The 72,089-nt window shown below is 42.1% G+C and overlaps 3 protein-coding genes across 6 annotated transcripts in view; all 3 read left to right on the top strand.

Annotated features, from left to right (window-relative positions):
- The window catches only part of dgkh (diacylglycerol kinase, eta), a 59,038-nt gene extending 53,450 nt beyond the window's left edge, over positions 1-5,588 (top strand). The window contains 1 exon segment of the mRNA XM_054614874.1: positions 3,355-5,588. Coding sequence (XP_054470849.1) covers positions 3,355-3,407 — 53 coding nt within the window. The 3' untranslated portion in view covers positions 3,408-5,588.
- A 5,907-nt stretch (positions 5,589-11,495) lies between these two features.
- akap11 (A kinase (PRKA) anchor protein 11) lies at positions 11,496-30,577 on the top strand. 3 transcript variants are annotated; one of them, XM_054615393.1, is made up of 12 exons: positions 11,496-11,533; positions 15,921-16,025; positions 16,531-16,641; positions 16,739-16,792; positions 17,010-17,141; positions 18,106-18,370; positions 18,713-23,132; positions 23,406-23,546; positions 25,791-25,877; positions 27,755-27,801; positions 28,594-28,793; positions 30,313-30,577. In XM_054615393.1, the coding sequence occupies exons 2-12, from the start codon at positions 15,963-15,965 to the stop codon at positions 30,496-30,498; spliced, it is 5,706 nt and encodes a 1,901-aa protein (XP_054471368.1). In that variant the 5' UTR covers positions 11,496-11,533; positions 15,921-15,962; the 3' UTR covers positions 30,499-30,577. The 3 variants fall into 3 exon arrangements, with proteins under 3 accessions (XP_054471368.1, XP_054471369.1, XP_054471370.1); XM_054615394.1 differs by having other exon boundaries at positions 25,794-25,877; XM_054615395.1 differs by lacking the exon at positions 25,791-25,877.
- Positions 30,578-48,696: 18,119 nt separating this feature from the next.
- On the top strand, positions 48,697-56,686 carry tnfsf11 (TNF superfamily member 11). Of its 2 annotated transcripts, none has more exons than XM_054615469.1 (4): positions 48,697-48,980; positions 50,908-50,943; positions 54,016-54,145; positions 54,836-56,686. In XM_054615469.1, exons 1-4 carry the CDS (start codon positions 48,780-48,782, stop codon positions 55,267-55,269), a joined length of 801 nt encoding a protein of 266 aa, XP_054471444.1. In that variant the 5' UTR covers positions 48,697-48,779; the 3' UTR covers positions 55,270-56,686. The 2 variants fall into 2 exon arrangements, with proteins under 2 accessions (XP_054471444.1, XP_054471445.1); XM_054615470.1 differs by having other exon boundaries at positions 54,839-56,686.
- The last annotated feature ends 15,403 nt before the right edge of the window (positions 56,687-72,089 follow it).

The raw sequence follows: 72,089 nt of genomic DNA on the forward strand, positions 1-72,089 counted from the left end.
TCAACTCACACCACCACCACCACCCCTCCCCTCCATTCATGCTCTCATCGAGCCGTCTACATGGGTTCAGAAGGCGCAAACGTCAGGTGAAGAACAAGGCTGCAACAAGGGAAAGCCTGCAGGGATCCAAGAGTTCATTTGAACATGAAAACAGACAGAAATCAAATCCTTTTTGTTGCACAATAATGTCAAAATGCACTAAGTGGGTAAATGTTCTTATACATAATAGGACCAATGAATATACATCAACAGTCAGATCGGGTTAAAGAGTGTTAGCCCTTCCTCTCATCTCAAGCTGGTTCTGGATCAGTTGGGCTGTGTTTCCTGCAGACCGCAAAAGGCTTCCTTCTCCCTTTACTTCCTACTTTTTCTGTGTGTTCTGATATTGGTCGATATATGTGCATGCCCCTCCCCCCTCCCAGTCGTCCTGGAACGGCATTGGGCCACCACCTTGTTCTGACCGACCTTTGGCCTTTGTCAAACTCCTCCGCTAGCTGCCGCCACCGCCACCGCTCTCCCCCTCTTCCCTTCCTCTCTGGTGCTCTCCCTCCATCTTTATTCCATCTTTCCATTCAGTGATTCACCACAAATTTGTGAGGTTGTGTGTGCGACAACATATTCCTGAGAGTACACGAACGGGACAAGCAGTCGAGTGAAGTGTGAGAGTGAAAGCTTTCGCTGTGTGTTTGTGTGTGTGTGTGTGTGTGTGTGTGTGTGTGTGTGTGTGTGTGTGTGTGCATACCTGTGAGGCGCCCTGAGCCCCTCTCTGCTCTGCCCCGTGTGTGTGTGTTTGTGTGTGTGTTGATTGGTGTGTGTGTGTGTGTGTGTGTGTAGTGGAAAGATGGGGCACAGAGGAGGTGGGCGTCTGGCTGGAACAGCTGAGTCTGGGGGAGTACAGAGACACCTTCATCCGACACGACATCAGAGGCTCGGAGCTGCTGCACCTGGAGAGGAGGGACCTGAAGGTACACACACACACACACACACACACACACACACACACACACACACACACACACACACACACACACACACACACACACACACACACACCTCGATCCCTCACTGAATCTGTGTGAACCCTCTCGTCCAACCCACAATCAACTCTCTCTCTCCTGTCTACTGGACTTCTTACGCTCTTTAACCTGTCAGGTGTCTCCCTGTTTGGCCTCCTCTCGTGCTGCTCTGCATCGCTCTGCTTGGCTTCTAAACTGTCTGATCGTTGCTTTGTGAAAGAGACTCACTGTAACCCACTAACACTGTGTATCTTCTGAAGAGGGGAAGCCTACAGGACGGGGATGGGAGTGGAGTGGATGGGTCGAACTGGGCTGGTTGTCAAAGGGTTAAAAGTGCAAAGTCAGGCAGGGGGTTTAGTTGAAATATTTTGAGTGGCTCGACTCAAATTGTATGAAACTGTTTAACAAGAAAAGAGTCCCAAAGGAGAATGAAATTGGTCAGTTTAAATAGTTTTTACACAATTATACAAACATGCACGGATCACACATTCACACATGTTCACTTGAATTTGTTCTGATCCGTTGGAGGCTTATCTGATGCCTTCCTACTCACTACGTAGGTGTGTACCAGCGCTGTTGTGGAAACGATGCTTCCGCCGTTTTGCACATACAAATGGAAAATTGAGAAAGAAATGATTGGAGACATCAGCTGCTTTTCTGCTGAAGAGCAGAAGAACCCGTATGGGCCAAACAAGCTTGAGAAACAAGTTCCCTTCATCTGTGAGGAAATACATTTAGATTACATCGCCAGAGTGAAATCACCTTGTATGGATCACAAAGTATGAAGTATGAAATTAAGATTAACAGAAATAAAAGCCCAACCAAGACTAGATTATTATGTTGTGAGTAAAAACATGTGATAACAAAAAGTGTTAAACATAAATGCATAATCGACAAATATATTTTGATAAATATCTTTTTAAATTTTGGTCATTAAAGAATTGTGACCAATTCATATCATTTTAAAGTTGAACTTGTCAGTGCTCTCTGGTGGTCAAATGGAGACACTGTTTCTAAATGAACTCACACATATCTTTTGTATTTCCTCGAATTTTATGAAGATTTCTTGAGATGATTATTTTGTTTTGTAAATCTGTGATAATCTGATATTAGCCCTCTGGTGTGATGTTTAAATCTGTGCACAGCTACAGGATGTCAGTGTGTGATGACGCCAACACGCACACTCATTCCACCGTCTCACACTTTATCAGTCAGTCATCTCATTTGTCCAGTTTTCTGTGTTGCTTTCTTGTTTTATTATAATGAATAAAAGTACGGCTGAAAATATTAATCAATTAGTCAATCTAGTGAAAGGCCAATTCAATTTCACAATTCTTTTCATTATTCATAAAGTAAGTTTTAAGCAAACGTTCACTGGTTTTGAGATGTGAATAGTTTGTTAGTCGAACAAAACTAATCTAATTTGAATATGTATCAAGAAAATGATTGGCAGATTAGTCAATAATGAAAATAACCTTAAATTGCAGCTCTGGATGAACAATTTATCAATGTTGTAACTGACACCTCTGTCTCAAGATTTACTAACATAAGGAATATACAATGATGTCTTTTAAACAGCACAGTTGATTATGCTGGGGTTACCGGGAGAACAGAGGGAGTGTGTGGTCGGTGTGGTCGGTACGACGGCGCAGTGTGCACAACTCTTCTGTGATATTTAATAGCCGGAGGCACACCCACATAAACCTTTAAAAAATGTAGTTAACCCACTTATGTATTCATGTTTTGAATGTGTTTGTTTCACAGCTGACCACAGAGAAAACACAGGGTCATTCTGTTTATGAGAGTGATGCCACTGAGGCAAAATATGTGTTATTCTCATGAACAACAGCAGCTAGCATGCTGGCCTCTGTGCAAAACAACATGCAAATCAGTCCTTTTATTATTTGCACCTGTGACAAGTCAAAAAATAGTATTTGATAGTATTTAGAGATGAACCTAAACGCTGCATTAAAGAAATCATTTGAATCTTTGACCTGATGATGGCGCTAGATGAAAAGTGAAGTGATTACAGAAGTCATTACAATTCTTCTTGATGGTGACGTGAATGTCTGAACCAAATTTCCTGGCAGTCCAACAGCTGCTGAGACTTTTCATTCACAACCAAACAGAAAAAGTCAGACGATCACCAAAGTCTTTATGATTCAGAAACCTCTGGGCATCGTGGATATCTGTACAAAATGACACGGCAATCCATCTGTTGCTGAGATAAATCAGTCTGAACCAAAGTGGTCGCTTTAAAGGCCAAGATTTGGTTCTAATACTTGACTTGCAACATAAATACGTTTTTAATATGCTGGGCTTCTTTTATTCTCCTCAGGATCTGGGGATATCGAAAGTGGGTCATATGAAGAGAATTCTCCAGGGAACTAAAGACCTGGCCAAGGCCTCTATGGTTGACCTTTAACCCCGGGAGCAGACACTACCGGAAGAAGGGGATTCCAAAAATTCTCCTCACATCAGTGGAAGAGTTTGGCAACACCGTAAGCAGAGATTGGGAAGATGGGTATTAAAGGAGAGCCGGGGTTTTAATCCCCGTGCTGAGATAAAGCCTTTGTGATGTTGTTACCAAGAGAACATCGGTGTGTTCGTTTGTGCTTTGGTGCCAAAATGACAGTCGGGGAAAGCGGACGGAAATTCAAAAAGGACTTCATGGATCTTCACAAGAAAAAAACAAACAAAAAAAGAAGCCATTTCTAAGTTAATTACCATTCATAGCACACAATCAGGTATGCAACTTACCATACTGTTGACAGGTGACTTGTTGTTTGAGTTGTGATAACAAACTAGTAGCAAAAACCAGGACTTCCATCAGCGCGGGGTTTAGCTTCAGTTCGGTGTGTGAACGTGATGTTTTTGGGGTTTTTTCAGTAGCATCGCTGAAGGTGGAGGTGTTACATCACAGTGTGGCCGGTGATCTGGGAGGCGTGGTGTCTGAACACAGAGGGATACTGTCGCATGCTATGCTTGCTCGTCTTTCGATATGTTTAATTGCATGATAAGTGTCTTGATTTTTCTTCTTTTTTTTTTTTTCGTGTGCAAAATAACACTTGAACAAGTTTTACATGACTTAAGTATTACGATGCCATTTGTTACTACTGAAAGCATCCTTTTTTTTGGGTCTAAATCCAACTTTTTTTTTTCTTCCTAGCTTTAATTTATTTTGTTTGCATGATAATGATGTGTCAAAAGATTCGTGTCAAGTGCCATATTTTCAGTCATTTAGTGTAAAAAAAATGTGCTTTATTGGTAGAAGTCATAAGAATTTTATTTTTTCTTTCTTTTTAAAGCTGTTGATGAGGTATGAATATTTGGAATTAATATTTGTAAGTTGACACGTTCTCTGTGGATGTGAAATCAGTACCAAAGTGAATGTCCAAGAAAACATGAAGACTTTTTTTTTGTTCCAGGTCGCTCCTCTTAAATGAAATAGGCCAGTAGGTCTTAGTTCTTAGTTCCATATAAGGTCGGAAGGCGATCAGTGTCGGTCTGAAGCAGCCGGCCACGTTAACTGTTAGGGTTTGCAGAGTTTTTTTAAGGAATACTTAAAAGGCACTTTCTACTTCTCGCTTCATGCAAGCGCAAATGCTCATATCATTACATAGAAGTAACGGTTCACCTCAACTTTTTAACTTTTGGCAATTTAACACAGTATTTAAACGCTAAGGAGAATAGCAGTTATAGATATCGGTTTTGAATATGTAATAGAGCAGTTGATCTGCAGCCTGCGTAGCAGCGTTCAAGTGCAGCTTTTTCTTATTTTTTTTTCTCCTAATTAAGAGTGAGACGTTGATAGAAACACTACTTTTAACTGTTAGTTTCTTTTAAGACTGGTGGCATTACAGGGTATATTTCTATTTGTGATGCTAAGTTTGTATATACATATATGCACTGTATATATATATACCAGTGTATGCAAACCATGTTTGTAAAGTGTTGTAGTCTAATGCGTTTGTAGATTGCTGACATGGCATGCATTGTCAACAGCTTACACATTTGATTGTGTATATTACACCATAACAATTGTGTATTGTTGATTTTTTTGGTTCTAATCTCTTGTACATGATAATGCTGTTGTATTCTAATGATGGTGCAATATTTTATCTCTTGTTTTGATACTGTCTCTGCAGCTTTCTGACATGATGTTTATCAGTGGAGGGGGAAAAAAACAACCTTGAAAGAGTTTTTTTGTACACGTACTCCTCCCCGAGGTTTGGGGATTAGATTTTAAAAAGTTAACCCCCCCACCCGTAGACAGAGAGCTTTTTTTCTTATGGACTCCAGATTTCTTCCAGCGGTTTCACTCGTTTGTAGTTTTGCTCCTCTGTGCTTCCAGGATGAGACACTAAAGTAGGACAGTGTCAGCGAATGAGTAGAATGGGCAGACATGACTGTTGTGTTTACACGTAATATGTATCACAATGTATCTGTGCGTGTTTGGGTGTGTCTACTACGACAGTGGCATATTTTAACCTTTATCAGCAATTGTATACTTACTATTGCCAACTAATTTTATCATGTCATTTTCCACTCTGATAATCCCCCCCCTTTTGGAGAATAATGTGTTGCTTGTATGTTGGTTTTAATTCTGCCTTTTCACCTTTTAAGAGGAATAAGTCTAAATTAGGTTAAAACTTTTTTTATTTACTGACTATCGAGTGCTACATCTTAACACGTGTGCACATCTTTCATCTTTCATCAAAGTATCCTTAAATCATAATGAGTGAGTCAGGGGCTGAATCTTCGTGTGTTGTCTCTGATGTCCCACCAGGGGGCGCTCTGTTACATCTCACCTCTCTACAGTCTCTGTCTCACTTTGTCAAACAGCTCAGTTTTTCTGCTGCTTATTCCGACAATCAGTTGTGTCCGGCTGCTGTGTTCAGTACGCCCGATATGTTGCTAATTGGCTTTCAGAAATCAATAAGCCTATCAATCAAATTGCCATCCAAGATAAAAAAAAAAATTGGTAATATTTTATAATAACCATCTTTAATACCTGGTAAATTTGTAGTTTTTTTTTTTACTGTTGAAAAAAGTGAAATGATGTATTTATAATGTTTACTAATTATTAGTAATGCTATAATTTATTTTGTTTTATCTTTAGTTTGTGTATAGCTGATAAGAGATGATAACAATTACATTTTGATTACATTAGGACATTATTAACAGTTTATTATAACATTTAAGATACTGTATAAAGTATTTGTTATAGCTTACCAAATGATTTGTAAAACATCTATAAAGATGACAGCGATAGATGGATACTGATTGATAAACATTGACAAAGTTTTAACTATCTGTCTAAATAATATGTATAGATGCTTTACAAATTTTGTAGTTATCGTTTATTATTAAACATCAGTCATCTAAATAATGTTAATAGAAAGTTTTCAAACCAATTAAGTTTATGATACAAATATATAGTTTATAGATGTTTAACAAAGTATTTCTTTAATGTTTACAAATGATTTGGGGATCATTAACAAATCTTTAATATAATATATAAAATGATATGAGTGCAACAATCAACAGTTGTAATAACGTACATTATTGCGTTATTAATAATTAGCCAACAATATTAATTAACATTTCATTGTTTGTTAATAGGAAAATAACTATCCATTTGCTATTTGTTAATGATGGTTATTGAGTGTTACCCTGCCTTTTTTCCATTGAGTGGATCAGACTCATTGTTATGTATTTGGTGACCTTTGGCCTTTTGCTAGCCAGAATCTCTGGTTTTATATTCAGTCTAAGTTGAAGCCTTTCTGTTAGTATGTGCTTTAAATGGAGCAGTGAAGTACAACTGCTGTAAGCTGCCTTGTTGCTGTAGTGCTCCGTACATTTCTTAATTTAATCTCCATCGTTGCCAGTCACAATACTGAATCCACTAACACTGTTGCAGTTCCTGAGCTGTGTCCGTCTGTGTTTCTTTCATCCGTGTGTCCAAAGTGTCTGCCGGCTTTTATCTCAATCTCAAGCGTTTCGGCCCCCAGACTCCAGGCGAGGGAATGCTTGACCTTTCCACACAAAGTGGAAGTAGCCACCTTTCTCCCTTGCTGTGTTTTACAGTGGTGTGTAAATAATGCTGCAAACTGCCTGGTTTCCAAAAAAAAAAAACGACGAAACCCATGCAAGGATCCCTCAAAAGATGGGATAACATGGTCGTCTCTGACGTGGGTCCTGAAGTGATGGGAGAAAAGTCAGTTTCATTTGTTTACATTACGTTTACAATGGCACAGTTTTAATTTTTAAGAATATATATGTAGGTATAAAACAATATTTGCATATTTATTGCCTAAGGTTAAATGACAAGATGTGTGTTGTGTTTTCACATTTGGAATATAATGTTACAGTTGTCACCTGTATTACTATCTGGTGATTTTGGTAAAGTAGTTGATCATTTTTATGACTACTAAGTGACTGTTTTCTGTGCCTTTTTATGGTTAGAATGCATGGTTAACTATTTATTACAATTTGGAGTCACTGAGATGTGTATTTTTGTATTCTGAATAAAATAAATGGTTCAGCTTTTGTTGTACATTTTTTTAGGTGCCTTAAAACAGGCTACCTATTCATATCTCTCTTCTTCAATAAAACCAAATACATATGCAGCCTGTTTCCGCCTCATTCTGTTACGATTTCACTTTCAGGAAAAGAATCAGTGCCTTAATATGTGAAATATCTTCAGGGGATAAATTGTGTTCCAGTAAAAGGTTAAACATGGATATTTAAAAGCCCCCTCTCGATGGAAAAAAACCCTCTTCTGTTCAAAGTTTCTCTATTGTGTCATAAAATAAATCAGTTCTGCAAACAAATTGCATTTGGCATTTCAACCTTCCAAAACCAAGTGTTGAATAGCTACATTGTGACTTAAGGCTGTGGGCCATCTGTGACATTTGAATTTCTTTTGGAACACCCACATCCTTGAGCATTTCTCTCCACATCCTCACCCCAACTTTTATCTTCTCTCATAGTCTTGCAATGTCCCTTTTTTTTTTCTTTTTTTTTTTTTAAACCAGTAATGTTTTCAGTAGCTCATTTTACTTCAAGTCAATGTTTTTTCTCATGTCAACTGAGTTCATCTCTGGCAACATTTCTTTTTTTTTTATTTCTTTTTTTTACTGTCAGATCCCTTTCACCTCTGTTTCACCATTTGTCAAAACCTCAACATTTTTCCCTTTTAGGAGCAAAAACCCAATTGTGAAGCATATGGAAACTGTCTTAGTTCCATATGTTGTGACTGTCGATGTGCCCACAGTAAGCAAAAGTTTCCAGGATGACGAGCAGGTTTGGCTCATACTTTCTTCTGAGATGCATTAAGACGGACAATCTACATAAAAATAAAAGAACTGAAACAGACATGAAAACATATGGAAACCCTTTTAACATTCAGACATCAGGCTTAAGTTAAGTTTTTTCATTGCATTCTTAGTTCGTGTAGGCAACAACAACAACAACAACAACAAACAATATCCCCTTTTATCTGGCCAAACAGTTTTTGATGATTAGCCTTTACCAAATGGTACATGACATGTCAATAACTTCCAGGATTCAATCTGAGAAGGCTTAGTTTTTAAACATGATCCCTTAATGGGGTCAATAAAATTAAACACTTAATCTATAAACTGCTGCTTGGAAATACTGTTGGAAACTTCCCCTTTCTTTAAAATGGGCATTTAGTGTTTTTTTTCTTCCCAGTCACCACATCACATCAGAGAGCTTTCATTTCCTTGAACACATTTCAGATATAAGTCTATTGTGTTATGTTATGTTATGTTATGTTATGTTATGTTATGTTATGTTAAGGACTGAACAGCTGATTTACAGGACACTACTTATTACATGGGTAGAATGCAAATAACTAACCACTAATAAATGCCACAAGAGCATAGCATCAGAAATTTCAATGAAAAAGTTGTGTATATGTACAAATTAAAATCAGAAATGTGTGACTGTGGCAAGTGCTATAGACTTATTTGAAGTAGCTGAATTAAGGGTGCTATGGAATTAATTAAAATACATGTAACTGTACAGTGGATGCATCAGGTAAGATAAGATAAGATAAGATAATCCTTTATTAGTCCCGCAGCGGGGAAATTTGCAGGCTTACAGCAGCATAGAGTAAAGTGCACACAAGAGACATAGTAAAGAAAGACAAGATAAAAATAAAAAATGAAAAAAAATGAAAAAAAGTATTATAAATAAGCAATAAAAACAGTAGAAAAACAACAATAACTGAAATATAATATTTACAGACAGAAAAAAAAAAAGGTGTGTCATTAAAACACATTTCAAGTGCAATATTTAGATCAATTAAATGATATATCATATTTTTGCATTAAACTTTCCACTGCTGTAGTAGTTTGTGTGTTTATATATATTTTGTATACAATGGAATCCCTTAAAACTTAAATGTACACACAAAGCTATGCAAAACAGCCTGCAGTTTGATTGTTCTGGGCTCGACAGTGGCAGTGCGACACATATCGATTTATCGGCGGTCGATTGATGATGCCTCGTCACTCTTGTTTTCATGGGAAGAGCCGTGTTCCACAGGAAATGAGCAATTCGGATCGTTTTTGAGAGTCGGTCAAATCGAACCCGTAAGAAGGTATCTGTGTATATTCTTGAATTAATCCAACTTTCAGGGCAGGTCCTGCACTTGGAAAGATAATAAATATAAATGTAAAATGCTTAAAATAGGTGGCGCTACTGTCCAGCGCAAATGCATGAAGCCATTTTCTGGTCAATTACATTGATATGACATAAATTAATCTTTACAAACATGAATTGTTGACAGCTTTTATGGTACAACTGGAATAATCAAGGCAGTAATATTAGTGTGGGGAAGCCAAGATGGGTGAATTGTTGCAACAAAGATGGGCGAATTGTTGCAACAAAGATGGGCGAATTGTTGCAACCAAGATGGGCGAATTGTTGCAACAAAGATGGGCGAATTGTTGCAACCAAGATGGGTGAATTGTTGCAACAAAGATGGGCGAATTGTTGCAACCAAGATGTGCAACCAAGATGTGCAACCAAGATGGGCGAATTATTGCAACCAAAATGGGCGAATTGTTGCAACCAAAATGGGCGAATTGTTGCAACAAAGATGGGCGTAATATTAATTATTGCAACCAAAATGGGCGAATTGTTGAAACCAAGATGGGCGAATTGCGAATTGTTGCAACCAAGATGGGCGAATTGTTGCAACCATGATGTGCAACCAAGATGGGTGAATTGTTGCAACCAAGATGGGCGAATTGTTGAAACCAAGATGGGCGAATTGTTGCAACCAAGATGGGCGAATTGTTGCAACCAAGATGGGCGAATTGTTGCAACCAAGATGTGCGAATTGTTGAAACCAAGATGTGCAACCAAGATGGGCGAATTATTGCAACCAAAATGGGCGAATTGTTGCAACCAAGATGAGCGAATTGTTGCAACCAAGATGGGCGAATTGTTGCAACCAAGATGTGCGAATTGTTGCAACCAAGATGTGCGAATTGTTGAAACCAAGATGGGCGAATTGCGAATTGTTGCAACCAAGAGGTGCGAATTGCTGCAACCAAGATGTGCAACCAAGATGTTGCAACCAAGATGTGCGAATTGTTGAAACCAAGATGTGCGAATTATTGAAACCAAGATGGGCGAATTGTTGCAACCATGATGTGCAACCAAGATGGGTGAATTGTTGCAACCAAGATGTGCAAATTGTTGCAACCAAGATGTGCAACCAAGATGGGCGAATTATTGCAACCAAAATGGGCAAATGTTGCAACGAATTGTTGCAACCAAGATGGCCGAATTGCGAATTGTTGCAACCAAGATGGGCGAATTGTTGCGACAAAGATGGGCGAATTGTTGCAACAAAGATGGGCGAATTGTTGCCACCAAGATGTGCGAATTGTTGCAACCATGATGTGCAACCAAGATGTGCGAATTGTTGAAACCAAGATGGGCGAATTGCAAATTGTTGCCACCAAGAATGTTGCAACCAAGATGTGCGAATTGCTGCAACCAAGATGTGCAACCAAAATGGGCGAATTGTTGCCACCAAGATGTGCGAATTGTTGCAACCATGATGGGCGAATTGCAAATTGTTGCAACCAAGATGGGTGAATTGTTGCAACCAAGATGTGCGAATTGTTGCAACCAAGATGGGTGAATTGTTGCAACCAAAATGGGCGAATTGTTGCCACCAAGATGTGCGAATTGCAAATTGTTGCAACCAAGATGTGCGAATTGTTGAAACCAAGATGGGCGAATTGCAAATTGTTGCAACCAAGATGTGCGAATTATTGCAACCAAGATGGCCGAATTATTGCAACCAAGATGGGCGAATTGCGAATCATTGCAACCAAAATGGCCGAATTGCTGCTTCCCTTCAGTTTTGTCACCCTTGCCCAGGAAGAGTTTCAAACCGAACGGATCGTCTACTGACGGCGCATCAAACACAGCGACTGCAGCCAGCGGTGCAGGAGGCGACCTGAGCGGTGAGACACGACGGCTTCATAACGACACATACACATGTTTATAAGATGCATAACAAGCCCACACACTGCTGTTGTTCATGTATCTGCATCCACGTTAACCTCCCCGTTAGCTCGGTGGCTAGGTGTGAGCTAACGACCATAAAGGAGTGACATCACAGACCGCGGCCTGGTCCCCGGATGATTGACAGCCCGTCAGCCAGCAAAGGTGGCTCCATGTGTGGGCGTGTTTCTGGATCTCCAGATGGTTTGTTAGGAGATGTTATGCATGCATAATGTGCAGGGGCTGTCAGGTGAGCTAGGTAACTGGTTTGTGTGTGTTTTTTGGTAGCTTTGAGCCCGAGTGCATCCACAGAGAGCGGCTCCTCCGGGGCCTGCTGCAGAGGAAACAGCCCACTGCTGCACCACCGCCGGCCCTCCAGCCTGGAGGACAGGCCTGGTCCATACAGACACCTATTCATGTTACAGCACAGGGTTAAAGCTGCCAGTCTATAATCATTTCATTGCACTCAGTGATCAGGCTAAACATAATATCTTGCATATATATATATATTGATAATGCCTGATCAATACAGACACTTATTGCAGGTTTAAAGCTGTCAATCTATAATCATTTGATTGCAACAAAATAATATTATGTTTAAATCTTGGTTGCCATCTTGGTTGCAACAATTAAAGCCGATCAATACATACACATCTTGGTTGCAACAACATCTTGGTTGCAACAATTCGCACATCTTGGTTTCAAGATATTATATATAATATATATATTGATAAAGCCTTATGATCAATACAGACACTTATTGCATCTTGTTACAGCACAGGTTTAAAGCTGTCAATCTATAATCATTTGATTGCAACAAACTTATTGCATGTTACAGCACATGTTTAAAGCTGTCAATCTATAATCTTGCAACAAAATAATATTATGTTTAACCCATCTTGGTTGCAACAATTCGCCCATCTTGGTTGCAACAACTCGCACATCTTGGTTTCAAGATATTATATATATATATATATTGATAAAGCCTGATCAATACAGACACTTATTGCATGTTACAGCACAGGTTTAAAGCTGTCAATCTATAATCATTTGATTGCAACAAAATAATATTATGTTTAACCCATCTTGTTGTTGCAACAATTCGCCCATCTTGGTTGCAACAATTGCGCATCTTGGTTTCAAGATATATATATATATATATATATATATATATAATAAGTTGTATTGTTGAGCCTGTTTGCAGCAGTGGTCAGATAGAGACCCTCCACAGAGGTGACACCTAAAGGGAAAGACCACCTTAAAAATAGACAAGAAGAGGATCAGCTCTTTATAGTTTATCTCTCTATCTTTGTGTTTTCTTAACTCCGGCTGTATTTTCATGATCAGACTCCAAACTGAATGCTAGCTGAGTGCTCGCTAAATAACTAACCTTTTATAAGTGTGTTAATTCCTTACTCTGTGTTGTATTTTGTAAACTTGATCAAGTGATCAATACATACACTTATTGCATGTTACAGCACAGGTTTAAAGCTGTCAATCTATAATCATTTGATTGCACTCAGTGATCAGGTAAAACATAATATCTTGCATATATATAATAATATAATATTGTATTGTTGAGCCTGTTTGCAGCAGTGGTCAGATAGAGACCCTCCACAGAGGTGACACTTAAAGGGAAAGACCACCTTAAAAATAGATTTTTACATTGTGCTCTGGACAGACAAGATGGTATCTACACCCAAGACCTAAATTTAGCCCTTGAATGTATGACATCATTATGCTGCGAACATTTACTGCATCAAAGGACATTACATCTAAATTGTTTCTTAGCAGTTCTCAATGGAGAACGGCTGCTATTTAATGACATAATTCCCTAAAGACAGCCGAAAACCTAATGGATTTGAAGCCCTATCATATAAGACAAAGAAAATAAGTAAATCCACACATTTGACAGAATAAGCACAGGTGTTAATAATACAGTTAATGAGGGATTAATTCAATTTATCTGTCTCAGTTTCAGGGTCCTGGTATTGTCCACTGTAACGCTGACATACCTGGACACTAGAATCGACCGGAGCCATCGTTAATGTTGTTAGTAACACCTGCTGAGCTCCTACAATGACAAGCCAAGAACATTAATATAGCAATATCTGGACAGACAAGATGGTATCTACACCCAAGACCTAAATTTAGCCCTTGAATGTATGACATCATTATGCTGCGAACATTTACTGCATCAAAGGACATTACATCTAAATTGTGTCTGAGCAGTTGTTCTATTATTCTCAATGGAGAACGGCTGCTATTTAATGACATAATTCCCTAAAGAAAGCCGAAAACCCTAATGATATTGAAGCCCTATCATATAAGACAAAGAAAATAAGTAAATCCACACATTTGACATGTCACCGAAGAAAAAGCACAGGTGTTAATAATACAGTTGATGACGGATTAATTCCATCTGTCTCAGTTTCAGGGTCCTGGTGTCCACAGTCACGCTGACATACCTGGACACTAGAATTGAACCGAGCCATCGTTAATGTTATTAGTAACACCTGCTGAGCTCCTACAATGACAAGCCAAGAACGTTAATATAGCAGTTAATGTGCTATTTAAATATATGGTGGAGTCATGTCCACATGAGAACAAAGTAGATCTCCCTCTCCCCAAAATCTTGTATCTTGCACCTTTTTTAAAGATTAGAATGAATCATCATTCAGCATAGTTGCAGATTATATTATTATTCCTACTATGGAGCATCTCCAACTCCAGAATTTGTTTCTATGCAACCAGCACCACATTCGTGTATCTCTGCTGGTCAAACCAAACAAAAGAACCAGTTCACATATTGGAAAAATAAGCGATGAATTCGGGTTAAGAGTGACTTTTCCCTCATGTCTTCCTTTCGTGCTTTTCTCTCACTCAGTTTTCTGTTTATCTATCCTTCCGGCCACCCACACTCATGCTCAAAATTTGGCCAAACATCAGCTCCCAACCAAACAAGAGATTTTTAGACTACACAGTTTCTGGCCTTGACAGGTTGTTTTGCCGTTGCCCTTCTTAGATGATCACAAACACGAATCGTCTGAATCCTTTTGGCAGGATCATAATTAGGTTTTCATGAATCAGCTCTTGAGGATTTGTTTAAGCCGAAACTTTGTTGCTCTTAATTGCAGTTTTTCCATGATATGACTAATACCAAATACATGTGGCATTATGTGACCACATCAGTCGCACAAGGTGGTGATGGAGGCCAATTGTGTTGATTCTCAAATAGCATACCACTGAATATTAAAGCTGTGAACTTAACATGAAACAAGCAGATTTGCAAACTGCTTTATGTTGTTCACCTCTGTTCCAGAATGCCACAGCCATAATAGACGCCATTGTGCCGGCTTGCCTTGTGAGTGAATCGGGATGTTATGCATAGTTGAGGTTAGGCAGCACCAGCTGGCCGTGTTGTTTTTTTGCACGGCCCACCAAAGCACCCACCAGAAGCTTGGAGGTCCTGGATCACCAGAGGAAGCCGGTGGCATGTGTTCTACCCCTCTGGTTCTCAGGACGCAGGATGGGCTGATCAATGGGACCGCCTGCGTGTGTCTAGACTCCATCTAGCTGCTTTGGACCGGACCTCAAAGGAGAGGCTTGGATTTCTTGGGAAACTTTTGCTTCTTGTACACTGTAAATATTTTGCCTCCTTTACCCGCTCTCTCATGCTGCTTACCGAGTGTGTGTTTCCCCTTTTGCTCAGTCAGAGCACACACACCCACCCCTGTTCTCTTCGTGCCTTGCTGTTTGATCTTTGATGCAGGCCTGACTGTTTAAAGAATATCAAAGAAGCGAGGCCTACTATAGCTTATCCTCACCAGCGGGACAAGTCTAGGCCTACTTTTTAAGAGCTTTATTCCTGTTATTTTCACACAGGTTTGAAGACAATGTGGTCGACAAGGTTGGCTGTGTAATCGCGCAAACATTTGAGGACAAACCAGAAGGTTAACTGCTTCGCATCCTGGGGGAAATGTGTGGTCATCTCTTTCACAGGCCGGATCCCATTGATAACTGTTGGTTCAGTGGTTCAGTGAATGGCACAGATGCAGTGGCGTAGCCCTTTGCTGCGTGTAAACCAGTGACTTTGTCCCATCATGCTTCCTGTTTCGGCATGTGGATGTGCAACTGTATAACGAGACAAGATATCTCTTTGTTTACTCATAGCACAGAACTTCTCATTGCCTGGTCATGTGATTTGTTGCTGTGGTCGAGGGGTGCGACAGCTGAGAATCATGCAACAGCAATCGAGATCTCACGCTCAACATTTCTGTTTTCTTTTACTCGCCGGGGATCGCTGATTCTATTTTCCTTCTCCCCCTGGTATCTTTCTATTTACAGGTGAGCGGCCAGTCAGCCAGCCACGCGCAGCTCTCTGTTGCCATGGATGCCTGTGCCCGTATCAGAGGAGTCCCCTTAAGGTCCAGGGCTTCAGTCCGGAAAGAGGTCTGTCTGCTGGAACACCGCATTCTATTCTGAAACTATCTGTTGTGTACTGTGTGTTTTTAAAAGGGGGATTTCAAGCCCCACTCTCCAGGGATTCTTTGTGGCTGCCATGACATCTGGCTTTTATTTGTTTGCACCTGCTTGACCTGTAATGTCGACTTTACGTTGAAATGCAAGAGAGCTTGTCGTAATTGTTTGTCCAATTTGAATTAAATATGATAACACAGTACAGTCCTTTTGGTATGTTTTGTTTGCTTGTGATCTGTAGTTGTGTTTTCTATGTAAATGATAATCCAACAGGATCTTAAAGTGTTTTTAAATGCCAATTTGAATATAATCTGATTAGCCAGGATCTATATTTAAGTAGTGTAAAGGCACTAGATACAGAAGATGCACAAAATTCTGTTTTTCACTCATCTTTCATGCATCCTACAGTGATTGATTCTTCATTATTTCTGTTGTGTAACCATATACTTGGGCTTATTAACACTCTCTGTGTTTGCAGACGGTGCGTGACGGTGGGCCTCAGTCTGTGAAGAGCCTCTTTAGGAATAAGAAGGAGCTGTGCAGCATCGGCCTAGAGCTGCCAACCAGAGAGGCCACGAGGCTGACAGAGGTTTGTCTCACACACACAGCAGTGCAAACATATGCAAAGCACAGTCCTAGTCAAACACCAGACGCAGCAACACTGACCGTCAACTGTGCTCTTTCAGATCCATTTCGTGTGTCTGCCTGGTCAATGTGAAGGGGATGATGTCACCCAACAGGTAAGTTTTCATAATAACAAACATGAGTTATGAAAAAACACTGAGAAAAAGTCCTGCTTAGAGACTTTCACTTGTTCAATACAATTCTGATATGGTACTGATGGCCATTGGTCATGTTTTTGAGGTACCAAAAAATAATGTCTTCTCTGTAAATCTTGCAATTTACCATTTGACAACAAGATAATGTGATTTTCCTCCTCTTCCTCTTCTTCCCCAGGCTCTGTTTTCTATGCCAGGAGGGCTGTGTGAGCTTCTGAGGTCCCTCCACGTCCACAGCCTCAAAAATGAGGAGGTTCTGCTGCTCAAAGACTCCCGCAGGCTGGCAGAGCAGAGGGACGCTGGGCCTCAGGTAGGTGGCAGAGCTCTCATATTGAAGGAATGTGCTCAGTCAGCATGTTGAGTAAAGAGGAAGTGAGCAGAAGACATGGAAGTGAGGGGAGAGAATAACGGGAAGTAAGAATGAGCTGCTGCATCATCTATCCTAAAACAAAAAGTTAATTCCTTTTTTTTTTGAAACACAAGTGGCTCAAGATCATATCTTCAGATAACACCTGTTACCATAGTATTGGGTCCTGTTTTAATATTTTCTCTTAAAAAGTTACCCTTACCCTAAAGCTATTGTACCTCAACAAGTGCTAATGCCAATTTATTTAGGAAATACAACGTTTATTCACACTAAAAACATGCACATTTGAGAACTTAAATGACAGATGTGTGACAAATCTCTAGCAAGATGTTTATAATATTTTAAGGTCCAAATTTGTGTGGCATTTTTGTTGTATCCTCCTAAACTTATTGCATTTGTTGATTAAATGGTTTCCCCGTGTCTATGGCCTCGTCTGTGCCCTGCATGGAAACAGACACACCAAGGCGCTCTCACGCTTTTGAAGACGTGCAGGTGGGACGGACGGACGGAGGTGTCATCCTGCACATGCAGCAGATCGACTCGCAATCAGAGTACAGACATAACGATACACTACCAGCCCTTCTGACCCCCTTTTTGTAAGATTAGGATAACACAATTCCCATGTGAATTTAGTTTAATTTGCAAAGATCTTGCACATTGCAGGACATGATCGCACTGCTGAGGTGCCCTTGAGCAACGCATTAGGCCCCCAACTGGTCCCAATGCTAGGAGGGATTAAAAGCAAAGGCTTGATTTCAATGCGTGTACTGTTCTGTGTACATGTGTGACAATGTATGTGATTTAAATCCCCAGGCTTAACTCTCAGTATTTCTCTCTCTCCCTTGTCTTCTTTTCTTTCCCTCTTTCTCTCTTTATCTATCACTGTTCTGTTTTCCTCCGCCTTCAGTGTTGGATAAAGGCCGTGTGTGTGCTGAGGCATAACCCCAGCACCAGTGTCTACCCTCAAGCCAGTGTAGCATCTTTGGTGGGCTTGCTCGGGTGCTACATGGCAGGCGTGCGCTATGCTCTGGAGCTGCAGGCTCTGCAGAGGGGCACAGCTGAGCCCAGTCAGCCGGAGGAAGACGACACCAACCAGTCGGTCTCATCAATCGAGGATGACTTTGTCACAGCGCTGGAGCATCTGGAGGAGGATGACACAGGAGACAATCCCTGTAGGTTTAACATCTAATGCTCGGGGATCAATAGTAGCCTCAGGTCTCTTAAGTAGAATATCTTGATAGCCATCAACTAAATGTAGATACTTCTGCAAAATCAAAATAGTGACATACATTTTAAACCTGTTCTGTTTTTTATACCACCATAATCTATGCATGATATTTTTTTAAAAGTGGAAAGAATTTGAATTGTGTCAGATCAGTGCTAGATGGCACTTAAAGTTTTTTAACTTTAAGTGCCATCACAATTGATGTGCGTGTTTTCCGTCAGCTTTCTTCGGTGGTTAACGTTTTGCCATGTTTGTCATATTTATCTCCTCTTCATGTCCCTCTCCACAGCTGCAGCTTCCTATCGCCCTTTTAAAAAGCGTGATGTGGCCTCGCAGACGGTCCCAGCCCACAAGAGGAAAAAGGAATTATCAGGCGCCCGCATTATCATAGGCTCCTCCTCGAAGAAGAATTTAGGCAAACAAGGGTCTGGTCCAGATGTATCCGTCACAGTGCAGAAGTCGTCATGCGTGGAATCTCAATGGACGTACTGCAGTCCCGGAGCTCGTATCCCATCGCCTTTGATTAATGTCAGTGATTCTGAAGACTCCGACTGCTCCAGCCCCAGCCCAATCATATTCCTGGATGAGGTGGGCTACCAGAAGAGCCTGCTGGCCAAGCTGGACATCCCCCAGGTGCCAGGGGGGCCCAGAGAGCGAGTTGAAGACTCAGACTCTGAAGTCAGTGAATTCTTTGACAGCTTTGACCAGTTCGATGACCTGGAGGAGCTGAGCTCAGACAACACCCTCGCACTGCCTCTGGACACCGTCGGTGCCCCAACCAAACAGAACCAAACCACTGGGTCAACATCCAAATATGTTTCCAGGGGCTGCTCAACCAAGGGAATGAATCCTCACCGCTTTGACCATCCCACTCTCCCAGCCAATGTGAAGAAGCCCACTCCTCTGAAACCAGGCTCTCCCTACTCACTTCACTCTGAGGTGCCCGACTCCCCTCGACCAGTGCAGACCCCCTCTGATGAGAACGGTGGCCCACTCTTTAGTCCCGTCAGCTCCTCAGCCTTCAGCCTGGTGGACTCTAGCGGACCGCTGGAATACTTCTGGAAGGCAGATGAGGACGGACCGGATAGCTCAGAGCTACGTAAGCCCCAGGATCTCTGCTCGCTGTATAAGACCTACTCCGACTTTGCGAGCAGTCTCTCCAAAGAAATTCTGGGATCTGTGTGTGGCTACCAATCCGCTGTTGACATCAGTGACAACAAGAATCTCAGCTGCGTCTGCCACAAGGAGTTCCAGAACCCATCGGGCTACCTGATGAAGCTCTCAGAAATACAAGAGACTGTAACCGTGGCAACACTGCAGAAGAAGTCCCAGTCCCTGAAGGATGGCATTCAGAGGTTTGCCACCGACCTGGTGGAGATGAGCTTGGGCAGCGCCTTGCGTGACCTCCAGAAAGGTGTATCCTCCTGTACCACCACCTTGTGTCACCTAGCTGCCCGGCTCACCACCTCAGTGTTTCAAATGGCCTTCCATGAGATTGGCATGCGCCAGGCCTATGTGCTAAAGGAACGAGCAATCAACGGATTAGCTGGCTTCCTGGTCGGAGAGGCTGTGTCTGGGGCGCTGAAAGAGTTCCTGACAGTGAAAAAGCAGATTTTCCACAACACTGTGACACGTTTTGCTACTGATCTGGCTGAAGAGCTTGTGTTTGAAGGCATCATGGAAGTGTGTCAGTTCTCCCACCCTTCAACCCCTCTCACCCCGAGTGATTGGTCCTTTGGCCACGACGGGCAAGAGGAGGAGGAGGAGGAAGAGGAGGAGGAGGTGGTGTCCTCCTATGCTTCAGACTTGTCCGAGTCTGTCATCCAAGAGGCCTTCATAGAGCTGTCTCAGGCTGATGTTGCCTTCACTAGCCAAGCAGCTATAAGTGTGTCTCTGGACAACATCTGTTACGTCAGTGCAGAGAACAGTGGTGCTCAAACCTGCAGTACCTTTGCTAACCAGCAGGTTCTAAGTGCCAGCTCAGCTTCAGCGGTTCCTGGGCCCTCAGGAGAAGATGATACCTGCACGGTGAAGAAAGCCCTGTTTACCGTATCGGGCATGGCCAGCTGTATTCCTGTTCCCCAAGCAGGCCAAGCCCTGACCCACCTCCAGGATTCTGAGGAGACCTGTCAGTATACGTCTAGCTTGTCAGATGTCCCACAGGCCAGCCCCACAAGAGTAACTGAATCTTCCTCCGACACCACCACATCTACCCAAACTCACCTTTACAGTCATGGAACGCAGACCCCCACACCTGGAGAAGACCCCTCCCAAGGAAAGTCTCCATTCCAAAACTTCTCTGGCAACATGGTGGATCTGATAGTAACTGAGGCTTGTGAGCTAATAACTGCATCTAAGATGAAGAAGAGTTTTGGTGACTGTGCTGATTTCTTTACAAAGACAATCAGAAGCAGAAGGGACTCTTCTTCTCAGCAAGAGACGGTCAATTGTGAGGCTCCAGATTCCCCTTCAAAGCAGGCAGTTGGCTTCAGATATGACTATGGAGATCCTGGCTATGTTAGGATGGGCGGACCTGTTGACCCAGAAACAGACCATAGCGTTCCTCACATTTCTTTTCAGGCAGGCTCTCAAAGCCAGGGGAGACCCAGCTGTGAGGTAGACCCCAGGACCAGAGGTGTGGCTGAAATACATCCTGTGATGATGGATACCCTTGATGTGCCGGGTGCCGAGATGGCTGGACAAAGGAGGATATCTGTTCCTGGGGATGATTCGACTCCGAGCTCCGGGCAAAAATCCGGTGGGACTCCTGGGCCTCCACCTTCTACCCCTCAGCAGCCCAGTGAGGTATCCAAGGAGAAACAGATCAAACGGTTCTCCAAGAAGCTGAAAAGCAAGCTGGCGAAGGAGTTTTCACCTGCTACCCCCCCACCCACTCCTCACTATCAGCCAGAGCCTGGCCCAGGGCCAAAAGACGTAACCCCCGAGGCAGACAAGGCTGAGTTCATGCTCAAACTGATGAGGTCTCTCTCTGAGGAGGCAGATGGCAATGAGGATGAAGAGGAGGAAGAGTTGGCAGAAGAGGGTCGTGTTGGTGGCACTAACAGATGTTCAGAGTCCGGGGGTGGCCGGCATGAACCGCACCAGATGTCAGCTCGCAGGATGTCCAACAAGGAAGCTCTCCACTATGCTGAGCGGTTGGCTTGCCACATTGTCTCCATGGCAACAGAGATGGACACCCTGGGAGGGGCAGAGGAGGATGGAGAGGCGAGCAAGGGCAGCGAGAGGAGGAGAGACAGCGTGGCTCAGTTCTCAGAGCAGACCCTGAACACCTTGTGGGTCTATGCCGGGGAGGTGGCGGGAGAGGTCATCAATGATGTGAAGAGGATGGTGAGCTCTGCACAGCAGTGTCCATATCACAGAGATCTCAGGAGAAGAAGCTTCGACAGATCTAGTTCTGAATGTTTGCATCACCACCACCACCAACACCAGACTCAACCCAGTACAGACCAGAATAGAGACTGGAAGGTAGGGAGGCTGGCGGAGCAATGGTCAAACGACCTGATAGCCTCCGTCTTCCGGTCTCCCACCTCCACTTCGAGCACCATCTCCAGCTCCAGCTCTGGCCTGTCCTCTGAGTATCCTAGCTGTGAGAGCGTGACCGATGAATATGCGGGCTACCTTATCAGGGTGCTGAAAAAGGAGGGAGGCAGTAGGGAGTTGGTGCTGGACCAGTATGCGAGCCGTTTGGCCTACCGCTCCATAAAACTGGGCTTGGCTCATGCCAGTCGCAAGATCAAGCAGAGATCTTCCAGCACCCGCCTTCAATCGTCCAAGTCGCTGCCGGATGAATGGAAAGCCTCTGGTTGTGAAGCATCCTCGCCCAAGGACAGACCAGAGTCAGTGGTTTGTCCCTCAGGCAAGGATGCTCAGTGTAGTTGCAAGGAGTCTGAAGAGCAGAGTCAGAGGGAGTACATGGATCTGGTCAACTTCGCAGAGTCTTTAGCCTACAACATCACCTGTGATGTCACACGCAAAATGCATCTTTCCTCTGCACGACTGCCCAAGTCTCTCACCGACTCCTGTCTGTACAGGAAATCCAAACTGGAAGACATGGCAGAGAATCTCATCAGGAACTCCTTCTCTTGCCCCCTGTTGTCCAAGGAGAGTAAGAGCAGGCATTACCACAGCACAGGAAGCCTGTATGATGGAGGCTACAGGAGTCAGGTGATGCAGGTCGTCGAGCATTACGCCAGGAAAATAGTCGATGACACTCTGAAGATGAGCCTGGCTTCGGTTGGACATTCGACCCGGGAGCACCAGAGGACCCAAGGCCAGGACAGACACTCGCACACCCAGAGGTTGTCTGAAGGGCCATCACTGGGCCACGCAGTGGTGGAGAGGACATGCCGTTACTGTCAGGTCCAGGAGTGCCCGTACTGCACCAAACACAGCAGGCACCACCACCAGCCCGTACTACAGAGGAGCAAAAGGGGCCCAGAATGTCAGGCAAGGGCTGAGCGGCTCTCCAGCCTGGAGATTCCCAAGATCCACATCGACCTGGACCACAGGGCAGTGTTCGCTGGGGAGATGGTGTCCATGGCGATGGACACAGCTAAACGTGAGCTGAGCAACACCAGCCTTAATGCTGACAGTGGCATCGGCCACGATGGAACCAGCTACGCCGAGAGTCTAACCGCTGAAATCATGACGTCGGCCCTGTCCAACATCTGCCAGACCGGCACCGCCAGGTAACCACATCAACATTCACATTACTAGTTGCTTTTCTCTGTCCTAACTGTCATAATCAATGCATACATATTGTAGCATTTATGTAACTTACTTAAAATTACTTTTAAACGGTTGATAAATCAGAAACATTTCAAAAATATGGTAATTTAAAGCTGCTACTATTTCATATTTACTTCTTACCTGACATTTTAAAACACAGAGAATTTTCATCATGAATTTGTAAATATTATAATCATGTTTTTTTGTCTCCTTCCATCCATCTGTGCATTTAGCTGCCCTGGCAGGGAAGCCACCGAGTCCTCCGTGTCCCAGCAGCTGAGTGTAGGAGACGACAGCCTGGGCAGCTGGTCCAACCTGAGCTTTGAGGATGAGCACCCAGACGACAACAGCAGCTTCCTCCACCTCAGTGACAGGTATACAAGCACCGGCCTTCTCATACGTAGCATACCAAATATCCGGTCACCTGTAGAGCATGCTGCTGCTATCTCCCCTTCTGTCAATATCTCACTGTAGTAATAGATAATGAATACACTCTGCAGATTACCAGACACTAAACCATGGATCTGATAAAGATGTATAGTGTGTGTGGGTCTGACATGCTGTAATACATCTTTTATAACACTTCTGGTTTTACTATTGCAGTATTATTAACAAATCTTATTTAATGCATATTATAATGTTAAAGCAGTCATTTTTTAGTAATGAGGTGGCTATCGGCTACTAATGGCCTATGTGCTGACTGTGTATTTGTAACATGCTCAAAATGAGATGACAGGGCTATTCGATTCTTGATCAATTTTAGCTCTCATAGTCCCTCTTGCACTTTTATTGGTGACAATAAGACAATGTGATAAGTTACAAGAGTACTGATAAATAAGCAAAGTAGGAGTTATTGAAACCCCTTCTGTGAACTGGGTACAGTTTTCTCTTCCCATTGTTTCCCAGAGGAGACAGGCTAGCTTTTTCCAACCGGGTGGCTAATGCCAATGTCTCGGCCATGTATGTGCCCATTGTTTTTCTTCAATTGGTTCTTTATATAAATGTGAACAATCTAATCATGGGTTCTATAAAAGACATGTACGATAATATACACTTAGATAAGATAACATAGGCTATATGGGAAACAATGACATTCGAATTTGAACTCATTGGTGACAAGATGTGGGATGGCACAGTTGAATTCTCTGTGGAATATGCTGACGTGGGTTTAATATTTCACTCAGAGGCTGTAGGATATATTCCTGTGCGGTCATGGACTCAGGACTTACAGAATGAGGTCACTTTAGCCGTGTTGTGTCAATCTGTGCTGTGCACTTCCTCAGACCCAGAGCGGAACAGAAACACTCCTTCTCTTGCTAGTGTTGGACAGCAGGAGTCTCCTGTGGTTGCGTCTAGATGGGAGGCTTCCCGAGGTCAGCACAGGGCACAGCGTATTGTTTCGCGAACCTCATTTAGACCTCACTGCCAAAATGCAATTTTCTCTAATTTGTGCAACAGTTGCATTATATGTGAGCTCTAACAGATATGTTGTTTAACATTTAATGTAGTTGTCTCTGCCGCCAAGTTGTTCTCAGAATGTTTGTGAAATACACCACAGGGATCAGCACTAAGTAGTAGTTGTGACAGAACTGGCCTTATGTTCTTGTTGGACATTGTCACTATTTGTGTGTATGTATGCAAAAAAAAAAAAAAAAAGAAGCAGGATGTGAGTGACATGATATCACACAGGTCTCCAGGCTCTGGGAGTCAGGCTGTTGACATTTCTGGGAAAAGGTTGATATCCCGAAAGAACACAATGTGTTAGCATCTAGTTATTTTGGGCTTAGGGCCAAGTTAATGTATCATAATATTTTCGAAAGGTGTGTCTTGGAGTGCTCTCCTCACTTCAGGCAGTGTTTCTATGGGAACAAAGTCCACCATGTGCAATTCATTAGAATCAAAGAATCTTCAAAAGCCCGATGCAACCGTAACGACCTGGCAGATGAAATAATGGAAGGAAAAAAAACCCCACCTTGATGGTCTAATAGAGACATTGAGCTTGATGATTGATTGAATGAACAAAACTCTCCCCATGTGTCATTCACTCAAACCGCGGAGAGAAAGCTGTGGCTGAGGTAATGCAGATTAACAGAGGTATTTTTAGGTATCAGAAATGTTCCTCTGCACGCCACCGTGTGCCAGTTCCAGCCAGCGGGGCTAATCATTGACTAATTACAGATAGTGTGTATGCTGTTATGCTTCTGTTGCCAGCTGGTTGTCCTGGTGGAACCTGCAGGATTAACGGTATTAAGGGAGGACAGGAATATGATGAGCTCACATTTTTAGCAACAAATAGTCTCGATCAACGTTACAGATGATTGAGCGGGATGTTCGGTGGGAAAATCTGCATCAGTTCCAGAATCCTCCTCCTTTAACCTCACCTGTCATTTATAGGATAAGTGCCAATGCCAGACAGCAAATGTCATCAACCTGAGTATTGTTTGTTTGTTGAAGCTACATGATAGATGTGCTCATGATAGCAAATGGGATGAAACTGCTGCTGCTGCTGCTGCAATGTCTAATGTCCTGATATTTTTTTTTTTCCATTTCGGTAGCTCTCATTAGCAAGTAGCCTCTATCAGAGTCACAGTGGTGCGTTACCTGCCTTCTCTCTCCAGCAGCAATGGGAACAGCAGTAGCTGGAGCAGTCTGGGCCTGGAGGGGGAGGCGTGTGAGGACCGCATGTCGTTCTCTCCCTCTGACAGGTTTGTCGGCAAAAGAAAGAAAAGCCCGTAAGACCTGGAGGGTTCACCCAGAATGGGACAAAGAAATAGTTCAGCCACTTTCATTTACTAGGGAGCCGAATTTGACTGAGAAATGTGTAACAGATCCTTCAGTGGAAAATCTCAGCACAAATCTGGAACGAGGGAAACTGCTTCATCATGTGAAAATGATTTAGCAGATTGAACAATGGCATTTTGATTCATACTTTGTCTCATTCTAGGAACCACCAGCCCTTTGCATGACCACACAAAGCTGTAAACATAAATAGGCTTGACATGGTATATGCTTGTTGATGGTTATGTCTGCATGTGATGTATTGCCTAAGCTTTGCTGATCCTGCATTGCTTTTAATGTCATTTTGTTGCTTTAATAGAATCACTTGGAGTGCTTTTATATTTAGGGGGCCTTGACCTCTTTACATTAATGCTTTTCAACTGTTCAAACCCACTAATAGGTTCAAATCATTTAGAATAAAACCTCCTCGGAGAAACACTGCAGCATGACACATTGAATCCACACTGCCATTTAAAAACATCCCATTGTTTTCTCATGCGAGTCGATGTGTTTTTGCTTCCATCCATGCAGCCGTTTGTCTCGGCTCATAGCAGTGCAGTACCATCAAATCCCAGCAAATATTAGCTTTTTTTAAATAGCTGATGAATAGTAAATTTAGATTGTTTTTACCCTGTAGTATAAATGAAATGATGCCCCATATTCCTTTGGTGCGTTTGGCTATGCGTTACACGTTGCACCTTCTCAGGTTTTATTTTTGATCAACATAGTGAATTAACATCTGAATGCACCAATAAGGCAACCGATGCCTTGCAACTGCAGGATCATTACTCCCAAAAAGTACAGTACGTTGATAAAGGATTTTACACAAACAGTAGTGTGTCGCCCACTCATAACACACTGAGGATCAGCAAACAGTTGGTCGGTTCAGAGCCTGCCATTAGGTGGCAGGTTTCCCACAGATTCACATTTGTGGTTTTGTCACTTCTAAACATGGCAATTTAAACCATGCTAAGATTTATCGTTCTGTATGAAATGGGTGGTGTTAGTTAAGCCTCCATTATTTCACCGACAGCTGATTTTATTCAACTTTGATTAAAACAACGAAAGATATTAGTTGTCAGTTGAAGCAAATACACTGGTGGGTTTGTAGTCTTCAGGCACTGCCATTCATGGCCATAGAATATAGATCAAACTAAAACTACTCTGTTATTATCAATTAATGCGTGGCTTTGCAATTCTGCCATGGCTCTCTTAGTGTTTAGTCCTCCTCTCCTCTGCTTTGACAAAGTCAACGCTGCTTCATGATCCTATTCATAAAGACAAAGAAAAGCCTCTAGATGTCTCCCTTCTGGGAAGAGAAGGATATATTTAAATCATATGGAGCTGTAAAGTCAAAGTGTCTGTAGCTGTCAGATGTGTCAACAACACAGTGATTATCAATCTTATAAAAGTAGAGAAATGACTGTTTACCCGTCGGCACGTCACACAGCAAATATTTGCACAATTAACAGAATGGATATCGAGTAGATTTTCAGAGTGGAACAATGTACTCTCACACTAATCAAATGCTCTTAGTCATTGTGTCTTAACTGACAAAAGACATTGAAGCAGAAAAGTTAATTTACTGGAATATGGAGACAAACATTGATGGGAAATATGCAGCCTGTTTCCCTTGATGTGAGTAATACATCTTTTGATCAGGATTGCTTTGACTACAGTGCATGTTAGCTGTTAGCTTAAGCACGCTTACTGTCATTTGTGAGTCTCTCCTTGCATGCAGCCTCATGTCCACCAGCCACGTCTGTCTGCTCACTAACCTGTGTGACATTCCCCCATCCAACAGTGACCATACAGAGGACAAGGAGACTGAGGTCAAAGAGGAATCCAGCGGTAAGGATGTTTAACAGTCTGCAACCTCAGCGTTAAGTGCTGTGTTTTTTTTCTTCTAATTCAATAAAAGCTTTTGTGAACAAGACTCTCCTGGGGGAAAAAAAAAGCAGATTTGGACTCAAAGTCTGCCTTTTTATACCAAAATCCTCATCAAATTGTTGGCATGGCACACTTCTAGACAGCAGGGGGATATAGGGAAGAGACAGCCCCCCCCCCTTCCTACTTTGAGGTCTTGCTCTTTCCAGTCTTTGAGATACAGAACAAGTGTGTGCGTCTGTCTGCCTGTCTGAGTGCGTTGTAGCCGGGGATTTTACCACCCCGTATTCAGACACGCTAATGCTCATCCAACCACTCCACTCCCTCAACAGTCAGTCATTCTGCATTACGTGTGTGTGTGTGTGTGTGTGTGTGTGTGTGTGTGTGTGTGTGTGTGTGTGTGTGTGTGTGTGTGTGTGTGTGTGTGTGTGTGTGTGTGTGTGTGTGTGTGTGTGTGTGTGTGTGTGTGTGTGTGAAATCAGAGAAGCCCCCAGTAAATCAGAGAAGCCCCGTCAGGTCTGTTGTTCTGTGGGAGTGTGAGAAAAGAGAGCAAATGACCGCTACATATAACACTTAGAGTATCCGTCTGTCTCTGAGATGTAGTGGAGAAGAGAACACGCTCACGTACAGCAGACTGATGTGTCTGATCAGAGTTTCAGTGAGCCGCTCTCTAAAAAAACAAATCTGATGAAAATGGTCTAGAAAGAGATGCAAGGATGATTCATGTTGACCGAACCACATTTGTCCGTGCTGCAGGGACTCTCTGCGTGGACAGGACTCAGGTGCAGACTCCCAGGACCGCGCTGGTCGTAGTGAACTCGGACATCAGGGAGTTCGGGCGCGGCCCTCATCACGTGACCCTCGACCCCCAGCTCAGGAGCATGCTGCAGTGGGCGGCGGCCTCCATTGCAGACGTTCCCCTGATCCAGCTGAGTCCCGACAGAGAGCTCCAGCAGGTGATTGCCCTCGGCCCATTCTGAACATGTTCATTACGCACCATCAGGGTGGTGTTTATTATTCAACATCAACACTTTCCCCAAGCGAGTCAGACAGGTTGGATGAAAGATTGTTTCTGTGGTTAGCAACCTTGTGTAGTGGTATCCTGGTTTCCTCTTCAGTTAGCTTTGCTGTGGAGACAAACCGCTCATGCAACCATTAAGTAAAACAAGTTGTGTAACACATCGTAGTGCAGTGGTTCTCAATATATTTTTCTTTCATTTAATTGTAATTTCATTCAGACTGGTTGAGCTCCTCCAAAGCTTTACCATTCACTTACTTTCTGACAATTGCAATCAATTACCTGCTAGTCTACACCTTTTAATTACTGATATGACAAATCATAAAATACAGTGCCACAAACTCAACAAGAGGAAATAATAAAACATTGAATTCCCATGAAAGAAATGTTTTATTATGATGCACACAGTGATCTCTGACATAATTGCTGCAGTTTCTCGTAATTATTGCCAAGACAGAAATCTTCAGGCCTACTCAATATATAACATCAAGGTCTCTTTTATGCCTGAACCTCAGTCCATTTGGTAAAATGATACATTCTTGCATTTTAGTTATAATCCGGATCTTGTTCAAAGTGATTCTTTACAAATGAACTAAGAGAAGTAAACATGAAGTTATGCAGACTGACAGGTAAATCGTTGATTTGACAGTTTTGGTGATAGTCACCAAAATAAGATTTTTCCCTCGTGGCTCCTGATGATGATGCACGCTGACAAACAGCTGAAATAACTGCTCATAAACGTCATTAGTGTTATTAGACTAGAAATTGACTGCATGTTATGATTAATGACTAAAATGTACAGAACGGACGGATCGATTTGACGGCCTTATAGGTAGATTTAAAGATCGCTTCCTGGACAGATTTGTTTCTTTGGCTCTTGAAAGCACGCTAAAATCACATATCTGCTGTCGTAAGAATCCTGTGGTTAGAAAAAGGTTGGTCTCGAGCAACACCTTTTCAGGCTGCTTCGGTTCGGTTGTTTTGTTCCGCATCAGGGTTTGATTGACAGCTTACATTCCAGCTCAAATGAACTGTACTTACCAAAGAAACATACCTGAGTTTGTTTTTAGGTGTGAAATCCCCACGAATACAACCAATATTCCAAATCTTCTATCGTTCCTTATGAATCTTTAGACATTTTTGTTTGACTATATTTATATTTTACTACAAATTACTCCTGAAATAGAAAGTAAATCATGAAGAGAAAACACCTCTCCTGACAAAGGTTGACTGTGTGCTCTAATCAAAAGATCATTTTGATTACCCTTTCTGGCAACTGGACAAGGCGGCTCCACTACTATTTCACAGCTTTATGAGACATCACTCAACCTGACAAACGGATCCCTTACACATTTCCTGGCAGTGTACTATACTCATAAATCTAAATCACAATTGATAACGCCTGACGCGGCCTCCTTTTCATTATTGGAGTGACTGATAAGCGTGTTCCCTTTCAGCTCCCGGTGGTGGTCCAGAGGCTCCGGGAGAAGAAGTGGAGGGTGGGAGAGCTGCTGCACACGCTGCTGCGCTACTGCGAGGAGGGCCAGACGCACAGTCAGCCCGCGGCCAGAGACGAGGCACCGCAGGCGGGCAGGGAACCTCACCGCGTCCCCCTCTTCCAGTGGCTCCTGGAGCACGCCTAGGTCATCGTCTCCTCTCCTGTCTCCTCCCTCCTCCCTCCTCTATTCCTCAGTTCCAAACAGGGCTTTGCTAAACCTCCACAGCCCCTATAGGGCGCCATACAAATCAACCGATCTATCTTACTCTCATGAATGTGGGCGGCGTGTGTTTTGCATTGCATGCAGTGACCACGAGTACCTCTGTCGTGATTTCTTTTTCTTTCCGCCCCCTTTTTGTTGTTGTAGATTAATAATTTATCGGGCTGAATCCATCTCGTGTTGATTTAATGAGCTCTGTCTCTCCCGCCCACCTACACGTCTGAATTGAAGCCCTCACACCTTGCTGCCATTGTGCTTGAGCTACACACAAAAAGAGTAAGAGAAAAAGAGTAAGAGACACATCCCATTTGTTCTAGACACAAGAGCAGTGAGTTAAGAGAAAGAGAATGTGTGTGTGTGTGTGTGGTTTTTTTTTTTTTGTGTGTGTTAGGGAATCCCCATAGCTGCTGGGCAGATGATGTCATCACACCCACAGCTCACCTCTGTGGTGTTTCCACATGTTAAGAGACCAACTGTGTGCTCACACACAACACACACACACACACACACACACACACACACACACACACACACACACACACACCACACCCTTGTATTATTAGAGGGAACCAGAGATGCACCAACACTCATCCACAGTAATCCCCCCCCCAATAGTATTCGATTGTTGTATTGATCCTCTCAGAGTTCATTCTGCTTTAGTGACGTCTTTCTCTGAAGCTCTGGATGAGGTAAAATGACTCGTCACGTTTAACTGATATGCTGCCACTCTCACAGACTGACAAATTTGCAAAACCCATATCTTTAGTACATTGTGCGTTGATGATCAAATGGGCTGCAGAATGCTAATTAACACTTGATGAAGTTGCCTCTCACCAGTGTCGGTATTCCCGTTGTATCTAATAACCGTAACGCTGTTTACCGAGCCTCAATCCCCTTGGTTGTCAATCTTAGTAAAAAAAATACTCGGAGTGGATGATGTTTACTGCGATGGTTGGTATTAAAAAATATATATATATTTTTTTGAAGGTAGAGTGTCTCTAATCAAACATGAAATGCTGCTCAAAGCTATGAAAAAAAAAAAAAAAAGCCATGATACTTGCTAAATGTTGCCAAACGTAGCTTACAGTCAGTAGAAGGTGAATGTCCCAATCCGCGGTCCAGCTCCATGGGGAAGATCCAGTGACGCAGATAGCTAACCTTTTTAGTAATTAAAGACACTCTTCTGGTCTGCACCTCCAAAACCACAAACCCACAGTGTGTGCGTAGCTCAAGCTTGGAATGAGGAACTCAAGCACCACAACTTCCACATAGCAACACACACACACACACACACACACACACACACACACACACACCCTTACTTACTCACCAGCCCCCCCCCCCATATTTATGCATCCACATGCACAGCACTACTAGATGAGATGCACTTTTTTTATTTGATTTTCTTTGGCCGAGGACGGACCGGGCATTTCCAGCTCTGCCCTCAGACCTCTCCTGGCCCCCCCGCTGTGACTTCACTCCCAGCATGGACGGTCTGATCTGCAGTCCCTTAACGTACACGCACAGAAGTCCCTCCTCAAAAAAAAAAGATGATTATCAGGAACATTTTGTTGGTTTTTATGTATTATTTTCTTTAATGAAGGACCCAAGGATGTCAGGATGCTTCGAGGTCCTCAAATGTAATATCAGGACTTTCCCTCTTTGTTTGAAACACTGTAAAATACCACAACCGCCCGTCTATTATTATAAACTAAGTGTTGTTGGTGGTGCTCACATGCATGGCTGAATCTCCATCGGCTCCTACGGCTGAGCGTTGTTTATGTGCTTACACTAATGGAGCCGCCTCGCGTTATGCTACGCTGCCCCGTCTGTTACTGCTCACTCTGCAGGCTGCCAAACGGTCATATAATCTTAAAGGTGTTCGTCCTGTATGATTTGTTTACATGCAAAAAATATTATATCAACAAAATCCACTATTTTTAAAAAGATTAGAACTCCAAAGTGATACACACTGTTAATAAGAATAGTGTGAAAGAAGACACAGTCAAGTATTAACCTGAGAAGTGAGAGTGCTTATATCTTACATTTACATTAAAGGAATGTATAAAGAGAGAGCATCACAGTGTACAAATTCTCTCCCAGTGTGAACGTTCAGTCGTTGAAGTAGAACGTTCCCATTGTTTTTTTTTTTCTATTTTTCATTGTTCAGCTTCCTCTATATTTCTTTCTTTTATCTACTTTACATTCCCGTGCATCCCACATGACCTATATCTCTATATTGTGTTTGTGAAAGCTGAACGTGAACTTGCAAAGACTCCATTTAGAAGCAGATGCTGTCGATCTGTTTCGCTGCCGTCGGGCCCAGTGTTACTCTCCGACCACAGGCAGGGAAATATAAAATAAAATACAATAAAAAGAGAGATGTACCTCAGCTCCACTCACTCCTGTATTTCTCCTGCTTCCTTGTAAAACCCTGCCAAATGAAGATATTTAATATATTATGTAAGTTATATATCAGTGAGTTCACTACTTGTTCTCCCCAGTGGCATTGCTGAATAGTTTACACATTCTGAGCTTGAAGTCAAAAACTCTAAGTTTGTTTATGTTGAAGCTTGGTGTGACAATAAAGCTTTTTCATGCGCTATTACTTATTGTCTTCTTATTTGTTTCACTGTGGTATTGTTGTTATATATAGGTGTGGCATAACTGATAGTTTATCAGGTTCTAAACACGGAATTTTATTTTGTTTATACCTTTTGCTCAATGACAGAAAATCCAATAACTACTGATAAAAGGGGAAATGGTTGATTCATTAATTAGTAGATAAACAGAACATTAACCAGCAATTAACTAATAAATCATAATCAATATGTAACAACAAAAATACAAAAAAATCCCTCCTGCTAGGATATAAATTAATTTTGTAAATTAAATATTTCCCTAAAAAAACCAATGAATATTTGAAATTATATTATAGGATGTGGTGACGGGCATTTTTCAATATGAACCTGGGTGCAATAAAATGAAGGTACTATGTGTTTCCATTTTATGCTAGTTAATACTTCAACTCAACTACATGTCAAAAGGTAATATTGTGGTATAATGTACTATGTTGTACTTGTTATTTTCCGCTACATGTAACTGACAGCTGTAGCTACTTTGCAGGTTAATTTGAATTTAACATGCAGAACAAATAATCTGAAATACATGGTATTGATGCATTCCAAAAGGTAACAAAAATGTGCTTCCTCGACCTGCTGCAACATCAAAATGCTGCTTACATGCTGCAGAAATGCATCAATAATTACAATACTAATAAAATAAAAAGTACAAGTTCTAAGTAAAACTTTGACTGCGTATTTCTAAGTATTTCTACACTGCGGAATTGTTACTTTAACTAGTAAGTAAAGGATCTTAGTTCTTCTTCCCCACGGATATCCTTGCACTTTAAATTCCAAAAATGGTCAGCTTGGTCAGTAATGATTAATTGTTACCGTAAATCCAAGCTACACCACATCAAAGGAAGTCTTTGTCCTGTCAGTGAAGTAGCTTAAAACCATTTGATGATAGCATTGTCTCTGTTTTTTGCTTGATGATGAAGAACACTTATTCAGGGTGTGTGTCTGAGTGATAACAGCCTGTTGTTAACCGCAGTGATTCCTCCACACCTTCTACAAAGCTGTCGCTTTACTAGCCAGGGCTGCTCCACCTCCTTACTGTTAACTCCTGCTGCAGGTGCCAAAAGAAACAGGGGATGTGTATCCATCAAAGCCCATCTCAATAACAGCTCTTCACTACTTATATGCTTGGATACAGCGGCACAAAACAAGCCATTGTTGCTGTGTGATTAGGCCGAGCCACACACACACACACAAATGTATAATTAGGTAACGTTCTCTACAATGGACGGTACCTGTCAGCATACGGCTCTGGATGAATGGAGGTGTCTGTCTGACATGGATGGGGAGGGAAAAGAAGAAAGAGAGAAGGAGGTGGAGAGAACTAATTGCAGGCTGGATTGTGATACAGGAGGCGAGGAATGTGTGTGACGAGCACATCTCTGATCTTCTGAGCGGCGGGAAGAAAAAGGCCATACATGGATATAGTTTGGCTCAGCTCGTGGGCGACCTGGCTGAGAGAAGTCATCTCCAGCAGGCGTCAAATTATAAGGGAATGTCGGGGGAGTGTGGAGATCTGAATCTTCAAATTGCTGTCCCTTCTTACTGAAAAAGATGACAAGTTCGGTATTTCTTCTTCTTGTCCCTGAGAAACATGACAAATCTTTATTCTGTACCGAGTCAGAGAGCAGCTGGAGATTCTCGTCATTCGTTCCTGTGGCAAAGTTCAAAGCGGACGAGGCCACCTCAAAGTTTAAATCACAGAGCCAGAAGAGCCGAGGAAGACACAGGGAATGTGTAATATCACACAATAAAACCACATTGTTATAGTGTCCAGAGTTCACGATATTTCATTTCTGACAGTATGGACAAATTAGCCAAATAAAAGTTATTTGGCTAATTTGTCCATACTGTCAGAACGCATCAGGTAATATTTTAACGGCTGGATCGGTTCTATCTGGGCAAAGAAAAATTGGGAAAGTCCCATTACTAACTGATGTGGGTACAGACTGAATAAACATTTCTGCGTGTACTGTTTCACAGTTTCTTGAACAAAATAAACATTCTGATTAAATTAGATTAAACAATTATGGGTGTGATTGGTTTATTGATTGATATATGGCTACAAAGTGGAAGTATAATAAGGCTGTTTGACAGAAATCTCTTGATTTGTGCTACAGATATACAAGCTGTGAAGAACTTACCAGCTTTTCTTCTTCTGGCTGTCTTTCTGTCAGTCTTCACAGAGATGGATTTGTTCAATGATGATTTCATCTATTTTAAGGATTTCTTCTCCACATTGGCGTAAAAGTTTATTCTTGACATTGGGAGTATTTTTTGACTAAACAATCCCAACTAAAGGCCCACTAACTAGCTTTTTCCAGAGCTTTCAGACAAATCACACAACTTGTGTTAATTGTACTGATCAATAGCATCAAGTTTGAGGCCTGGTGAGTCTAACTATTGAATTTTTTTTATGCTAAAAAAAAAATTCAATCAGGGGTGGACCTAATATTTGATGTCATTAATTCAACAAAACAACACAAAACACATACTATACCAATTTTGTGACTATTTACATGAGACCTTATCGAGTCCCAAGGCCCCATTAAATCCATTATCAAAGTCATGAAGGTCTCTCCACTGAACACTGGTTTCCAGTTGGCTCTAAATATCTTTATATTGATGATTTATGATTTGATTATTGTTATCACATGTAATACCGTTTCTTTTTCTTCTCTTGGCAGCGAAAGTAGTATAAACGTTATCGGTCCGTGTCCTGGCTATTGTGAAAAAGCATCACCGTGGACGAGGTGGTTGAGTGACACAGACCAGGCAGTACAGTTGATGTGAGCAGCCGGGACGAAGCTGAAACACGACCGCAGAAACCCCTAATGGGAGATTGCAACAGCTTCACAGAAGTGAAGCCACAGGAACGAGAACGAGACACAACAGAAGTTTACGAGGAAGTCGGATGCTTTTATTAATCCGCTCTGACAGGCCGATTACTGTGCACGGCGAGCGAGCACACACACACACACACACACACACACACAGTCAGTACAGCAGGAGATGTATGGATGCTATTGTGCAGGAAATGATCAGTCAGCGATATGGAGAGACAGACAGGAGCCCCATAGCATACCACCCTCAGTCTGTTTCACAGTGTTGTGGTCACACACACACACACACACACACACACACACTCTCTGACATCAGATAGGCTGGGTCCTGGATCGGTGGGTGCATCCCCCGCCGTGTCGATGTGTGAGTCACTGACATGTCTTCCCTCCCAACAGCAACAAACGCTCGGGTTGTTGGGAGAGTCCACTGGATGAGGGGGGAGGAAAGGGGGGAGAAAGGGGGGTGTTTGAGTCAAGCCCATGGAATCCATGATATACTGTACTGGGCTTTGTGCTGGAGAGGGGAAAACCAGCTACATCATCTCTGCTAGGCTTTTGTTTACTCGGGCCTGAAGAGAACAAATCCTTTGTTTTGGTTATTTTTTTTGTGGTGCATCTGCTCTTTGTTTCATCACCATGAGCTAAAAGGTGTGAGCCGTTAGTGAGCTGAGGGACTGACTCTCAGAGGTGGGTCTGAGGTCATGCTGGATGACCTACTGTACTGTAGCATGCACAGCAGCGAGGAACTGCCAAAGTTCTTGACATAAAAGCTAATTCGGAAATTAATTTTCTGCTGGAACTTGTGGTGATAAACTGTTTTAAGGCGGAGGTTTCAGTGCCGCAGTCCAAAAACCTCCGGATCCAACTGTAATTCTGAAAAAGTTTATGGAGTAGAAAATCTAATGGTGCAAAGTGTTTTCAGGGTTAGTTTCCAACTTCCCCACTGGATTCATGAAAGAAGGGAACGTTTAAGTCATTTCACATTTCGCAATTCCACCACCTCCATCTTGAAAAGGATTTAAAATGTTTAGTGACTTTGTTTATTCTAAGCTTCTTCATGAGCTTCTGTAACGAGAACTGAGCTGATGAGCTCATCTTATATATATAAATATATATGTATATAAAAATGTAAATTATGAACATTTACTGTTATATATATCATACATTTAATGACTTTAAAATCAACACTTTTCATCACTGAAATGACAAGTCAGTACAAAATGCAAACCTTCCATATCCTCCTGTGATGTTTAAGCTGATGTCATGGTAACAGAAGTTGTGGTGGACTTCCTTAATAGTGTTTACTTTATGACCACGACTAATGAACGATCCCACGGCGGGAGGTGACCCATGACATTCCCCTGCTATTGTCCGCTTGTTTCCAGGAGTGACCACATAGTGATGCTGTAACTCTCTGTGTGTGTGTGTGTGTGTGTGTGTGTGTGTGTGTGTGTGTGTGTGTGTGTGTGTGTGTGTGTGTGTGTGTGTGTGTGTGTGTGTGTGTGTGTGTGCAGGCTTGGACAATAACTCAGGACGTTTAACCTCCCCGGGCAACTCAGACTTTGGCACAACTCAGACTGTCAGCGTGGGAGAGAGGTGATGGAGATTCAGATAAGAGCTTATGTCAGGGGGAACGGCTGAAACATGTTGCAATTATGAGTGTTTATCTGAAAATGATTAGAGGGGAGCTGACAGAGAGGGCCGTGGGTGGAGGTGGAAACATCCCGGTCAAGAGGGGCTGCTGGTGATTCCCAATCTGACGACTCTGTTATGACTCTTTTGTGATTAAAAACAGCAGATGGACCTCCGTAACGTGGTAAATAATATTAGATGTTATCTGTGAAAATGGGTAATGAGGCTGTCTGACTCACAAAAACAACACACGTCCCTCAGCCGGTGCACACTGCAAACTATTGCTCCCACCCGGGAGGGGTAAGACAACAGCAGAATCAAGCGTTCCCTGTTTCATTAGAGAGCCGGTTGCTTCATCCACTGTTGTGTCTCCGCTCATCGTCTGTCAGCTTCCCACCCACTGCTCTATTGACTCAGGTGCATGCGTAAGTTTGGGTTTTTTAACAGAGAGCACATGTGTGAGGAAACATCTTGACTGGATGGTGTTTCTCGATGACCTCAGGGCGCTTCCTCCTCGCCCACACCCACCTTGGACGATGACAGCGCGCTCTGAGTCTTCAGGACCGGGGCCTTTTGATGTGACCACGGAGAGGAAGCCGAGGTCAAGTCTGGGAGATCCTGACACGGCTAACTGGATAAGAGAAATCTGCTGATGTCATCGGCGGTCCTGCCCTGGTGTTTTTCCTTTTTCCTCCTCGTCCTCCTCCTCATTCTCTTCTTCCCAGCCCGGTTCAATGGCAGTCAAACTGGTAATGGATTTCCTGTTGTATGATCGAATGCCTTACAAGAAAGATGCGGTTTGGAGATGAACTAAGAACAAGAGGTCGTCCAAGACGCCACATTTGCACAGCATGCTTCACGGATCTGCTCGCGTGCACCATGCTGGCCAAAACCACACCCTGCTCTTTTAGGGCTTCGAAATAAAAATGCCTTTTTAACCCTTTTAGATCACATCACCAGTCATATTGTGCAACTATTTAACAATATGTGCAAAAAAACCCAAACAATTTCTTTCTATTTTTAAGTCAAAATCCCATCTTATTTCTTTCTTTAAATCCGTTGTAATTGTACAAAACTCAAATGTTTCATGTCAATGTAAAATTACGTCACAGTACATAGGGTGAAGGCGCTCCAACTTCCATTGCACTGGTGCTTTAAAGAGTTCATGAGACCCGATTCCAGGTTACCAGGTTACAGTAGAGCGTGGGATTCTTACTGCTACTTTGCTGTGTCACTGGAGGCTCTTCCCACTCTCAGGGTTGAAATGTAAGGATCTCTTGTTTGGTCAGAAAACACTGTCTGCAAAGTGATGTAAGATGGAGAGACGAGAGGAAGAAGGGAAATAAGGGAGAGAAGAGGAAGTAGCCGAGAGTGAGAGGATGTTGGAGTGCTGACAGACCGGGTGTTTAGCTTTTTAGCGATTGTGTTGGGCTCCGAGTGGGGGGGCGGCGACATGTGTGTTCACAAGGAAAGCTTGGCTCCCACTGACGGAGCAAAACTCCATCATTCTTTTGAAGCTGTGTGTGCCCACATGGGCCACAGAGTCTTTATCTGCATATTTTTAGCCGTAGTGGCAGCTCAACAACTTTTGGGTGGATTGACGTTAAAACTTGGTAAACATTTTCATGGTTCCCAGGACTGATGACTTTGTTTCTCCTAGCGCCACCATGAGGTTTCCACCAACATTTCTTGACAGCTGTTGAATGAAATTTGAAACAGATGTTAATGTTCACCTCAGGATGAATTCTTAGAACTTTGTGTGAACTTTTCATCTTGAGCCTCAACTAGAAAATTGAATTTGGGCCAATAAGTAGACAAAACTAAGATTGGGAACATGATATACTGATACGTGCCGATTAAATCTTTTTAATCTTCATGAGGCTTTTTTTTATTAAATATAAATTTATTGAATGTCAATCAAAAAAAATTCCTTTGTAAACTGATACTAAACGGCCTTAGGGGTTTGAATGTAATGGAATGTTTGTTTGTTCTTTGAAACTGCCTCATTATAAGAGTTATTTTACATTTATAAACTTTCTCAGGGGCTGGCTTTTTCTGCAGGTGTCTCCTTTCTACCAGCGTGGTAGTAGTCAAAGTGGGTTTTGGTCTTGAGATCGGTCTCAAGAGCACTTTCTGAAGGTCTCGGTCTTGTCTTTTAATCGACCGCATTCTTACTCAGCCCTGTCTCGGCCTCAGACCATGAATTGTGGATTTTATCTCAAGACCGGTCAAGACCACAACTCAACCTGGGAAATCATTGAGTGCCTGTGCATTTATTTGTTAACGTCATTACTTTGATTGCTTAAGCAAAGGAAAATTCCCACACATAAAAATTCACCTCTGCAATGCCACATATACAGTATGTAAGGAAAATAAAGAGGTGAATGTAAAGAATTCTTTACTTGATTTCCGTGGGTGTTTTTATGGGAATAAGGAAATTTTAGATCAGTTTGAGGAGTGACCATAGTTTGCATGTTCCACATTTTATCATAAGTGTGTCATGCAGTGTGGGACTCGCCCTGATCTGGTCTTGACTTGGTCTCAAGCCCTCAGAGTCTTGGTCTTGTCTTGTATTCTGGTCTTGGTTGTGACCTGGTTTCAGTTAAGGTGGTCTTGACCGCAGTACTGCTTTCTGCAGATGAGGGCTGCTGCTCTGAGGGCATCCTCTTCCTCTCTGTGCAGGCGTGGTCATGTGACACCCTCCCACAGCCCATTACCACTTGCCACCGCTCTAGAGCAGCATTAGCCCCATGAAGCTTATTACTTAAAGACAAAAACTCAATTGCAATGAAGGCAACTCCACTCGAGTGGTGTCACTTGTAATTTTACTTTGTTTCCCTCCACGCGGCCCAGATGTGCCTGCTTTGATAGTCTGCTCAGCGTTCACCATGACTCTCTCACACTCAACCAACCGTAATGGGATCTGCCTAATGGTCTGGAATATCCCTGTTTGGGCCGATCATCACCCCAATTTTCTTTTCAAATGCGTAGTTTTGATGAAACCGCAGGGGCCGATGTTGATGTGACAGGAGGGGTGGAGGAGGAGGAGGAGGGGAGTGGGGTGTAAACATTGGGGTTGCTATGGAGGCGGAAGTGTAAGAAGTTTTCGAGCATGGGGCAAGAAAAGGCAGTGTGTGTGTGCGTGTGTGTGTGTGTGTGTGTGTTTTGCAGACTTTGAGTGGCCTTCTTACCACAGAGGATGTGGGAGTGAGAGAGAGAGAGAGAGAGAGAGAGACAACTCTCTGCTCCTCATGCCGCGAGTCTTAAAAGAACCCTTCCAATCAGATAAAAGAGAGCAATAATAAACAGTGGAAAATCCAGGCTTATTGTTGTTATACCTTCTGTACGATGTCCTTCTGTACGATGTCCTTCTCACCCGCGAGGAATCTTGAGAAGGCATGTTGTCGTTTGAAAAAAATCGCTCACCAACTCAAAATGCTAATACAACAGCTGTGCCCAGGATCCGTGCCATCCCGTATTCATGCCAGGCAGCAGCTCAACCATTTCCTCATATTTGGCTTCTCCAATTCATGCATTTTCTACCCTTCTGGTTTCCCAAAAAACAGGCTGAATCCAGTGGAATCATTCTGGTTGCTTTGAATCCGAAATAGCCACTGGGCAGAACCAGACTGACCGGATCCGGCTGCTCACTGTGACTCCACAGTCTGTTCTGTGAACCCTGAACCTTCACCCCGGACCCTTGACGGCGTAAACTGCCCACGTCAGAGTCCACGGGATGAGCGGGAGGTTGCTGAGTTTAGCGTTGGGGGTGAGTTTGAGGGCGTGGTTAACTAGGAATGCTCTTAAAAAACAGAGATAACGAACTGCTCATAACAATGCAGGAGTTGACCATTGGCAAAAGGTACACACCCGGTCTCAAGTGTTATCTATGCATGCAGTTATACGTGCACTTTTGTCTCTCCCACTTTACCTCTCCTCACCCCTTTCTCTCTCATTCATGCTTCATCTCATGTTTTTGTCTCTCCTCATTTTCCTCTCTCCACAGCTACAGGGCTTTTGGCTGTCTGTCATCATCCCAAGGAGCATCAGGTTCCACTCGCTGGCAGGCTGAACATAGCAAAAACACAGGGGGCATGGAGACGGTCCAAACACTCTTTTTTCTCTCTCTCTCTCACATACCTACCCACGCACATGCACGCTTGTAAGTCAACCAAAACCAAATAAAAGTGTGATACAACCCAATCAAATAACCTGAATTACAGCCCAAACGTGGCCTCCGCTCTCCGCTCTTCCCTGGCTGCAGCACCGCACTCCTGACTTCTTGAGGAAATTGCTGAGGGCACAGGGAACCCACAGCCAAACACAGTTTCTCATGGTGTATTAACAACCCCTGGCCGAGAGAGAAGAGCACTTCTTAGTACCAAATCTAGAGCCAGTGCCAAGGCCAAGGCTTAGCCAAGTGCAGGAGGTCGATGAATGTGAATTCTAAATGTCTCCTGTTTTTTGAGTTTTTCCCATAGATGAGGGTCCTGGGTCAGAGCGTATTCAATTCAATTTCAATTCACTTTTATTTTGTATAGACCAAGATCCCAAATCCCAAATATGCCTCAGAGGGGGCTTTACAATCTGTACATATACGACATCCTCTGCCATTTGAACCTCACAGCACCATAGGAAAAACTCCCCTAAAATACCCTTTAACAGGGAGAAAAAGAAGAAAACGTTGATTGCAAAAGGAAATGTTATTTCACATTGATATCACATGTGTACAGATTGTAAAGCCCTCTGAGGCAAATTTCTGATTTTAGGCCGTGCAAAATAAACTGAATTGAATTGATTTGAAAGATACACTCCGAAACATGGTCAGGAGAAACTTCTGGCTGAGCACAGACTTCAGTCCTTGTGCTACGTTTCAGAAGCAAAACATCAACAGAGTTGTTCTATACAAGCGTGGTTAAAAAACGAGAGTAATAGTAAGAGGGGGGAATGTGGTTGTACAACGTAACCCAAATCACATGTGTGGTTTTATGAAGTTAGAATGCCCATAATGACCGAGTATTAAATGATTTTAGCGCCATGAGGTTTGATGGTTTGACGGAGGGGGGGAGGCAAATATAAAAAGCCAGCTTTCTCCCATGAACTCCTCTGGCACCCTGAGATTTTGCTTGGATTTCGCAAACTCACCCAACCTACTACAACAACCCACCCCTCCTTTCCATTGTCACTGCTTCTGCCCAAAATAACTCCCGGTCCTAAAGGAGGCTCGTTTTTCTGCTGGGTTTTCAAATACTACACTGTTGTTCTGCTGGCAGCGGGAAAACGGCAGAGGTTAGGGAGGTCAGGCTCTGGGCTAACAGGAGCCACTGCCATGTTTAGATGCTGCAACGGCCGCGATGTGTGACCGCCGGACCGTCTGTGGACACTCAGCCTTAATGAGGTGGTGGCAACATGTGACAAAACCTTGTTGTGCAAGTTTTTTGGGGGAAAGTGTAATTGTAAGCGGATTATAATAGGAGATGTCAAGGAATTAATAGCATCATGTTGTTGTTTTCACTATTTTTAGGGACATAGCTGAAGCTGTGACACAAAGTTCATGTGACTTTGTTTGCCATACAAGCACACAGGAATTATTGCACAGTTCATTCAAATATATAAATATTTCTATTTTACCAATGGAGCATATGAATGCGTGTATTGCTCTTATTGGAAAATAAGAGAATAATCAGTTGCTCTCAGCATAACAGAGCGCTTTAACAACTTTCAACCCATTGTTTTGGTTTAAACTATACTGGGCCGGTTCACTCTCACCAGCCGTGTTTCCAGCTGCAGCAGGCTGCTGTTTTCAATGATAACACTCTATGAAAAAAAATGACTATACATGACCAAGCTGGGCCACAGGCACTTCCTGTGCTGCTTGCCCGTTACTCACTGTGCCTGGTCAAAACATAATCCTTCTGGACAGAACCACGCTAGTTCCCACGGTCCCGAGTTTGTATGCTAAGCTATGATAACTGGATGTCGCTTCATACCACATTTGGGTAACCACTGCATGATAAGCAAAAGCTCTTCTCAAACCGACTCACTCTTTTTTGGTTTTCCATAAAAAAGTAACTGCAACCTTGTTATTATTTTGGTACCACCTTGGTCGAGGATCCAAGCGAGCTGAGGTGATACTAGAAGGTGGAGTTATTACACTGCAGAACACTGATTGGTCAGAGATAATTTATATTTGTGGGACACGCTATTGACATGACCTAGAGTTTTTAAAATGTCAGCAATTGATAATGGATAAGTCAAACATAAGTAACGTAAGAAAGTCTGTTATGGGTGACTGTTATTCATCGTTGTTACAGTTGTTATGTTTTGTTGTCACGTTACATTGTTACTTTTTCAAGTTTGGTTGTTAGGTTCGGTTGTTAGGTTACGTTGTTACGCTACGTTGTTACGTTGTTACGCTACGTTGTTACGCTACATTGTTACGCTAAATTGTTACCTTACATTTAAACGTTACATTGTTACTTTATATTCTTAATTCCGTTGTTAAGTTGCGTTGTTACTTTATATCGTTACGTTACATCGTTACGTTACATCGTTGCGTTACATTGTTACGTTACATTGTTACGTTACATTGTTACCTTATATTTAAACGTTACATTGTTACTTTATATTCTTAAATTACGTTGTTACGCTACGTTGTTACGTTACATTGTTACGTTACATTGTTACATTACATTGTTACGTTACATTGTTACATTAAATAATTGTGTTTTCTAACCTTAACCAAGTGGTTTAGTTGCCTAAACTTTACCAAGCGTCACAGTGACCTTGTGGGATTGTTAAACATTGTCCCTAAATTTTTTCTGAAAACCAGGTTGGTGGGAACCAAAAAAGAAAAAGCACTGCTACCAAAAGTGAGTTGAATCGAGTCAGTGAAATTTGTTATGCAAGTGGTATCAATCTTTTCATATTTTTCCCGTGAGAAGGCCACTAAGAGTATTTCTGAAAGTGTAGAATGATTCTTTAAAAAAAAGAGAAAATGCCTACAGAGAAAAGTCAATGTACTAAAAGGAAATAATATAAAAGGAGAAATAAATGCAAATACATACAGGACTGGTTTGTGGGTGTACTCAAAGGTAGGTAACATTTGCTGTAAATGCACACAATGAAAAATGAATACTGTTGAATTCACGTCATCAGACAAACGGCAGTTGTAAATTGAGGTCTTCCTTGGTACTGTATAACGCAACTAATCCGCAAATATGAGGTAAGACGCCGTTTCACTAAAGGGAAATTTGTGGTCAGACAAACGCACACACACAACATGACTCAGCATGACGTTAAGTGTTCTCAGTTTTTGTCTTAGTTTCTTCAGTTTTTCTTAATAATTGAAGTCCAGGTTTGCTGTCATCAGCGTACAGTGTCTTCAACAAAAAACAAATCAGAAATTAAGTAATCACATGTGATGTCTTTGCTTGAGAGTAAAGCAGATTCTATTTCATGGATTTTTTGAGGTAAAAGTAAAAAATTTGAATAATTCAATTCAATTCAATTCAGTTTATTTTGTATAGCCCAGAATCACAAATTACAAATTTGCCTCAGAGGGCTTTACAATCTGTGCACATGCGACATCCTCTGTCCTTCCCTCACATCGGCACAGGAAAAACTCCCCTAAAAAACCCCTTTAACAGGGAGAAAAAAGGAAGAAACCTCTGGGAGAACGACAGAGGAGGGATCCTTCTCCCAGGATGGACAGAATGCAATAGATGTCATGTGTACAGAATGAACAGCATAACAGAGATACAACACATTCAATGTATATGACATAAATTATTCATATAATAAGACTACTTATAATAACAGCAGCAATTATTACAGTAGAATTATAGTTATGAAAATAGGGATAGTAATGTGATTAATAATAATAATCGAAGTAGCAGTGGGTGTCAGTCGGCTCACAGCAGGAGGCACGACTACGGTCCAGGTACCACAACGATTCATGGAAACCTGCAGAACGAGAAAGCAAAAGGGCTTCAGGGTGGAAGTAAAGCTAAAATGCTTAATGGTACAGGTAATAGTAATGTGACTAGTAATAATAATGGTGGTAGCAGTCGGCGTCAGCAGGGCCGTAGCAGGATGCACGACCACGGTCCAGGTACAGCCACGATTTATAGAAGCCTGCGAAGCGAGAAAGCACAAAGACTCCAGGGTACAAGCAAGTCAATAAGCGTAATAGTACAGGCAATAATAATAGTAATGTGACTAATAATGATAGTGGTAGTAGTAGTGGGTGTCAGCAGGGCCTCAGTAGGTGGCACGATGACAGTCCAAATATAACCCCGATTCCTGGGAACCTGCGAGGCGAGAAAGCACAAGAACTCCGGGGAAGAAGCAAAATCAGTAATGTGCATAAATAGGAGATTAATACATAAAGATGGAGGGAGAGAAGAGGAGCTCAGCGTATCCTAGGTAGTCCCCCGGCTGTCTAGGCATATAGCAGCATATCTAGGGGCTGGACCAAGGCGAACCTGAACCAGCCCTAAGAGGTGATTTTTTTTTTTACCACTCAGAAAGGTGATTTACACTTTGGAGAGCATCACTGATGTGCAAAGAGACTGACATGTAGTGACTGTGTGTAAAAAAGAGTTGCATTTTTAATTCTATTTGAGCCATTTCTTGCACAACTTGTCATATTATAGTTATATTATTACGTTCAAGGATACTCAATGTTGGCCATATATACACTGAAATCAAATCAAGTGGATATCTTCCAGTTTTTACAGACTTTTAAGCTTGAAATTTTCTCTTTGTGATAATTGATTTGACTAATTTAACACTACTGAAGTCTCATGTTGAGAGCATGTGAAAATGTATTTTAATGGCCAGCATGAACAGGAGGCTAACAATGTATGGACAAGACAGGTGAGAAGAATTGTGAACTTCTCCTTTAATAAGAAAACTATTACTATAACTCTGAACATATCTGTAGATTTTAAGTAGAAAATAAAGACCTAAAGGGTTCAAATTAACATAATTTATGGGTATAAAGTTAATGGATAAAGGAGATACTGCAACATTTTGAGATATAGGCTTACATTCTTTCTTGCCGAGAGTTATGAAAAGATCCATATCACTCAGATCATGTTTGACCGGCACATATGAATCTACAGCCAGCATTAAGATCAAGATCCAGATAAACCAAACGACAGATAACATGTAAATAAGTGAGTTTACGAGGCGCTGGCAGGCAGATTTAGGGATGTGTGGACAGAGCCAGGCACCATGTTTTTCCAGCTAAGATAAATGTCTGCAGCTTTAGAAGTTATGAGGAAAATTGAGGTCCACAAGTAAACACGACATGATTAGTTTTCCGTGTTGTGTTTTAGCAACAACCGGCAGTGCATCATGTGGGGATTTTGGCTCACTGGCTTGTCAGGGCTTAAAGGATCTTCTATTGCATCTCCAGGAGCAAGACCCAGATATGCCTTAAAGGGACAGTTTGTAAGATTTAGTGGCCTCTAGTGGTGAGGTTGCAGATTTCAACCAACTGAATACAGTAGAAACATGGCGCTGCAACATGGCTGTGAGGAGGACCTGCCACCGGAGATATAAACTACCTAAGCTAACGAAAGCACATGGATTCTTAATTGCAGCTGATTATACACCAAGATAAACTTATGAACCTTATATTCCACGTCTGTCAATAAATCCCCTTTAATCTAACACACTGCTCCTTTAAAGTAACAAATATGTTATCCAAAACATGTAATCCATCCCAACATTTGCAAGGAGCGAGCAGAGGAGCGTGAGGCGTGGAATGATCAGCTTCTGTGTCTTCAGCTGCTGCTGGACGGCTACCAGGGACTTTTTTTTCTGCCAATTCCAGTTTAGAGAACTTACAACAGAAAGTGAAAAATGCATTATTAACTCCTGCCAGATACTTAGCAGCCAGGAGTGTTTTGATTGAAGACTGCAATAGTTTTTCTTGTCTGCACTGAGGCAGCTGTCAAAAGAACCCGGTGGCTCCTTCAGTGACATGAAAACAATAATGTATCAAGTCGACTCATAATTAGTTAAACTGCACTTTCATTCATCAGAATTCCGGTTTGGTCTGATATGACAAACAGCCGAGCAGGGAACAAATTACCATTGACTTTGGAGCTCTAAGCTGCTAAACCGGCTCAATATGAGTAATGAGTTACTTATACAAAGGAGCAAACTACAATAATTATGTGACAAACTGCTCACTGTGAAGAAATCCGTATTATATAATATTGAAATGCTTGCATTGACTTCACAGAGCTTCATGTCTCTAACTTATTCTTAAACTCTTCAACAAAAAAAAAGAGTCGGACACTAGGAGATTTATTTTCTGCTGAAGTTGGAGAGATTCACTGTGCTCACCTTAAATCTCACTAAGATGGAAGCCAATCACGGTCACATGCAACTTGCAACTAATATAAAGTGTGATGCAGACCCGTAAAACCTCTAAGACACTAAGAATGGACTTCTTTTGAAGCACAGGACACGTCTTGTGTATAAACTTTTCTAGTGAACAATATTTGCATATTCAGATGATGTGATGTTAAGATGTTTTTGTGTGGAAAAACACAGATTGTTATTTATGAAAAAAAACAATAGCTTTTAATCCATGAATGAAACATCAGATTTCAAACGAATGACAATATCCTAATTATCATCTTCTATTTGAAATATTTGTTGAAAATGAAGTCACCTATTTGGAAATCTGGGACTCTGGGAGCGTGTCATCGGGTGGGTGGGTGGGTGGGTGATGGAGATGGTGATGGAGAAGGGGTGGAGTGTCAGTCCATAAAGGGTGCGCTTTACCTGTCCTGCGCACAGGTCTGGCCTCGGGTAGTGCCAGTCTTGTTTGCACTCTCTCTCTCACTCCCTCTCTCTCTCTCTCCTCCGTCTCTCCACCACTCTCTGATTGGCTGCAGGGAGAGGAACGCTTCTCTCTCAGCCCACCCACAGCTGATTATAGGGACTCTCTCGGACTCTCTTTCCTGCCTCGCATTGAGTCTGGGACCTGGCCCTGGGGCTGAACGACATATATACACACACATACACACGCACACACACACACACACACACACACACACACACACATACCATGGCAGCTACCCACAGCGAGTACAGAGGCTACCTGAGGAACACCGTCGACATGGAGGCAGGGCAGCACCGCTTCCACCCGGTGCAGAGCTCGGAGTCCACGTACCGACCTCTCCTGTTCGGGACCCTGGCTGTTATGGGATTGCTTCAGGTGGCCTCCAGCGTGGCGATCTTATTGCACCTGACTGGTTACCTGCAGGAGGTAAGCTGCTGCTCCAGATGCGCATTTTTGCTCTCCAGATGCGCATTTTTGGAGAGGTTTTACGCACGGGGTTTTGGTTGGGTTTCTGCGCGTAAATGTTGATCTACAAGCACTGTCAACAGTCCTCCACTGGGCTTAAAGAGAGTTAACATAGTCCAAAAGAGCTTTGCGCAATGTTTTTTTTTTTTATAATGCCATAAAGTGCCAGATAAGTAAGTTCCTCCTCCCTCCACCATTGATATAAAGTCGGTGCGCTCTTAGAAGTAAAGGAAGGTGTAATCTGCACAAGTGGAAAAAAAAAAAAAAAAGAAAAGAAAAAAGTCTGAACATGGAGTGTGTTGTGCAGCTCTTGGCGTCTCTTTGAAGGCGCTGCGCTCCAGCAGTTAAAACACTTTTACCCCTTCAGATAACAATCTGAAAGCAAAAAAAAGCCCGCATGACATTTTCCATAACATTGTTTCATTTCAGTAAGGTATTTTTCCGACTCAAAAGCAGCACGAACCTCGTTTTGAAGTGATGACATCTGAAAGAGTCTTTGCAAGATGTCACTTTTGCAACATGCAGATGTTTTCTCTTGAGGCTCTCAGCCTGCAGGTTTTCATCTGCATGTTTACATACCATCGGAAAGGCCTATATTTGTAATTTATTGTCTGTCATAAGTTGTAAACTTTGGAACATAAGCAGAGCTGTTTTCTTGAAGGGTTTTGGAGGCAGAGGCTGTCTGGCAAAGCTCAAAGATGGCTGGAGATACTATCAAAATACAAATGTTCCTGCATGACCCACTGGCTCTCTGTCAGCTCATCTTTTCCATCTTTTAGGCTGCGTGTTTGTGATCTTGTAGAATAACGTTTATGTTCGGCCACAATTGTTATTTTTTTTTTACTTTATGGCGGGTTGGGAGTAGAACAACTGTCGTGTTTGAACAAGCCAAGAGAGCAGACCGCATCCCGGCTCTGTCAGGATGCTGGAAGTTCACCTGGGGAGCATCCGTCTCTCTCTCTCTCTCTGTCTGTTTGCTTCTGTCTCTTTCCCAGTGTTGAATTTCTTTGGCTTGTCTTTGGCATAAACTCACTGCAGTGTGGTAGTGGCTAGTTATGTTCTGGATGTGAGCCAGAGGGGGAAAAAAGCTAAATAAAAGGGAGAATATATAAAGAGAAGAAAAAGCCATCTTTAAAAAGAGACATTTCATGGTTCTAATCGTATTTGTGTAATAACATGTTGGCTTTGTGAGACGGATGAGGGACCAGATCTTTTAGGCGAGCGATCAAAGTTTTCCTCGAACACCCAGCAGCACCAGTAGCCTTCTGGTTGGCCCGGAGTTCGAGCTTTGCTTCAGATTAACAGGCAGCCTTTCTTCCGATTTCCATGTCAGCTGCATATGGTAGCACTTTGAGGGTGAGTCAGAAGTTTTGTGTGCGGGCTGGCACCATCATCTGCCCCCTTCAACACCTGTAGAACTTCCTGGAGAGACTGGAATCTGCACAGCGTCGTGTCTTACTTAGGAATGTGCCAGTCGGAGCAGGTTTTTACAAACGGCGCTCTGATTCCAGCTCGTCTGCTTGCCTCAGGCCCGTGCGCATGCATAAAAGCCCCGTGCACGTTTTCCGTTTAACGTATAAGATGTTAAAACATTCAGAGACAACGGCCCTGCACATGAGAACCCGTGCTCAGCTTTCCAAATCCCTTTGACTTTCGCCTGCTGCGGTGGAATGCATGTGGAAAATAACTTAACCTCCCACACATCCAAACTGAAATGCTGCTTTTCTTTCCTGTAAGTTCTGTCAAATATTCCTCCCACCCACACCTGTCAGGGAAAAATCCTCCCGACAGATAGTGCTGCTTTCAGATGGCTTAACTCTGGTATTATTTTTCACATCGACCCCTCTAACCTCGGCGCCTGTGTTCTTTTTTTTTTTTTTGTCTCCAGGTAGATTTGACCACAGCTCCACACCGGCCAATAGAGGTAAGTTTGAACTCTGGTTGACCCCAGGCAACACAGCACCACACGCCCTCTGACTGAAGCACAGTCCACTCAGACAGATTGCATTTCAGGTTTTCTTCCTGATACGACAGCATACACACACCTAAAGTCTTTGATCAATAGCAAGACTCCTGCTGTGTAAATCATCTTGTTATTCATTATCAATCATTTATTTAGTTTTTACTTCAATCAGACTTTGATTGATTGATTGATTGATTGATTGATTGATTGATTGATTGATTGATTGATTGATTGATTGATTGATTGATTGATTGATTAGCCGTTGACATGTCACTAGAAGGAAACTGTGGAGGAAACAAAGTTGCAGAGCCAAACAAAACAGCTTGGGGGCCAACAGTAATCTGCTTTAAGAATGTTCTAACAGTACATGCAACAACGTGTCTATGTTTTTGAGAGTCAAAGCTGCATAAAATAAATAAGATAATCATCTGACATAAGTCACGATTTCCCCCGTGGGTGCATTTTCAGCACATACCACAGCTTCTGCAAAGCACCAAACCCCAGGTGGTGGTCACGCAGGCCGGGGAGAGGTCCGACCACAGCAGGAAAAACACCTCTCTGCCTTTTGTTACAGAGGCAATTATCTTCTTTCCCAAATGAGCCTCATCGCTTACTGACACTGTGCACAGAAAGTAGTTTACTGCATCAGCTATTAGTGAGTCACCCATTGGCCACAGCGGTTGCAGAGTGTTCCTTGGATGATCAGCAGTAGCATGAGGGAGTTATAAAACAGGAATTCTTGATCGTTGAAGTCATATATTTAGTTTCTAATCCCTTTTTAGAAGTGGCCGCCCATTTTTTGGCACAGGTTTTGCCGAGCAAATGCAAAAAATAAATAAAAAGAAACCGTGGAACCAGGAAGTAAAAGAACAAAGAATAAAAGAGCCGCTGGGCTTCACTGGTGTTTGGTTTCCCATAGTGCTTTAATTTCTTTCTCATATTATGTATTTGTGTTTGCCCTGGGTATCCCTGGTGGAGCGCTTACACAAACCACCCAGCCGGTCTTGGACTGAGGAGCTCATTGTGTCGTTAGCCCCTCGGCTGTTTCCCATGGAGCGCCGAGAGAGTTGCAGGGAGCTTTATGAGGTGTCGGGGTGACAGGCCCACTTGGCACGCCGCTCTGTTGTGTTAGGGTCAGCCCTGGGACCGCCGGCGTTCTCCGCTGTCAGTTCAGGGGGTTTTGCTAGATAGCAGGGCCTCAGTAGGACAGCTGTCAGCTCTGCAGTCCAGCTTTGATGTGAGACAGGATGCGCAGGACCGGCCTACACCCGGGCTGCGGTCACGGCGTTCTTGGGAGTGGTGAGAACACAGGATCATTAATCAGACACCGTGATCTGAATGTTTGCAGTCCGTGCAGCTCTGTATAACTGTGTCAGAAGGAGATCTGACTGATGCGGCGCGAAAAACACAAAGGGGACGATCTGCTTTGGTGGCCGAGCTTTGAGTGGTGAGAGGACTTTTTGTTCTTGTGAAGCGTCTCAGAAACCACTAATCAACATAATGGAGATGTTGAATGATGCGTGTGGTGCGTACGCTAGTTATAGGGCTGAACTGAGGCCTGTGTGCACTGTGGTATTCAAGGAACAAGCATGGGAAGTCAAGTCAAAAGTAAGCATACAGATTTAGAGGGAGACATTTCTCTGTCGTGGAGCAGCTCCGTCTGGTGCAGAGCGGTTGTCACAATGCCACACTTTAATTCTAGATCACACTATGTAGATCTGGAAGCTGCCAAGCTGCAGCTACTCCGTCTAAATAATCTCGTCTCTCTGGTTAGGGAGGTATGACGTGGTCTCACCACAAATCAAGATAGATCCCACAATGTAGGGCCAATTGGGAGCGCGTTCACAATTACTTTGTAGCCTTGGCAAGGCGATGTTTACCCCCGTCTCATTCCAAGACACGGCGCTATAAACATGTTTGTGCAGCAAATTGTTTTTGGAGGACAGACGGTGCTAATCTTAGTTTGTAAGCCGTGCAAATTTGTCTGGACTTGGCTTGGGAATGCATACTTCAGGGTAATAATATTAGCACAGCGCAGGTGCAGTGTTAATGCTGTTGGTGGGACTGGCCCTGTAGTTGAGTTTGTGTTGGTTATGTTTCTCTCCAAGACAACACTTTCTATTTCCCTTTCTTCTATTTTTTTAGGTGTTGGCTCAACAGTTAGGGTGTAATGATATTGACAGGATGAAATTTATGAACCCATAAAACACTTTTAAAACACCTTCAGGACATAGTAAAGACTCAATCAGTTGACATTTGACTGACATTTGAGATGAACCGCATCACAACATGCATAATTATATAACGATGGCCTTTTTTACCAAGTAACTAACAAAGTTTTACAACTTTGAAGAGATAATTTCACTTGTGTGAATGGAAGATTATAGGTAGAGGCCTGATATTTTAATCTCATGCCAGATGTGTAAGAGAGTTGGCAGCTCCTTGGCAGTGACTGTTTACTTGCTTGGAAACCATGTTTTCCTTCAGTGTATACGCTCTGTCTTGCCTGAGGAGGACAGCCCGGCTCAGACTGTGGATGGCGGCGTCATCGGCCTTGAATAGAATCAGCGCTCGGGGTTGAATGCAGTCCAGAAACTTTGTGCCAAATCCGTGAGAAGCGCAATCTATCTGAAAGGTTACACTCACCAGGAGGCCTCGCCTGTCACAGCCCTCGGCCCCGAGCACAACCACGGCTATAATGAGAAGTTAGCAGGATGGATAATACACACAGACGTGCAGTGTACGCTCATCCATTTACTGTGTTCACACGCACGCTATTACAAACAAACAGACGGATATTCAAAGAGACAGCTGAGCTAAGCTGGGGTAAAATATGTCAAAAGCGTATTGTTGCTTCAAGAAGTTAGTTTTTTGAGGGTGCCCTGCGGGTTAATTTTTAATTGCGGGTGCAAGTTTCAGATTGGGCAACTTCTCAGAGTGGGAGGACACACACACACACACATACAAAAAAAATATATGTTTTTTTTATTCTTCAGAGATTGTTCAATGGTTTTCTTTTTTGTGTTTCTTCAGGAAGTACAGACGGAGCCGGTGCTGAACGCACTGAGAGACACGAGGAAAAAAGGACGAAACTGCAAAACTTCCAAAGAGAACCTGCCATCAGCTCATCTCCCAATTGGAGAGACCAAGGAGTACTCAAAGAGTGAGTCCACAACTTTATTGAAACAGTTGCATCACACAGTTGTTACTTGTTGTTATGCAGAGATTAGTCATTTTTAAATATGTAAAAGCAGTAACAGGTAGCTGCGTCTAACTGAGCAAACGCTACCTTGCTAACATGTGAACCATTAAGATTAAAAGTATTTATATATGGACTATAGTCAACACATCTGACTGGATGTGATTAAAGGCTGTTTAATAATTATGTAAACAACAAAAAAATACTTTAAATGACAAAACATTAGCCAACGAAGTTCAATTATATGACCATTTAAGGTCAGCTGGGTTAGCTAAATGTGGTATTCTCACTCATTCTAAACTGCATGAATACTAACTATGAAAAAACACATTTTGCCATGAATTCACTTATAAACACAATGACTTATATTTATACAGTTTAATGCAACATTTGAACACCTCCAACTGTAATTTATGGAAGTTATTTAACAGCTTGTGATGCTACAGCTACTTCCTGTTTGCCTCTTGATTGGACAGCGCTATAAATGTTTCCTAGCATCTACGCAACCTGATTTAGTGAATCACTAGTTTTAATCTAGCTAGGTGGAACTTCTGAATGAGTCTTTTGTTTGGTGTATGATAAAGAAAAACACAAAATAAAGAAGAGACCAACCAAAACTCATGTCGTTTGACGCATGCTCTTGTTGCCGTGCAGAAGGTTTAACGAAGGCCATCACTATCGACTGGGACGAGATTCACGGATACCGCCACAGAATGGGCTACCAGAAGGGGAAGCTGCTGGTGATGGAGTCGGGTTTCTACTACATTTACGCCAAGACCTGCTTCCGCTACTACAGACCGGAGGAAAGCAGTCCGGCCGGCCTCCCACCGGGGGACGCTAGCAACACCCAGCTCATCCAGTACATCTACCACGAGAGCATCAAACAGAACAGCAAGTCCGTGGTGCTGATGAAGACGGGCAGCACCATGCGCTTGAACATCACCACCTATAACATGTACTGCGCCCAGCAGGGCCGAGGGGTCCGGCTGGATGAGGGGGACGCCCTCTACGTCAACGTGTCCAACGCGTGGATGCTGGACCCGGAGGGAGAAGGGACGTATTTCGGGGCCATAAAGTTGGGTAACTGAAAAATGAACGACGTGGGGAGCGGACATGCTACTGAACATTTGATACGCCAAAGAACCACTGTTAGCGATTTATAATGTTGACTTTGTTTTGTATTGTTCATGTGTTGTTTTTTTTTACGTTGCTCTTCACCAAATAGCCAAGTCTTTTATGAGAAAAATGGAAACGGTAAAGGTCGTCACCTTTTTAAAAACTTAATTCGTCTTGCTTCTGGTTATATTAGTATTAGTATTCTGGTTTTTTTAAAGTATTTTGGTTGGTATTGAGAAATGTCAATACATTTCAGTTCATATTACAACATTTAGACTTAAGCACAGACATGTGTTGCACTAATTAAACCAATCGCAAGGGAGCAACTGAGGAAGTAGGTTTGTTGGCAAGAAGAAAAAGAGGGGATTTATCAATGTTGATTGTTGGGGGGGGGGGGATGTCCAAAAAGAGCGTTGTTGCTGATGCAGCATCTGCTTGTACTTTGCAGATTATCACAGAATAAAAATAACTCCCAGGTCTGCCTCTGACCCCCGGCAGTGAATGCACAAATATTTTTTCTGAAAGGGTTGCGAGTGTGAGCGAGGCAGGCAATGAGGCGTTCTCACAGTAAATAACTCAACGGTGTAATTCGGAATAGGCAGTTAGATGGTGAGTTATATCACCCTCTACATCTCTAAAGATTCACTTTGACTCAGACGTTGTTTCTTTAAGCAACAAAAGAAGTTTGAAAAGAAGGTCGTGTGTGTGTGTGTGCTCCAAAAACCCAACTTGCATTCCAGTTTTCTGTCTTAAAAGAAATCTGAGAATGGCCTGCTTCATTGAAGGCAATTACGCGACAATGTCATTTTTAAACCAAGGAGGGAATGACATCTGTTTATGTTTATGACGATCAAAAAAAACAAAACGATGCAGATAGCTGGACTGTCTGACCATAAATTACACGAATAGACTTGTCTTCTTTAACTAGAGGAACCAAATTGAGTTTGGTTCATCTTTTAACTTAAATTTTGTTTTTCATTTGGCTCTTCAGTGAGGTAAATGGGAATATGCACTAAATATTTATTTATTAGCTATAGAAGTACAGAGACGGGTCATTGTTAAAGTGACCTTTCGACTGTTAAAAAATCATTTATATTTTATGTCTGTACGACATTCATTATGCAGCACTTAGAGGAAATAGTAGACACGCTTTTTGTTATTAAAACACAGGGGCTTCATTTTAAATTCCATATTTATGTATATTGATTTTGACAATTCTGTGTGCACTTGCCTAGCCAAAAGCAATATGGATATGTTGTTTCTTCTACAAGATTGTAGCATACCTGTAAGATCTTCATCTGACTTCATCTGATAGATTGTTTTTTCCATTCAGTGTTTTTTTTTTATTTATGTCTGTGTATGTTTAAATAAAAAAAACTACTTTTGTAACAGTGTTTCATGTGTATTGACATTACCCGACTCAGGCTGGTGCCATTGTTTGCTCTGAAGAGGATTAGATGACAGCCACCTTGCACTGAAACCAGATGAAAAGGCCACCCTGACTGTAATATCATTGTGATGTGCAATTTGATAATCTCCACAATCTTTGGAAATTTCAACACCGCCATGGCCCAATAAAGTGAAGTCACGCTGCTCTGGTCAGAGCGAGCCCACCAGCACATTACAGAGATAGGTTGTATAGAAAGAAAAAAAAAAAACGCCCACTACTGCTGCAGCGGCGCTAACTCACAGCAGACATTTGGACCGCAGCGCCGAACGACCTGCAAAATAAACAAGAAACAGACTGCATGGGACGAAATAATGACGAGTGTTTCATTACTCTCGCTGTAATGTGTGTAAGCCGTTTTGATCATTGGGGGCGATGGGTGTCCCATGAGCCCCTAACGGCGTACACGAGGGAGAGAAAAACTGTTTTACAGTTGGACTCGAAGCCAAACAATTCCTCTATTGTCTGTAGTTTGGGCGTTCACCAGCATACGGCCAGAGAATGGCTGGGGTTCACACGTTTGAGCTGCACGCAGAGGACCTCACACGGCTTTTCAGCTCATTGTTCAAATGTAACTGAGAATTTGAAATAAAATCTGGGTGCAATCTGGGTGCAAACACTTGGCTTGAGGTGAATACGGAGCTAATTATTTTTTTGACATGATTTTCATTGCCGTATTTTATTTCACTGACTGCAAAAGTGTAACATTTAATTGGCCTTCATGTCTCTGCAAAAAAGAATACATTTTTTTTAGGGGGAAAAAGTTCACTCGTGCCTAAAAGAATGTATTTTTCTGCAATACATGCACTTGCAGTTTTGCAACAACACAAACAATCCATGTGGCATCCATAGGGCTGCTCAGTTTTCAGATTTAAATAGCTATAAGTGTAAACAATGGACTAGCGCAGAGTGCCACCGCTTTTTGAAGTGACTTGATTTCTCAATTCTTGGCGCTGGACAGAAACCATTAAAATGTGTTGTGTCAGTAAACATTATGGAAAGCTTGGCGTCCACTGGACCCCCACCCCCACATGGACACACACTCTCACTGGACACATATACTCACATCCATACACACACACACACACACACACACACACACACACACACGCATAAACACAGAAGCTTCACTTGCTTGCTGCACTCAGTGGTTCATAAAATAGGCCCATTTGGCACAAGTGCAGAACTTACCGGCTCGTTTTATTACTCACATATGTAAAAACACAGGGGGCTATGAAAAGCAATGGCGCAATCCATGTCAGAGTAGGTATGGATTTGAACGTTTACAGGGAATAAAAACAGATTGCCGACATATACTTTCGCTGCTGCTCTTCACATATTCCATGACGCTGCTGTGGAACAGACGCGAGACATTATTCGTGTCTTCTATGGTGATGATGCTGCAACCCCAATCAGACATTATTCCACAGTCTTTTTTTTTTTTCAAAGAGGTGGAGCCGTTAATTCAGAAAAACAAAGTCATGTGTCGGAAAATATATCAGGGTGTTTTCCCCCCAATAAGCAGCACCAGAGGCATCAGTATAGAAGTCGAGCTAACTATGGGTGCTCAGCTTTACGAGACTTCGCGGTTTGGAGGAAATGGAGCTCAGCTGGAGGGTTTTGTTATGTGCAGTCAGGTTGCTTAGTGTTTCGCACGCTTACACACATCCAAACATCCACGCACTCGCACTATCGATGTAGAAATGCATAAACTAAAAAAAAATCACGCGTACAATCAACCTCGCTAACACACACTCACACATTCCCTCTACTGCTGAGTCAGCACGGCCAGCTATTTTCACAAGCTGGGCCCTCGCCCTTTGTCTTCACCCCAATATAGCTCTGATGTCTACGGCCTTTTGATGTCTGACGTTTTTACCACATGGCTAATGCTAACATTAGTGTTATTAAAACAATAACAGAGGGAGATTTACAGCCTATGCTGCAGACGCATGGGCGTGAGATAGCGGGAGGGTTATTACTGTAACCAGGCCCTGTCATCTCCTGCATGAGCTGTCAGCAAGGAGTGTGTGCCAGACTGTCTACGTCTGTGTGAAAATGTGTAGGTCTTCAGCCGTCCAGAGGTTTATTCAATAAGAAGGACACACCCATGAGCAAATTCATAACCAATATGAAGGGTATCCTAACAGGTCAGTTGGTTCGGGGACATACAATGTCCCCTCAACAGCTTCAAATCCATCCTCTCTCTCCTATCTTTCTTTTATCTTCCCTCCATCACATACAAATCTTAATGATGAGGTTGGCCCACTTTGAATTTCAGTAACCCCTCTGACCTTGTACTTGTCTCTTTTGACCTGGCTTCAGCACCATGGATAGCAAATCTAAAATCTGTCCTTCAATGCCTTAAAGGGCCCAGAAAATTTGAAATTGTGGGATACAATATATTCCGTCAAACTGTCAGAGCGACGTTACCATGGAGCCCACACTGTCACTGACTGCACTTCCTAAATATATAGTATCTAAAAAACGGAAAAGCTATTTAATTTGGAAGCAGACAGAAGGGTCTCGAATAAATGTTTGAAGGATATATATAGGATGTCAAACTGATTCAGCAGTGAAAACAGGTAAAAAAGATAAAGATAGAAGCTAAACTCTACAGATTGCAGTGTAAAACCACCTCATCACCTGGTGATTGAGACAATAAGACAAGACTGTCACAGTTCTACTTCCATACACTCCTGTCATTAGCTCCATACCCCCTGTCACTCTAGCTGTGTCCCAATCCAGCGGCTGCATCCTTCGGAGGCTGCATTTGTAGACCGATGACGTCACAGCGGCCGCGACGGGGCTGTCCCATTTCGTCGACTCCTTCTAATGCGGCCGACAAATGCAGCCTACTTTTCACAGATTCGGAGGATACAACTGAAGGATCCTTCGCGGCCCAACATATCCCAAGATGCATTGCGTGCCGGTGAAGTTGATTTTTTTTTTTTTTTTAATCGACATGGCGACTAGTGGACCAGCAACGGGAGAATTCACATTTAAATATAATTATTGGGTTTCAAAGTCCCATCCTTGTACATATGAGGAAGGTCATTCAAGGTCGTACCTGCACTTTTGCTGCATACATTGACAATACCCTGCAGTCTGTTTCTGTTTTTGAGGGGAAAGTAACCGGTACCAGCTGACAAAAGGGAAAATGTGGAGACTGATTCGATAATAGGAAGCAGGAATAAAACATTCTAATGAAGGTATGGTCAACATTAAAGCTTCGGAGCTTATAATAAGAGTACATGCGCTGATGGTGTTTTCTACACACAGCATCCACGTGAAGCTCAAAATTCAGCTTGTCATCAATAACAGTGCCAAGATATTTGTTCTACTGCACAACCTCAACAGCTATGAAGCTGTAAATCTGGGTAGGTCTGTATTCACTGTAGCAAATCATTAAAAAGTAAAAGCAGCATGTGTTTATATTCAGTATGCAGTCAGTAACTAGGGTATAGAAGTGCTAATGCTAGTTAATGATGTGCTAACAAACTATGCTAATGTTAGCTCCACAGGTTTTATGTAGAACATTTTAGAAACCTATATCGGCTTTCAACATCTCCGGGTAACGAGTATCACTAGAACACAACATTTTACAATAACTAGCTCCAATTTACACTAAAACAGCCTGAAAGTGAAGAAAAGCTTCAATATTTACATGATAGTCAATGGAGGAGAGCCGTATATTTGGCTGATGCCACGCTATGATTGGCCAGTTTGCATTTAAGGGCGGGACTTAGCAAAGGGTTTATTGAAAGCTTTAGAACAGATACAAATGGACCTTTTGGTGAGATTGTTTTATCAACCTTACAAGAATTTAAGAATCTTTTTTCTATTTATGTGGTATGGCAATTTTGAATGTTACATATTCATTCAAGATGCCAAAATATACCCAATAATAGCATGAGAAAGTCAAATTGTTCTACTTTCAATCTCAGCATTGACTATTTTCAACTGTGCCAACAATACCCAGTGGTGTACCTACATATTTGTTGGGTTCATGTGGACTAGAGCCATCATGGAACAAGCATGTTCCCACCACTGAGGTGCTGAGGAGCTTGTCCAACAGACAGTGGTTTTACTGGGCAGCTTCCAGGTGTGAATGTGTGTAAGTGTGCCTACAATGTGTGTTTATGTGTGTGTTTGTGTGTGGCTGTGGTCAGACAAAATATGAGTGTGTCCTCATATAAACCACCATTTGCAACTAACATTTGTCAAGTATAGAAAAAGGCATATCATGTTTTCACTTTTAATAAACAAATTCATCATTATGTTAAGAAATACCACGTAGTCAGCGCTGCTGTTTGGCACATCAGAGAAGCCGTCAAGCCAGCTGAGTCTCACAACCTTTGAGACAACAACTGGCCATCAGTGCTGAAACCAGAAGAAATCTGAGCTCTGATTTCAGAGAGATCTGGAAATATTTAAATCGAAATTAACACTCACAATACCTTACCCTTACCCTGAACAGTTTCCAATGACGTCTTCTCAGATTGTTCTGTGCAACAAACTGGTTTGGTTAGCAAACCATTGCACTAGCTGCAACATTTGAATATGATAATATTTAAATAACCAAAGTAATTTATTTATTTTGTCAGCAGATCTCATTCCCAGGGCCAGACAATTAAATCTCATATTTAATGTATACTTAATTAACATATACTTACATTGACAACTTGTGTAATCTCTCTTTTGTGGGTATTTCTACACCAGCTACACTCAAACAGGATTCTGTTTCTCTTACTGGTACTTAATACATATTAAAAGTATGTTGTTTTCTGCTGATTTCCAAACATTCTTGAATGTGTTTGAATATAACATGAAAAGAGGCCGCATAACACTTTCCCATCATGGATTCATAGGATTCAAGTTAAGAAATCTGCTTGCTAAAACACCTGAGACAAAGATGGGAATAACTGTTCTTTTACTGAGAAAGTGTATCTTGTAGTATTTTATAAAAGTCCCAACAGTCTATTTTTTGTGCATGTGGTCATGTATGTACTCACAGGCAAAATTAAATCTGTATATTCAGATTATTTCTCTTTTTATTTGTGTTTTTATAAATACGACTTGTAGAGGCAGCTTGTTAAAAACCTTCTTAACCACTTCTTGCAGGATGTTCAGCGTTTTCTGACCATTTCCAACTCCAACGTGCACTCACGTAGACTTTACTTTCCACAGTCGGCTATCCAATGATGAGGCTCGTTAGTGAAAAGTACTTCATTTCATGAAAAGAAATAAAACAACAATATATCCATATGTAATGACCGGCTATCAAAAACTGACCTTCTGCTGCAAATAACTGAAATACAGACTAAAATCTACTGTCGTAAAAATTGTTGCTCCACATTCTGCTCCATCAAAGCTTCACTTGCAATAATCACACTTAAAGGAACCAACCCAAAATGATCCAATAGCAGGACAGCCTAGTGGAGCTTAAGTCTTAATAGGGCAAAACACACATCAAAGCACATTCTGTAACATGACCAATTACCTTAATTCTTCTGTATATTAAACATTTTACAGGGCATAACACAATTTACTTTTGCGTTTTTGGAATCGAATACAAAAAACTATAAACAATACAACATGGGGATCGTTACCGTTTTATTAAATGCAATAATTTCCTTTCAATTTTGATTGCATGCCTACAAATTCCTTTTGCCTTGGATAAAAACCCTTCAGTACTTAAGGTTATGATCACTGGTTTTAATCATGGGATTTCAAATTACTCCCAGAGGATGAGGGAATGGTAATAAAGTCAAAAACAGGAAAGACTTGCGCCATTAGACACAGACAATACAGGCAGATATACAAACAGATGCATGCATGCAACCGCACTCAAGCATGTGCGCAATACCTCATGCACGCACACACACACACACACATAGATGCACACATGCACGTACGAGAGGGAATACCCATCTGTGATGCAGCAGCAATAACTGAGTTAAACCCAAGGATAAAATGTCTCAGATGGATCAGGTCTTCCATTAAGATGTGGTGACACCTGGACAGAGTCCTTCGTAACACTGAATAACAGAATAATCCTCATGAGGACACCTGCAGCTCAGTGTCCTCGATGTGATCAAACCAAAGCCTCCAGTATTAACAGACTGTTGAAATGAAACAAACATACTCTTAAGGTGAATTAAGTGTCTTGTTAACATTTGAATTTGTCCTTTGTCTGTCCTGTCTGTCTGTCAGTCAGCGGGTCTGATCTGTAATGCAGTGACGGCGAGGGGATGACTCAGACAGAAGGGGTTGAGCCAGGACAATGTCAAAATATGAGACCTAAATCAGCAGAGGCTCCCAGACTTCCCAAACCACCAGCAACAACAAGCAACACACCCAGAACTGAGACTAGCTGGAATGTCATTCATATGTTCCTGATTTATATCCCTCGCTCACTTCCTGCTTGGTTGTTTGGTTGGCTGAACTGTTGACGCAAACGATTTGTTGTATGACTGGTCCTAATATTGCTGGTTTGGAAGTTGGCTTGTTATAACGTCAATCTTGGTTGACCCTTTGACAAGTCAGTGTAAGTTTATCCGCTACTTTGTTCGATTATTTTTTAAAGTAAGAGTTAATATGAGATCTCTTTAATATCATATAATTTTGTTCATCATAACATTTATTCACATTTGCTAAAGACTAACAGACTGTCATCACTTGTTAACATCAACCGAACTTTCAGTCAGTGTGGAAAGTGCACATGGCCGAGCAATGCTTTTGAAAATATGGAAAGAGCAGGAGAACGGGAGGAAAAGAGAAAATATGCAGCACATTCACAAAAGCGAAAGTCCAGGAGTAAAGTGCAGCTAAATGCTGCACAACTAACCTTCCAGAGTTGATTCTATGTTTTAAAAAAAGGGGTTAACGGCATCAACACTTACTAATATTGTGCAGCAAAGTAGGAGATGTGCATGTAAATAATGTAAGACCTGTAAACTTTTTTCCCTTGGGTGGAAGTTCCTCCAGTAACTCTTGATTCAACAAAAGTCCAGTCAGAGCTAAGACGAAATGTCAGGTACAAAACAAACACTCCTGTACGCTTAATTATGAATATGTAATTGACAAAATCTGTATTATTATCATATACATATATATATATATATGTCACTAATTTTGATAATGTATCTGAATTTTTTGCTTTTCTTTGTTTCATTACTATGTTTATTGAATATTGTTGGGTCTTTAGACTGATTATTTGACAAAACAAGCAATGTGAAGATGTCTCATTGGGCCCTGGGATACTTTGAGAGGCACTTTTATTTATTTATTAATTGACTAAACATTCAATCGATTAGCCGCATCCCTAATTGGCAGATTAATCATTGATCATGTAAGTGTAAAATGAGCACACACCTTTGTTTGATTTCCTTTTCATTCCTTTAAGTCCTGCATTAAATACACAGATAGAGGCTCAGCTTCTGGTGCAAACAGTCTGCTGTTTAGTTCTGTGATCAAACAAAACAAGCCAGACATTTAGAATCAATAATTTTTGTAACTAAAATACTTCCCAAGTAATTGTTGAAGCCCTACTGGGTGGCTTGTGAGTCATGTGTCAGTCAGTTGTTTGATTGGTTGGTTGAAAATGGGCTCACTATCTCACTGACTGACCCGTCATCTCATTGGCCGGTCCTTTGGTTGGTTGTTTGTGTTACTGCGTGGCTGATTGTTTGATTGGCCAGTGGGTTTGTGGCGAAACGGTCACGGCTGGCTGAATGTTTGTGTAAATTCTAAATATTATAATTTCGACAATCCCTGCATTGTGTACAAATTATGGAGAGTATACAATTGTTGGTCATGATGAATACAATATTGAAGTAGTTGCATGCTCTGAGCAGTTCCCTGGAGCCAAACAGTGAAGAGGAGGGGAATCTTTTATCTCAGTCTACATCGAGGAGCAAAACAAGTCGCTGCAGTTGAAAATACGGCGACTAAAATCATAACCACAAGCCACAGACAACTTACAAACATGTTTTCCTTTCCGCAACTCAAATGACAAAACTTCTCGTTAAAACTCAAATGGAAATCCGTATCATGATTGGCAATCTCTCTGACTCTTTGTCAAACTGCGCCAATTAGATGTTTATCTTTATCTCAGCGCTAGAACACACACATATTCTGATTTGAGCAGCATTTATTTCCAGCAAGCAGGGTTTTGATACGACCACACATCAGATGCAAACCACCAACACGCTGCTCTACCGAGAAGTTCCTTGACCTATTTGACAGGTCCTTATGGCTTCGTATATCGACAATCTCATTTGATTAAAAATGCTCCCGCTGGTTTTTCCCCTGTGCAGCGATGTGAACTCGCCTGTCAGCGGATATTTTAAATTGACGGCTGTTTGGGCACATCGGGGGATGAATTCTCGTCTTACATGGTGGACAATGTGAAGAAGGGACAGTCGGCCAAAGATCCGTCCGTCTCCTTACAGATGTGATGTTGGAGGAATGTAAAGTAGCAGCTTGACAGAACATTTATGGAATGCAATGTTACTCTTGGTTGACTGACCAGAAATGTGGGTAAAAGCTTGCTATGCAATGGCGCCTCTATGCAAGTTGGCACCTTTGGCATAGAAGTTAAAGTTTCTTGAAGGCAACTGGGACAGAACAGGTTAATCGGGTTTATAAAGAGAAAGCTGTGGTTGAAAGTAGGACTTGGAACAAGATCAGGAACGATGAGCCATCAGGAAACATTTGGAGGTTGAAGTGCTGTTACACAAACTCCAACTGAACAGGCCAAGGTTCATTGTGTTCAGTAATGCAATGCTTGTTTTGACACAGTGAGCACATCCACCGTATATTCAACTGCCCTTTAATAACCATTTTGTCCTGAAGTGATGTCTGTTTGTTGTTTATTTGATTAGTCTATCTTGTATTCATTTGCACAAGTAAATAACATACCGTAAATGCTAAAAACTGCATATTTGCCTGTGACAGCATCTGAAATAAAGCAATAATAGATAGTATTTGATTCAACCAATGAAGTAACAAATGCTAATCTGGTAATAATTAATTATGAACAAAAATAGGTGAAAAACTATCTCATGTACTTACAAAAAGATAGATATAAGATGCATATTTATATGTGAATTGCTGCAGACAAAACATGCAATTGTAGAATAGAAAAGGAGAGAAAAAGGCCATTTCATACAGAATCAGAGGTAGTTTTCCTCATCAGATAAGTTTGAAGTCTTAAAGACTGAAGATTTAAAAGTGAGCTGAGCGAGGCAGGAAACTCGAATCATGCTCAACATTGCTGCAGCGTCACTTCAGTTCGTGTTCCTGGAAAAACACTCAGACTTTTTGTAAACTCAAACCATTTGATTATATACAGATGATATTAATTTATGTCTGTGGTTTGTTAAGATGAGCTCTGTTTTTATTATATTTTTTTTACAATGGTGTGTCATCTCTTTGTATACAAATGAGCTTTGATTACTTATTTAGCCTCCATTAACATAAAACACTGCTGCAGTGTATCTTCAAATGCTCAAGAGACAGCATATTTAAACACTACAAGACGTTATCAAGGAACTGAATGGAAGAGATCTGGGCAGAGAACCAAAAAACTTCTGTATAAACTGATAATTAGTTAAGTGTGTGTTACTGTCAAAACTGCACTGTTGGACTGCGATAAATCTGTAAAATCACAACAGGAATCTCAGTTCCTACCTCTTTATCTGCACACAACCCCATGTGTGTTTCTTCTCGGAAAAACAATGCAATGCTTAGTAATATGTCAACTTCTGGGCTGCTTGTTAATAAAAACATTGTGGTTTTGTGGCTTCTTTTAGAAAAGCCATAGAAATAATGTTTAAAACAAATGCTTGGAAGTCTGGGGACACACTTAACCATGCAGGTTTTTATTTGATATCAAATATGAGAAAAAGCTATTATTTTATATTGATATGGCCTGCCTGTTTTCATTAACTCTCCTGCCATTTTCAGGTCCTGCCACTCGCACCATGTAATCACTCATTCCCCTCACCTGGTCTTCCACGCCCATCTCACCTGCAGCCCATTCTCTAATTAGTCGCTCACTATTTATATCCGTCCCCTTGCGCTTGATCCCAGCCAGATTGTCTTGTGTGTTACTGCTCTCCAGCGTTATTCTGCTTCCTTGTACCTATTCTGCCTGTTTCGACCCTGACTGCCTGTTTGGATTTGTTTGCCTGTGTGACTGATTAATTAAGTAAACTGAACTCTCCTTGTATTTTGTGTCATTATCGTGCTTTGGGGTTCCTGCCCGCTAGTGCTTGTACCCATTACTCGCTTAGCCTCAGCTTCAATCTAGGATCAATCTCCACACAGGTGGGAAATACTTCACATTGCATGTACCAGCAGTAAGCAGGGTTGTTTTAATGCAAACATGTGACCTAACAAACTAATGTTAGCTTTATAGTGAGTTCCTTGGTCCTGGAAGTAAAGGCCTTTTGCACACCAATTTTGTATTTTACATATGCCTATTTTTTAATCTCTTATCATAGATTGTCATAGTAACTTTGAAGGCTTGGTCAGATGTGTTTTATTTATCTATTCATGCCACACATTAGTGTCCAAGAACACTAATTACCGCAATACAATTGTTCTGGCAGTATGTCTAAGGTTGGGACACACATTTGATGACGTATGCTAAAAACACAGAAAATTGAACCTGTTGGGAAAACAAATGATTAACTCAAGGTTTGTTTATTTAACGTGCAACTTATCTGATAAAGATTTGGTTTGAATCGGCCTTATCACGCTAGTTAGCCGGACATGCTAGCGATAGCGCGCTTTCTTTTTCTTTCTAACAAAACCCCGTTTGTCAAACATAACAGTATCTTCCACTTTTAACTGTACAAGAAAAATGGCTTTTAGATGTGTTTGCTAAATTGGATTGCTGGAGTGTAAACTCATTTAGGTCAAATAAAGAGCAGGACTGAGCTGCTAGCGTTAGCCTAAACTCTAATAGCTTTCAGGACAAGCTTTCATGCTATTTGGAATGATATCACTGACCAAAACAAATCTGTTAATATAGGGATTATATGCTATTCCTGGTGTAGAGTAATTGTCATCTGTGCAAATATTTTGACCAAGTTGAACAGATGTTCTTTTAGGGGGAAACCTCATTAGCTCAGACGGCTCTGTTCACTTCCTCTGACATGAGAAACATCCTGTGGCAAGAGCCAGCCTTTCAACCCACTCTTGTCCTTGAGCGGCAGATTATTCCAATATGTCATAAACAATGGAGCACAAAAACGCTCTTCCCTCTTCATAAAGTTGACAAAATGGAGACTGTCATTTTTATTACGTTAATCTTTCCTTTAGCTTTGAATCAGTTATCTTATTACATTCGCTGTCACGCAATGGCATTTTCTACATTTATAAGCCAGTCTGTAGTTGATTGCACGTGGTTAGATGCAGCAGTTAAGAATTGTCTAAAATCATAATGTAGACATTTGCGGCTTGTCACTTTGATCACAGCGGCATCATTATCTCTGAGTGCTTCTGCAATCCTTTATGATTCAGTTTCTCTCTTCACTTAAAGTCTTACTTTCATTCTCTCCTTGAGCATTGTTTCTCTTCTCAAAGTGCATTTCATCACCGGTTCTTACACTCTGTTCCTACCAGGGCTAAAGTGTTTGTGAAACAGTGTAGACAAACAAATGGGCCTGAACCATCCAGCGAAAACAAGCCTTGTACAAAAAGAGTGAGATGTTCCAAAAAGGTGAACACATGCACACACACACTTACACAAGAGGACACACACAGAGAGCTAGTAAAAACTTCCACCCACTGGGTTATTGACATGAGTTCGTTCAGCTCTGCCAAACATCCTTTTACCAGAATCCAGTCGACCTTGGGATGGGATCAAACTCAAATACCCTAGTCATTGCTGGATTAACCGGCAGCAAGACCGCATTTCAGAGTCTGAGGCGATGTGTGTATGTTGCCGGAGATGTATCACCTGAGATGGAAGAACCTATTTATTCTTATTTAATCCCTGCACTGATTGGAAACAAACATGTCATGTAGAGCCATTCCCCTGCAGCCCATCGTCAGATTGTCTGCTGTAAACCACAGCGGCGGCGGCGGCAGATTAGAGAGAGGAATCCAGGAATCAACAACCGTCTGTCTGTGTGGTGTGTTGGGGTTAACGTCAGTCTGGGAGAGGATCTCACACACACACACACACACACACACACACACACACACACACACACACACACACACACACACACACACACACACACACACACACACACACTTTGATATACACAGGATTACATATGACACCATACACACTCACACACACAAACAGCTGTTTGGAATTACATAGCCAGGGTGATGAACTCACTGACAGCACTGCAACTCATGCAACATTCAAAGACAGACGAGGACGTGGGAAAACACACAATATTCATACATTTCTTGTAATCTCCCTTTGATGTTTGCATGAGGAGTGTCGTGTTCTGGCGCGCTGTTTGAGACCATTATCTAACAAACAGGTATCTATTTCTACGAATCCCCATAGCAGTGGGCTTTAAGTTGCAAAATCAACAAAATTAGGGCGGCTTTCAGGAAAGAAATAAGTCTCAGCGGGGCACGCGGTTTGAGGTATTACTCAATCTTAATCAATGTTCCATCTTTCAGGAGTCCCTGGATGTAAAAATGTAGCTCAAACCCAACACTTACTGCTTTGGCGCACTGATCGCCAGTCTTTGTTTAAGATGAACTGACACAATTCATCATATTTCTTTTGGTACGATGATGGAATCATTTTCGAGATCCTTCAGAAAGACCAATCTGGCAGCAAAGCTTACATCGACCAAGCAAGGAAGTTATGGTCACGAGAAACATCAGGAGGCTGAAGAGGAGTGTGTTTAGATTGGGAGGATTAACATTGAAGACCTGACAGAACAAGTTGCATTTACAATGCTTGAATCATTGGAAAAGGGTATTGATCACGAACCTTGACCAAGAACAGAACAACGTACAGACACTACAGACTTTTATACAAGTTCTTCATGTTTGTCTGATTGATTTGGAAAGAAACTGTAGTGATTTGAACTGACTTCCAAATCTGAAAACTGTTGCATGTTATTTTAAGAGTTTAAGTTAAGTCAGGACTTTCAAATATTGGTGAGGATGTTTTGGTCTAAGCTTATTTCAGCAACGTATACTCATACAACACATGTTTTTTTGTACTTTCTCCTATGTATATCCTGCAACATGGGCACTCTTGGCTGCGCAAACCCCTGGAGTGCAGAATATGTTTTGCATCAAAAGTACTAAGGTTTAGGGAAAGATCGTGCTTTGGGCTTAAAATTAGTACTTTTGTTACAGAAGTAAGATGACCTTTGGTTTCACACTTGACACGTACAGTTGTCTCCTGAGTGAAAGTCCTGTGTTTGTTTGACCCGTCCATCAACTAGGCCGCCTCACCATATGGACTTCCTAGTTCTGTATGATTGATCACCTGACTTCCTTGTTGGCAGCCCTGCACATTCTGGCTCACGATAAATGGATTATATGCAAACTGCACTGCATTTCTTTCCTAGTTCTCCTGTTGTATGTTAAGTCAGGTCTTTTTACATCGGAAAAGAGCTACGGTCATCTGCTGTTTGCATTAAACAAAAGGTTGTTGGACTTGTCAGTTACACATGGAGAGAGCAGCAGGTTTACTGAAAGATTTGATAGAGGCCCATTCATGTTCTTGTTTCGTAAGTAAGGATTGAACCAGGGGCCTTTGCAGTATCAATAATGTGCTGTAACCACTTGGCTACCAACGTGCTTGTGTCCACATATCAATCAAGTTAAAATATAACTTCAGAGAGCATTTCTTAAAACATCATGGTTTCTTTGTGTTGACAGAAGGCCAAAATGGAGAAAAAATGATTTATCTATGCTTTAGCCTGGGCCTGTCCTGACCCTAATAGGGCCTTGATACTGTGGAAAAAGCATTGTTTGTTCACACATGCCGGGGTTGAAGCTGATTTACTCATTTCATAAAAACAAATTAAGATTTAATTTTGACAACAGAAAGAGTTAAAGCGGTCTTTTGTGTGTTTTCTTGATAGCCGACAGCACACACTGTTTAAATCCCACACTCCAGAACTTGGCCCCCGGTTTGATTCTGATCCAGTAAGTGTTTGTACCACGGCCAGTCAGAAGTAGGCAGTAGCTTTACTGTAAACACAATTATGCTAACTGTGGCAAGATTCAGTGACCACATGAAGGCAGATAGGCTCTCACGCAAAAAAACACTCGCACAGGCGCTCTCGCACACTATACTTACTCACTCACTCACACACTCATAAACCAAAACAAGCATCCACACCTGCAGTCTCACGGTACATCGGACCCACCGGCTGCTCACATGGACACACACCTACACGCCATAAACAACTTCCTCTGCGGCCGGTGTGATCAGAAATACAACACACACACACACACACACACACACACACTGGAACCACAACAGACGATGGAGGATTTACAGACCACACACTACACAGGAGGCCGCACTAATGCTGTCCAGAATTATCTGCAGGAGCACTAATTCATAAACACACATGGTTAAGGCATAAAATTAAATATTTTGTTAGCTTACTGCTGCACGCAAGGTGATTCATACATGCATTCAATTGCTGCGTCCCTCCTAACAACACACACACACACACACACACACACACACACACACACACACACACACACACACACACACACACACACACACACACACACACACACACAGAATGCCCAGCGTCTCACCTCAGGCAAGCATCTTTTTGGTCCATAGTGTCATTTACAGAATAGCACATCATTCTTTCCACTGTGGGAGTGGGCTGGGCTCTTTTTGGTTTCATAGTCACTGTATCGTCCCTCAAGCCACACACACACACACACACACACACACACACACACACACACACACACACACACACACACGCACGCACACACACAGAACCGTATTCAACCTTACACACACCCTTTACGCCACACAACTGTTATTCCTCTTAACTGTGAATTTAAGGGGAATCCTCAGGCGGCGTGTTCCAGCGACGTTAACACTCCTACCTCGCTTCAGTGACCGCAGGCAGCCAAACTGACAGATTTATCTCGATCTCAATTAGTTTAAACAACGTGCAGATTAAAAACCTGCCAGAAGGGGGAAAAGTTCAGATGCCCTGGCTATGCTACGCTATGTGTCACTGCCATTGCTAAGCCCTCTTGTCTCGGCCCATTGACGCTGGCCAGACATCGATCCAGATTGGCTGGATGTTTATTGAACATCGTTTGCGGGTTTGACATTTCCCACAGAGCGGGGGTGAATTA

The sequence above is a fragment of the Anoplopoma fimbria genome, chromosome 16 (genome assembly GCF_027596085.1).
Source record: "Anoplopoma fimbria isolate UVic2021 breed Golden Eagle Sablefish chromosome 16, Afim_UVic_2022, whole genome shotgun sequence".
Taxonomy (NCBI): Eukaryota; Metazoa; Chordata; class Actinopteri; order Perciformes; family Anoplopomatidae; genus Anoplopoma; species Anoplopoma fimbria.

Excerpts from the sequence above, each read along its gene's own strand:
- tnfsf11 (XM_054615469.1), top strand. The coding sequence starts at position 48,780 with ATGGCAGCTACCCACAGCGAGTACAGAGGCTACCTGAGGAACACCGTC. Across the intron at positions 50,944-54,015 it reads CTCCACACCGGCCAATAGAG|GAAGTACAGACGGAGCCGGT; the intron begins GTAAGTTTGAAC and ends GTGTTTCTTCAG. Across the intron at positions 54,146-54,835 it reads GACCAAGGAGTACTCAAAGA|AAGGTTTAACGAAGGCCATC; the intron begins GTGAGTCCACAA and ends GTTGCCGTGCAG.
- akap11 (XM_054615393.1), top strand. The coding sequence starts at position 15,963 with ATGGATGCCTGTGCCCGTATCAGAGGAGTCCCCTTAAGGTCCAGGGCT. Across the intron at positions 16,642-16,738 it reads AGGCCACGAGGCTGACAGAG|ATCCATTTCGTGTGTCTGCC; the intron begins GTTTGTCTCACA and ends GTGCTCTTTCAG. Across the intron at positions 28,794-30,312 it reads CCGACAGAGAGCTCCAGCAG|CTCCCGGTGGTGGTCCAGAG; the intron begins GTGATTGCCCTC and ends GTTCCCTTTCAG.